The 72089-nt window shown below is 38.3% G+C and overlaps 2 protein-coding genes across 2 annotated transcripts; both read right to left on the bottom strand.

The window, feature by feature from the left end:
• Window positions 1–17882: 17882 nt before the first annotated feature.
• On the bottom strand, window positions 17883–30651 carry LOC108427433 (leucine rich adaptor protein 1-like). The gene is made up of 2 exons (XM_017697556.2): window positions 30173–30651; window positions 17883–19769 (listed from the first exon to the last, which is right to left on the bottom strand). Exons 1-2 carry the CDS (start codon window positions 30380–30382, stop codon window positions 19383–19385), a joined length of 597 nt encoding a protein of 198 aa, XP_017553045.2. The 5' UTR covers window positions 30383–30651; the 3' UTR covers window positions 17883–19382.
• Window positions 30652–33424: 2773 nt separating this feature from the next.
• On the bottom strand, window positions 33425–46860 carry LOC108427455 (5,6-dihydroxyindole-2-carboxylic acid oxidase). The gene is made up of 7 exons (XM_017697617.2): window positions 46328–46860; window positions 45654–45976; window positions 43319–43523; window positions 42322–42489; window positions 36889–37065; window positions 35472–35618; window positions 33425–34009 (listed from the first exon to the last, which is right to left on the bottom strand). Exons 1-7 carry the CDS (start codon window positions 46680–46682, stop codon window positions 33810–33812), a joined length of 1575 nt encoding a protein of 524 aa, XP_017553106.1. The 5' UTR covers window positions 46683–46860; the 3' UTR covers window positions 33425–33809.
• Window positions 46861–72089: the final 25229 nt, after the last annotated feature.

Below are 72089 nucleotides of genomic sequence, written 5' to 3'. Positions count from 1 at the left end.
CAAATATTATAAGTAGAGTTTGAAAAGAAACTTGAGCTAGATGTTCTTCTGTGCTGTCACTATGACAATATGAAGTATAGCAGTACTTTGTGCTGTATCTGCTATGTGATGCTATGCTTGGCATGTTCTGCAGCCTTTGGATGCTCATAAGTAAATTGCTTCATTTGAGGTCATTTTAAAGTGTAGTAGTATATCAGCCAATACCTTAACCACTTACTAAAAAATAAGGCAGATGGGCCTAAACTACAACTATTCTATTCTACACTGTGTGCACAATTATTAGGCAAATGAGTATTTTGACCATATTATCATTTTTAGGCATATTTTCTAACTCCAAGCTGGATAAACTTGAATGCTTAATGGGTTTAAGCATAGCAGGTGATGTGTATCTGTGTAATGAGGGAGGGTGTGGCCTAAGGAGGTCAACACCCTATATCAAGGTGTGCATCATTATTAGGCCGCTTTTTTCTTTAGGCAAAATGGACCAAAAAAGAGAGTGAACTGACTTTGAAAAGTTAAAAAGTACCAAAAGTCTCTCAGAGGGATGCAGAACTCTTGAAATTGCTAAGATATTGGGTCGTGATCACAAAACCATCAAATGTTTTGTTGCAAATAGTCAACAGGGTCGCAAGAAACATGCTGAGAAAAAAAGATGCAAAATAACTGCCAAGGATTTGAGAAGAATCAAGCGTGAAGCTACCAGGAACCCATTATCTTCCAGTTCTGTCATATTCCAGAACTGCAACCTAGCTGGAGTATCAAGAAGTACAAGATGTTCAGCACTCAGAGACGTGGCCAAGGTAAGGAAGGCTGAAACCCGACCACCACTGAACAAGACACATAAGCTGAAGTGTCTAGACTGGTCCAAGAAGAATCTGAAGACAGATTTTTCAAAGGTTTTATGGACTGATTAAATGAGAGTGACTCTTGACGGAGCAGATGGATGGGCCTGTGGCTGGATCAGTAATGGGACAGACCTCCACTTCAAGTCAGATGCCAGCAAGGTGGAGGTGGGGTACTGGTATGGGCTGGTATTATTAAAGATGAGCTGGTTGGACCTTTTCGGGTTGAAGATGGGCTCAAAATCAACTCCCAAGCCTACTGCCAGTTTTTAGAAGACACTTTCTTTAAGAAGGACAATGCAGGACAATGCTCCATCACATGCATCTAAGTACTCCTCTGCATGGCTCGCCAGTAAAGGCATTAAAGATGAAAAACTTATGACATGGCCCCCTTCCTCACCTGACCTGAACCCAACTGAGAACTTGTGGGCAATTCTTAAATGGGAGATTTACAGTGAAGGAAAACAGTACACCTCTCTGAACAGTGTCTGGGAGGCTGTGGTTGCTGCTGCACAAAAAGTTGATCGTCAACAGATCAAGAAACTGACAGACTCCATGAATGGAAGGCTTATCACTGTTATTGAAAAGAAGGGTGGCTGTATTGGTCACTAATTTTTTTGTTTTATTTCTCAGAAATGTTCATTGGAAAGCTTTGATTTGTTTGTTTATAATTCTCACTTAAACAGATGAAAATAAAAAAGTCAGATGGGAAAATGTTTTTCATTTAGCTGCGTAATAATTCTGCACCATTATAGTTGCCCAATAAATGTGCACATAAATGTGCTATGACATTGCTATGATGTTAAAGTTTATTTTAAGTCTCTCTCTCTCTCTCTCTCTCTCTCTGTCACTGAGTTCTGAGAATTTTGTTTTATGTTTAATCTTGCTTTATTTGTCTTGGCGGTAAGCACTCCAAGGTCCAGTACAGTACTTCAAATGTGTTCTGGTCAGTTTTTTAGTCTCTTTCTGACACTCCAATGCCTGACACCAACATCAGAGCATTTACTCTAAAACTCCAGCAGAGATAACAGTGCAGTTTGGTCACTAATTTTTTTGTTTTATTTCTCAGAAATGTTCATTGGAAAGCTTTGATTTGTTTGTTTATAATTCTCACTTAAACAGATGAAAATAAAAAAGTCAGATGGGAAAATGTTTTTCATTTAGCTGCGTAATAATTCTGCACCATTATAGTTGCCCAATAAATGTGCACATATAGATATTCTCCTAAGAAAACCAAAACCTCACTTTATTTTTCTTAAACATTCATGTTTGAGGTTTATTAACATTTTTGGTTAACCGAGAGCGCTGTAGTTGGTCATTAATAAAAATAATCCTCAAAAATAAGACTTGCCTAATAATTGTGCACACAGTGTAGTTATTTTACTCTATTAAGCTATTCTATAGCCTAAGATTGCGTTAAAGTTCCTGAAGTTACAGAGTATTTAGTCATAGTATCTAATAGGCCTGATAATAATAATACTTTTAATGGGTTAAAGAAAATAAATAAATCAGAATTGTGCCATATTTTTCTGGCTTCTGGAGCTGTTGCTATTTGTAGTCTACAGATATTGTTAAAAGAACAGAAACTAGCCAAGCAGTGCTGACCTTCAACCTCCTCAATATGATTACATCATAGCCTGGAGAGCTAAGCTCATTTTTTACTTGGCTTGTAATGCCTAACATCAAATACTGCATACCTGCATCTCTGTGTAACACTGCTTGAAGCATTCAGTGGATTAAGATAAAACAAACTCGTTCTAGCATTTATCAGTGATGTCAGAAGAAAACCTTATAACTGCATGTTTTTAATTTTTTTATTAATTCTCATTTTTCACCATTTGTGAAGACCAGCTGCCCTTCACACTGTGTGGAGTAGTTTGTCATGCCAAATTAACAGAATGTTTATCTCTTCTCTTATAAAGTTAACTGAAGATACATTTTGCTATGACATTGCTATGATGTTAAAGTTTATTTTAAGTCTCTCTCTCTCTCTCTCTCTCTCTCTCTCTCTCTCTCTGTCACTGAGTTCTGAGAATTTTGTTTTATGTTTAATCTTGCTTTATTTGTCTTGGCGGTAAGCACTCCAAGGTCCAGTACAGTACTTCAAATGTGTTCTGGTCAGTTTTTTAGTCTCTTTCTGACACTCCAATGCCTGACACCAACATCAGAGCATTTACTCTAAAACTCCAGCAGAGATAACAGTGCAGTTTGATCTAGTGAAGATCAATCAGGTTAGAGTACAGAAAAGTGGATCCCACATCACACCCAGGAGAGAGAGAGAGAGAGAGAGAGAGAGAGAGAGAGAGAGAGAGAGAGAAAATCAGATTCCTTATTCTCCAAGTGCAAGATGCACAGATGCCGGCATGTACAGTGTCAACATAAACTAAAATCTGATAAAATAAATGTGGAAAGTAGGTGCTAAACTACAGTACATATACATATAACAGACAATACACAAGCAGCCAATGAGCAATGGATGTAGAAAGTGAGTTAAATACCATTTCAATCAAGTACTGACTATCAAGTACTGAAATATCGCTGCTGTTGGAACAAAACCTTTCACTTTTAATTTACTTTTAAAGTCAATGGAACTTTTTTCCCCAATTAATTTTGGGTAATTTCTTTTGGTCCATTCATCATGAAATTTACACACAATGTAAAGAGCAACAGGCACGTTCATATACTGTCAAAAAATGAAAAGCACCAAAAATGGTGAGTCAGGAGGGAAAAACACAGGCTAACATAAGGTGTGTCTGTAGTGCCACAAGCTGCCCTGTAAAGCGTCAAATCATTTAAAAGACAGAATTCCTCTTTTATAGACATCATGTATAGATATTGCTGTTCTCTTAGATGCATGATGTAAGAAACACAATTCTTATTTTGTTAGTCACTGCCATGTGATAATAAGATTTTAAAAAGCACTACTGAAACATGTTACTTTGTACTGCATTATCCCAACACTGGCTTTAATATGTGTATGTGTGTGTGCGTGTGTACATAATAGTAAAAAGATAATATAATATCTGTCCAAGAAGAAATGTGTAAAACATCACTGTGTGTTGTAAATAACATATTTTATACATTTTCACTTTCATGCATTCACTGTGTGTTGTTTTAGGTGGGTGGGGCTGGGGGCAGTTTTAGGGGACCATCACAATAAAGTGTGACCAAATTAACATTTCAAAGTGTAACTGTAAGTGTTAAGACTTGCACTGGTTCAGCTCTGCACCTGTGTATAAATTATGCAAAACATCTACTAAATTATGCATAATGGGCCCCAGTCAGAACAAAAGAAACTTTATCCTTCAGCCAAAATCATATTACATAACCATTCATTATACATTAACAGGCCTTCTGTTCAGGAATTGTCATCTTGCATTTGCTATTGCATTTGCTTGCATTGCCCAGACCCTTATTCAGTCTCGATAGTGTCCATCAGTCCTGTCTGCTGGAAATGACACTAGCAGACGCAGCCAGAGGCTGAAAATCATTCTCTACTATAATGACAGTACTGTCATCCAAACCGAGCTATTTTCAACTAGAGCTGCACGCCAAGTGTGTCATTACAGGAGCCAGCAGAGTAGACCGATGATTTGGAGAGAGAGAGAGAGAGAGAGAGAAGGAACGAGAGATTGAAGTGAGAGAGTGAGTTACAGACAGAAAGAGAGAGAAGAGCGAAAGATTGAGAAGCAGAGTGAAGAAAGAGAGAAAAAGAGCAGAAAGGGCAATATAAAAGAAAATAGAAGGAAAGGAAAAGAAAAAGTGCAATAAATAGATTAAGAGAGAAAATTGAGAGAAAATGAGAAGGAAAAATAAGAAAGAAAGAAAGAAAGAAAAAGAAAGAAAGTCAGAGAGTCAAAGTCAAGAGTTCACATCGCCACTGAAGTGTGACTAATGTTAGCTGAGTTTTTTCCAGAATGATTTGTGGAAAAACCGTTTCAGGGAAAACTCTCAGAATAATTTATGTGAGTCTGTTTATATCCACATCAGAGTCAGTGCCACTATCAGGGGCGTGCTCAGCTGGGATTAACCTGCTCTGACAGACTGCTATTAGCCTGTATTGAATACGTAATTAAGATAGGCCTCATGAGAAGGTCTAGGCGATGGTTAGGAAAGATGATGTAAGACAGGCAAGAAGCTGGATTTAAGAATGATGCTTTTTGTCTACAGGCAAAGCAAACTGTTATTGGGGTTGGCCAGGTGGGACTTTAACCTTTTTTCACAGCAACCATAATATATTCTACATGTTTTAGAAGTCTCTCCATTGAACTAGGCATTTTTCTGGCTTGGTTTGAAATGCTCTCCATCACAAAGTGGGTTTTTTTCCTTATGCCTTTAACAACAAGGCAGCTAGCTTGTAACTGAGGGTTGGGGCTATGGAGCTGTTATGTTGAATGTCGTGAGCTATGCCATGACTATACAATATGTTGTATTTGTTCCAACAGCTGAATTTCCTCTAAAGTCACATCTCTGTGCTCTCAACAATTAACTTAACTTGAATTACTACTAGGCCACTACTGTGACAATATCGCCTTGTCTCTCTCATAACCACAGAAAACACAATCACATCCTGCTCTCTCCACATTCCACACAGAAAGCAATGCCTCATGGGAAATACACTCTAACTGCCTCGATAACAAGACCAAAACCAACAAACAAGTATTCCTAATGATGGATTAGTAAAAAATGCAAAGCATTCTGTCCTCACGTTGACCCTTTTAGAAAGTGTTGCGGATTGAGGGCTATTTTGAGTCTCCTTTTGAGTCTTGCTACTTGCTGGGGCCTGTTTATTTTTATGGGTAACCCAAACGACAAAGCATAAACAGCCTTTACATATAAGGCCCTTCGGTTCCCACAGTTGGCAGCTTCACTCCAGAATGTACCATTCACGTTCTTTCCAACCCAGTATAAATATTTACCACACATGACGCTGCTGTTGCTTCAATGCTGTTCCTATGTGAGCTACTTGGGAAAAGCAGAACAAATATCTCTTTTATTGCTGCTGTTGTAACAAAACCTCACATCTCTGAAATTTAAAGGAAAAAATGTCCTTAACCTCATTGTAGATACATGTGTTTTTCCAATATTTTATTCCAAGTAATTTTGAAACATTTCTATTGTATCATCGCGATTTGTAAGTGAACCAAAATGTAAAGGAGAGTAAATATTTACAAGTAAACCAACATGTCTCTGTTATTACAAGACTTTGCTTCTCCAAAAAGAATTTCTTACTATGCCAACTTTAGGGGGCTTTTTATGGGTAGTCAGCAGCTGAAATTGTGAGATGTTGTCTAAAAGCATACTGACTAACATTAAGAGTTATTCAAAGCACACAGCATGCATAGTGAAGTGTTTTCTACAGATTGAGTTTGTGACAAATGATGGTCAATATAGCTGCCTAGTTACCTGCTTGCCAACTATCTGTCAGTTTATGGTAATATAACTGACAATCTGCAAATCTTCTCTCTGCTCTCTCTTTCTGGACAAACTTTGTCCACATTAACTGACTGGAAACGAGTCAGATTGCGATATGTTTGATTTTTTTTATTTAAAAAACAGTACACTGCTGCTTTGAGCCTCAAAACTGGCCTATAACTTTGCATAGATTTTCTCTCTTTGCATCTCAAAGTGACACCAAAGTGGTCAGCAGTCGTCAGCTCACTGTAATAAAAATATGTGTTTACTTAACCCAAATTGTTATAAGTTTGTAATGTTTCATTGTTGTTATCCTCTGAATCGTTAAGGAGTCGAAATATCAACACTGCTACATTCATGCTCCAAGCACTCCTCCACACTGAAATGGCGTTACGTGGATGTAAGTTTACTATTAAACCTGTAAAATCCAGGCTTTTGACATAAGGCTTATTATTCAGTATTTCTACTAGAATACTAAGTAGAGCTATTCTTTGACTATTGCAGGGTGTAGTGAAACTTTTGGTCTGCTGGTGGGCCCTGGGCCCTTCAACATTGTCATATAATAACACCAGTGACTCTACTACTGCCAAAGAAACTGACTAGCACACTTGACAAAGTGTGCTGGCTTGTTTGGGTTAGTATTGTGAGGTTGCCAGTATGTCAGTGCAGCAGTGTTAGCTTGCAGATAGCAAAATTCCTTGATCGTATGTGGATGAATAACAAGTCATATTAGATATGTGTGTAATACACTATGAAGAGAAAGATTTATTGTGTGCTGACCAAACTTGACCAAACAGCCATCAGTTTTGACAGTTTTCTGCCTATTGCCAGTCCAAAAATTCATGACGAGCAGACATTTAGGAGCCATTTTTAAAGTTCCCTGGGTGAACATGTTCCTAGCCCTCCTTCGATAAATCTCTGTAGTGATGCTGTTTATATGAGAAAGAAAACATATTTTACATTGAATGAAAAATTATGGAAAAAAATTTTATTCCAAGAAACATTTGACACTTTTTATTGTTCCCTTCAGCATGAAATGTTCACCTAGTATAAACAGCAGTTGGTTCTTTTGAAAAACAGAAAGAGAAGAAAGAAATAAGATATTTTGACAGTGGCAGTTGATTTTCTAAGTGAAAATAAGTTAACACATCCTCTACAGAGAACACACTTCTGCACCCCATAAAATATAAAATGTGCCATAACGTTTGCGCTTCAATTTGTTTTTCCACATATGTAAAACACAGCAAATAAACAGTAACTGCATATTAAAATATGTTTTCTGTAGAGGATGTTAAACCCCTTAAAAGGCCAGAATGTCATACAGTGTCAGAAACCATATAAGCAAGTTAATTTGAGATTCAGAGGTGTCAGCTTTTAATATCCCCTTATATTTACAGCTTCCAAACTGTTTGTGAAAATGATTAGCAATAGCAGTTTAGATTTTCTTTATTGTGATATTCCTCTGCTAGTCAAGCTAATTAGAAATCATATTTTACTTGTTTAACAGTTAACCCCTTACATGCCTGCAGCCCACTGGCATCCCCAAACCTTTAAAACTTAAAGAATAGCTCAACCATTGTTTTCCATTGAAGTCCCTGTGGTTACTGAATAATAATGTAATAAGCCTGAGATTTTAAGGGGTTAAACTTATTTTCACTTGGAAAATCATTTGACCAGGGGTGCCCAAACATTTGCACACAACTATAAATGCTTTGTAAAATGTACATTTATAAACGACACCTCATGAAGACTGGATAAATTAAGTGATACTTCCCACAAATGGGGAAATTCTACCTCCACATTTAACCCATCCATGAAGTGAAACGCCACATACACACTAGTGAATACACACACACACTAGGGGTCAGTGAGCACACTTGCCCAGAGCGGTGGGCAGCCCTATCCACGGTGCCCGGGGACCAACTGGGGGTTAGATGTCTTGCTCAAGGAAACCTCAGTCATGGACTGTCAGTGCTAGGATCGAACTGGCAACCTTCCGGTCACAGGGCCAGTTCCCTAACCTCCAGCCCACAACTGCCCCCAAAAATAAGCGTGCAGTCTCACTTTTATCGCTGCTAGACTCTCTGTCTAAACATTATATGATAAGTAGGATTTCCATTCCATTTCCATTGGTCCATTCATTCACACAATATAAAAGAATACAAACTGAAAATTTGAGGTTATGCTTTAAGGGCTGGGCTATGGTATGACAATGTCACACATTTTCATTGATTACACTGACTACTCATTTCTATGTATTCACAAGTAAGATGTTTTGTTTAATTTCTCTTCATAAGCTACTCCCAGTGAGAACTGGACACAGTTGAGATTTTCTCCTGAAATAGCTGTCATATTTTAGCAGCACTCATAAGTACTGTGCCTTGGTTGTGAAATCTATTCAGAGTAATTTTCCACCAGAGAGACATAAAAGCAGAGGCAGTGGCGTATTTTCCTCCAAACTCAGTGCATTTTTCAGAGGCATGAGGTTAGCACTGTAATTAATGAGACGAATGAGCCATTTCTCAAAGCAGGCCAATGTGTCAGATAAACCATATTGGGATTTGCCTCTGAAGCAGCCCAGTCAAGACTCAAATTCTCTTCTAAATGGGTATTCTAACCCAATATTGCTGGCACGACAGCGCAATATTACATTTTCCAGACTTCCCTAGCACCACGCACATAGATTATTATGATATTCCCTTCAGTGGGGGGAATATGGCACTGAATGCTGATGAAGTAGTGGGTAAAATGTACATGTCAGTGCACATTTATGGTCAATAGAAACGACTCTTTTTCATGCTGGGCCACCAGTTCTTTTATAGAGCCCTGGCTGAATGCACTTTCCTTTCAGGCTGAGGGCAGAATACCCCTTTGGAACAAAAGCATCCACTGCAGGCTTCACTTTAAAGGAGAGTAATGCAAAGCTTTATGTAGTGGGAACGTCAAACATGTACACTGACACGTAAATGCATTGTTGGGTCTCAGCTTGGTTGAGTGATTCACTTCCACTGCTGTCTATTTTAATCCTAATTTTAATAATATTTTAACCATCTTCTTTCTTTCTTTCTTTCTTTCTTTCTTTCTTTCTTTCTCACTCTATATATCTTTCAGCTCTTCTTTCTCTCTGTCCATCTTTTTCCTTCTTTCTCTGTATATTTCTTTCTCTTATTCCTTGTCTCTTACTCTGTCTATTTCATTTTCTTTCCTTCTCTCTTTTCTCTCTTTCACTCCTTTCTTGCTTTCTCTGTCTCTCTGTATGTACATTTTCTCTCATATTTCTTTCTGTGACTCTTTCTCTTCCTGTATCTCTTTTTCTATGTGTCTTTTCTCTCTCTCTCTCTCTCTCTCTCTCTCTCTCTCTCTCTCTCTCTCTCTCTCTGTGTTATTCTTATTAAAAAGTTGTGTTATATCCACAAATGTACACAGTATTTTGGACTGAAACTTCCAATCTTTTTCTCTTTATATATATATATATATATATATATATATATATATATATATATATATGTGTGTGTGTGTGTGTGTGTGTATAACTCAAAACACAAATAGGACTCAAATTTGCTTTCTATCAAATTACAAAGTTTTTCAGAAGCAAATGACATGTTGACTGATGTTTTGTGTCCGTTAATGATGCTGTTGTATTTTATTAATTTATTCCTTTAATGTTTGTTTGTTTGTTTGAAAAATGCACCTTCCATTCCAGACTCTTTCTAATGATGCCTGAATAAAGGGAATAGAGTCAATGTCTCCCTTTTATCCTTTCTTCCTCTCTCTACTTCTCCCTTTCTCTCTCAGATCAGAGGTCTTTTGATGTGCTGTTCCAGTAGTCTGTATCTTCATGCTCCGTGTGTGCACTGACAGGTTCTCACAGTTGTAGATGGTGTAGGTTTCTCCTGAGCGCTGGAGCTGAGGCTAATTTGCTAATAGATCCCCTCGGAGCTTCTCTCTCTTTCTCTTTCTCTCTGTCTCTCTGGTTATCCGGCCCCTGAGAGGGTAATTAGGTTTAATCCTGATGAATAAATGATTGTTTCTCATGGCTCTCATATTGAGCGCTTTAACCTCTAGTCTTTCCTCATGCTGACTGAAGTAGGCTGAATACATACAGAGCAAAAGCAGGATCGCAGTCAGCCTTGTAGTTTTACATAATCAGACAGGTTTATGTGGATAACCCTCAAACCAATTCTGTAAAAAAATATAAAAACTTCAAAATTCAGTCTTCGAGCCAGTTGCTACTGCTGTATATTCGACTATAAATCATTTAGTAACTGCAATGAATTATTCTCTGTCTACTGTGGATTGTTCATCGCACTTTTAGCAAAATGGTTCCATATAGTACCAAAAAATGGTTCTTTGACTTTAAACAGTAGTGGAACCCTTTTGATGCTCCATAGAACCCTTTTCAAAATGTTTTTATAGTAACTTCTCCATTAATGTAAAGAATGCTTTCACAATGGGACCTTAAATCATGCAATGTGTTCTTTGAGTGTATGTGGTTCTATATAGAGCCATTTTCTTTACTAATGAACCCTCAAAGAACCATCTTTTTTAAGAGTGTACTTACTATGAATCATTCGGTAATGACTGTGAATTATTTAGTTGCTTATACACACCGATCAGGCATAACATTATGACCACCTCCTCGTCTCTATGCTTATTGTACATTTTAGCAGCTCCACTTACTCTATAGATGCACTTTGTAGTTCTACACTTACAGACTGTAGTCCATCTGTTTCTCTGATACTTTGTTAGCCCACTTTTACCCCGTTCTTCAGTGATCAGGACCCCCATGGACCCTCACAGAGCAGGTAGTATTTAGGTGGTGGATCATTCTCAGCACTGCAGTAACACTGATGTGGGGTGGCGGTGTGTTAGTGTGTGTTGTGCTGGTCTGAGTGGATCAGACACATCAGTGCTGCTGGAGTACAACGCCATTTCCAAAACAGTTGGGACGCTGAACAAAAACAGAATGTAATGATGTGCAAACCATTTAAACCCTATATTTAATTGGAAATGGTATGAAAATAACACATCAAATATTGAAACTGGAAAGTTAATTTTTTTGAAAAATATGGCCCGATTTGAATTTCATGCCAGTAACACATTTCAGGAAAGTTGGGATGGGCAACAAAATTGATAGTTAAGATAAAGTTGTGTAATGCTTAAAAACATCTGGTGGTACATCTCAGAACTAACTAGATTAATTGGCAACAGGTCCATAATTTGATGATGCTGAGTCTTTCAGGAATAAAGATGAGGAAGGGTTCACTGCTCTGTGAAAGACTGCATGGGTAAATTCCAGAATAATGTTTCTTGGTGTAAAATAGGAAAGGGGTTGGGGATTTCATTTATTTCATTCATTTACAGTACATACTATCCATCCATCCATCCATTGTCTAAGCCGCTTCTCCGTCAGGGTCGCGGGCAGTACATACTATCACTAGACGATTTCCATATAGAAATCTATGGAAGCAAGAGGCAAGGACAAAGACTAATATTGGCTGACCATGATCTTTGGGCCATCAGGTGTCTCTGGATTAAAAACAGATACAATTCTGTAGTGGAAATCATAGCATGGGCTCAGAAATACTTCCAAAAATCATTGTCTGTGAAAACAGTTCGCTGCTGCATCCACAAAAGCAAGTTAAAACTCTACCACGTAAAAAAGGAATACACACGGGATTCAGAAACGCCACTACCTTCTCTGGGCCCAAGCTCCTTTAAGATGGACTGAGGTGAAGTGCATGGTGTCCTGTGGTCTGATGAATCAAAAATTTAAATTCTTTTAAAGATAAGAAGATAGACAATCTGGGTTATTATCAGTGCACAGTTCAAAAGCCAGCATCCGTGATGGTATGGGGGTGCATTAGTGCGCATGGCATGGGTTACCATTTTACACAGCATTCCAATTTTTTTAGCAATGGGGTTGTACATGTTTCAATAAATACTTTACATTATTCAGTAAATACTGTGAATTGTTCAGTATTTTTTATGAATCATTCAGTAACAGCAATTATTCAGTATCATCTATGAATTATCCAATACTATGATTTTATTCAGTTTCTACTCTGAATTACTCTAAATTGATAAGTAACTACTACTACAAATTATAGACTTACTACTATGAATTGGTCAATAACTACTATATGTGTAAGAAAAATGTGTTAAGTTCACATATGGACCCTTAGTCTTGTGAGGCCAGACATGATCTCATAACAAGAATACACATCTGGGGGCAACTTGTTAAATCTGTGGTGCTGGTTTGTTAACAAGCATTGCTCCCTACTTTGAGCTCTGAGACGTTGGATTTGTTTGCGCATTACAGTTTGATCCCACTGTAATAAATCTATGTTTCCAGCCACATTTAGTACAGCATTTCTCATAATTTTTCCCAAATGCTCCCAATATGAGATCACATTTAAGGGGTTAATGCTCTCAATTCCTGCTCCAAACACAACCAAATGAAGACAAGAAAGAACTACAGTTGTGCTACATGAGTGTCTACAATTACAGATTCAGTATGACAGGAGTATTAAACAAAGGTGAAAATAAGTATTCTATGATACAGTATTAGACAGAGCAAATAGAAATGTATGACTTCCTCGTAGTACTCATAGTATATTATAGTGTTGTTGTAAAGGTTTACCAGATATAAAGAAAGGGGCAAGAAAAGTCTCCTAACCACAGGTTTCTAACAGCTCAGACTTCCCAACATGCTTTGTATACATAACAGATGGGTGGTTAAACAAAGACAAAGCTGCATACAATCAAAACTATGAGCATGCCCCTGAATTGACATGTACGTGTTTGGGCTAGCAACAAGTGTACAGCAAAGTCAGCAAACAAGAGTTCAGCTAGTGCACTTTTAATGATTCATTACACTCCTTAGGAAAAACTTAATGGCACTGCAGCTCAAAACCAGTCTGAAAGATCGGAAAACAAGCTAACAGTGACCACAGCATCTAAATGGGGGTAGGGGAAGTTTATGAGGTGTTAGCTGTTAAGACACACCAAAAAATCCACCAGAAATCCACAGTGGTGAGGGAACAAGCAGCTTTCAGTGGAATTAAAACCCAGACAGGTCTTTTATCCAACTCGACAAGCCTGTTCTTAATGCTAATGTCACAACATCCTAGTCGAAGAAGGTGAAATGTTTCTTTTTGTGGAGAGGTTAGCATCAAAAAGCAGCTGCAACACTGTGTCATTTCCTTGCATGTCTGATTTAGCATGCAGGCAAGGCTTATTATCAGGAAAGTTGTGACTTGAATGAAGGTCATGAGAACAAGGAAGCTACCAAATTATGAAAGGCTGTTGGCCAACAAGACTGTTAGACATCCTTGTGTGATGAAAGATAAGTTCACCTTTGAAACATATGCAAAAACATACAATGCTATAGAGGCAGAACAAAATCTTAACCTTATTTGCTTACTGATTCTCAACATTTGAAGTTTTTGGTCAATTAAAAAGTGTAAATAGATATGTAAAGCATTAACTATGATGTATTTGCTTTTTCTTGAGAGTTAACAAATATACAATCAATTTTCCTTTTTGAAATAACTAGGTGAGTGAAAAGCATTATGAAAAAACATGACTTTATTCTTATTTTATGCCTTTATCACATGCTAGGCAGGTACTGAGCCATTCCAATTTAAATGTGCACAAATATTGCCCTTAGTTATGTACTTAGGTGGTGTTTTAAACAAATAGCATTACCCTCATGTGATTTGAATGGTAATTAGATTAAGCTTGAGGGTTCGAGCTGATGATAATTGCTCTACTGTCAGTGAGTTTTCTCAGCTCTGTGTGGATAACTGTGTTAAATAACTATTAGTGGATTGGCCTGTGCTTAATTTGCAGGTAATAGCATTGGCTAGACATGCTCACCAACAGACAGAATCCCATCTGATGAAGATTAGTGTGCTTTAACTGCAAAGGAGTGATGAGGATGGGTTCACCCTTAACGATTTTTCAAACACTTTAGACCTTTTCAGCTTTAGTATGTCTTGTTAACTGTCCCTTATTTACATAAAGAGTCCATTTACTATAAAACCATCAGCATTAAAGTTTCCGTGTCCATTTACACTTTCTTCTTGGCCCAAATGCAGCTGATCTGCTTAGACATGCTTGGTATCTGATGTTTGTTTCTGTAGGAAAACAATTAGGCTTCAAGACCATTGCCACTACTGTTTTAAGCATACTTTTGTTCATTTTTATATTTAGTAGTATGTCATACAGTGTTAGAAACCATACATGCAGGTATATTTGATATTCATAATGCATAAAAACTTCTAAGAGACCCTTCTAAGATTCACAGCCTCCAAAGTGTATTCACTGACACCCCTATAAACATTTCTAATGTGAAACTCTTTAGCAACAGCAGTCTTGATTTTCTTTACTGTGACGTATTCCTCTGCTAGTCTGCTAGTCATAGACATTCTTACATACCGAATCAGAAATCATATTTTACTTTAACAGTTAAACAATCTCTCTCATACACAGTTTAGGCATCCTATTTGCGTCATGTCAATTGTCTTGTTAGTGTAAGAAAGAAACTCGTAGTCATTTGTTGTTTTATAACTCAAAACTTAATTCAGTGCAAAACCTCATATGTATATGTGTTAGAGAGGATGATGTTTGATTACTCTCCCCTGTTAGACAGTGACACTGTATTGATTAGCTGAGACTGGAGGAAGGAAAAAAGAAAGAAAAAGATGAGAGTAGTGATGGTGGTTGTTGTGACTGCATCCGGACAATATAAAACTATTAAGAAAGAACTCGTTTGTGTGCTTGAGTTTAATTAATTCATGCCAATGCTACAACCTACACTCCATGGCAAGCATCAAGTATTACATTACTTTACATTAGCTACACTAGCCTTGTAGCACCAGCGTAAACCATGTTTTAACTGTTCACTGGAGAGCAGTTTAGAGTGTAATGAGTGTCATTTAGATTTACACTTTAATTTAGATTTATAATGACCTGTTGTTGCTGTATAGCCATATGTATTCTGTATGTGTTAATCCATTTAGACTAGCAACTGTATTTGTATTTAGAACTTCACTGAAAGCCAACGTGACATACATCTGGCACAAATCTGACAAGAATAATATTTCTCACATCTCTCAAAAGATAACCTTAAAAAAAAGGAAAACATTTTCTTAACTTTTTATCCTTAAACTTATAGAACTTACAGATACGGTCACTAAAATAACCAGTTTTGCACTGTAGTTGCTGAATAACAAAGGGAAAACCTCAGGGCCTTCTAGGCCTTCAAATAAGGCTTAATGATTTCTGTGAACTTAAAAAATTTTCATTTTTTTTCAGTAAAATCATAAAATATAAACCTCTAGTATTACTGCAATACTGTTTTATTTAATTACTATGGTTTGGTTGGAAACAAAAGGGTTAAAATCTTAAAATGCCTGAAGGAAAATTATGCGATTCTGGGGCAACATAATTAGGAAGTGATGATGGGTTGAATCAATTTTGTGAAGGAAAACGTCACTAGAGGGGACCAACAACATTCTAGGTCTTCTGGTCCTGCATACATCACTGACCAGTTTTCACAAGAAACAGAGAAAGAAAGAAATAAAGACAGAAAAGCATGTCTCTCATGGTTGTCAAAGATATGGCCTAAATGGTTGGTCCAGGCTGAACAGAAGTCCAGGCTGAACAAAAAATATTGAAGAATTCCTTCACAGCTTTCAGAGTATGATAACATTAGCTAGAGGCTACAGAATGACAAAATGATGTATATGTGAAAATAACTATAATAAAAAAAATCTATTAGCCATGTTAGCTGGAGATGTTGAATCAGCTTGCTAACAGGAAATAACAAGAAACTAGTTGGCAAATAAACACACACACTGGTTGTGCCGTATAGTTATTGTTGGTAGTGCCACTGTAAACATTTCCCACAACCACCAGCTCCAGTGAACTAAAATCTACTCACTGCTAACAGCTTTTGAGGGTGAAAATAAAAACTGTTCCACAGAGAGCGGCTGAGAACAGCAGCAACTTCAAAGCGCGAGTGGCCTTCAGTGTAATGCTAGTCGGCCGTAATGAATTGGCAAAAAGGTACTTCCCTCCATACGACAAAGTTTATTCGTCCCTTCTAATTGTATAAACACATATAAACTGAGAAGGCATCAAAACTGAGGTAGATTGTTTTTGCTTTTAGTTCAAACACCTGCATAAATTAGTAGAAATCATGGAGGTGTTTTCTTGGTTTTGACATTTGCGGCCTAAACAAAAGGCCTAGCTCTATAGACATGGTTCATCACTGCTGAATTATAATCCTTAGGAGATTTTAAGGGGCTATGTTAATATAACAATATTTCATTCTGAAAGATTTTTACTTACCTTTCATCATAAATGTTTACACAATGTAACGGGCAGCTGGTGTTGGTAAAAAAATTCCCATAAAAAGAAGTTGAGGTTTTGATATGTTACAGCGCAACATAACCAAAGCATAAAGGCAAACAACAGTGATGCCTGTCAGGCGCCATCCCAAAGTACTCTTTATGACACAGAGAGAGAGAGATATATAGAGAGAGAGAGATAACAGTAGACTCAACTGTTTGCCTGCAGACTCAATTATATACTGAGTACACAAACAGGCCTGCCGTTGCAGGAGACCAGCAAGCTGAATTAATGTGGAAATTAAAATAGGGATAACAAACATTCCTGTCTTGTCTGACCATGTGCTGTGTTCATCACTGCTGCTTTGCACCATTACTAACGCTGACCTTCTAAATCACACCACTGCATTTACACTATTTCCAGCAAAAGCTTTTGAAGGAAGCTGTAAAATCAAACCATTGGAGACCCTTTAGTTTCTAAAAGCTGCCCTATCGCTCAAAATCATCCTACCACAGTTATTTGTTTGTGCAATAATGGGTAATTAATTTAATAGCAACCACAATGGCTCCAACTTCCACCAGAGCATGTTAATGGTTTGCAGCACTAACGCTGGTTTCAAGATGCATGAGGAGTAAAATATTTTCCAGTGCCTGTTTAAATGATCCTCAAAGCTGTAACTCTTTACTCTGAAGAGAGGAGGCATATGGTTCAGTGATTTGACCAGACTTACCAGGTCTGTACGATTTAGCCTTTTCCTTTCAAAATGGCTGGGTCAATTCAGCAGTTAAAGGAATAGTTATAGGCTAATATAGCTAACAATTAGAGTGGCTCCAAATAGTACATGGACATTTGTGCCACACTTAAAAATATTATTTGTGTTAGGAAACAAAATGTCAAACCACAAAAGTGGTCTCTCTACAAATACCATCTACTGTCCTCTTGCTGTTGTGCTAAAAATGTTTTTACTTTAAACAAATGTCAATTTCTTTAGTATTAAACCTAAAATGACAAAAAATGAAAATGTACCAATGGTCAAAGTGTCTGAATACTCTAGTAATGGAAGATTACCACATCAAGTTGTTAAGCATTGCAGTGCCGTTAGCGCTATGCTAATGGGAGAAGTATAAGCTTCAATTACTTGGTAGCTACATTAGCTTTGCAGCTCCAGTGCTAACACTAAATTAGCAAACCTCAGACCTCAAACACATCTTAACTGATCAACTACTTTTGGTGTGTGTGTCCTGTAAACATATGTTTACAAACCTGTAAACATAGAACAAAACAAAAGCTTTATTTGATAAAGAACTTGCACCATCCACTATTACACACTATTGTTTCAATGAAAGGACTTCAGAGTTGTGAAAACACAATATATTAAGACATTTCCACCAAAAAATACAGTTTATAGACAATACAGTAATAAATTAGGAACAACCCAGCTGGATAGTATGCAGTACAATAGGAACATTGAGTTGAATTATACACAACATGCTGACACAAATCCAGATTCACTGGAAAAACCTAACCATAAGACTGATGTAATGCCTTGTGTGTTTTAGATAAAATACACAGTAAAAACCAGAATGTCAAAAAGTAGACAAAAGTCTCACGTTTCTTTTTTATAAACAGTATTAACACCTCCATTAAGAAAACCACAGTGCATCATTCTCTTAAAAGTGGCAAAATAGAAATTCAGCCTTCTTTTAAGCAGAAAAACAAATTTGGCATAAGCACAAATTGCACTTTAAAGCTTCACTGACCATGAAGTGCAGTGGCATGAGTATATCCCTTTGTATTCCACACATAATACAGACATTATACACATGTTAAAAAGGCATTCTGGCCTAAAACTAGGACTTGTCACTTGTATTATTCAGTATTCTGTAGCACAGCATCCCTCAGCCACATCGGTTTGACAGAATTTATAATTTAACATTATTTTATACCAGGCTTCTTTCCCTACAAAATAACACTTATATTACGCTAGAAATATTATTTTATAATATTATAAATATTAGTGATGTTTGCAAAAGATACAAATGGTTAAGAAAATGGAAAATGGAAAAGAAATGGTTAAATGGATCATTTTGCCCAGAGTGTTGCTTTTAACACTACACAGCAATTTGTGAAGCATGTATGAAGATCTTTGTTCAGTTAACATTAACATAATCAGTATTGCAGTTCATGGCCAGTGAAATTCTAATCATCCATTTCGATGGCTTGGTCCACCGAGATGGATCTTTTGTAGTCTCTTAGATGCCATAGACAATGACCTAGTACATTTGCTTGTCATTAGCTGAAGTTGCAGGGCTTTCAATAAGACAAATCTATAGATTAATAAGGGAAAAAATGAGACAAATGATTTACAATGTTTTTGTAAAGATTTTTGTGCACAACACAAGATCTTCTTCCCTAGAAATGCGCATGTCCAAACGTTCTGTTTTAGCAGGAGCTGCAATGTAGCACCAACTGTTCTGGCAAGGCAAGAACATATTGAGGGTGTAACTGGAGCTTTGATTAACATGACCTTGGCTGACAGGTTTTATGTCAGCTAGTCTAAAGCTGGTGAGTGCTAACAGAATCACAGTGACATTACCACATCAGCAGCAGCAGATGCTAACGGCTAAAGGCTAGTGTTGACTACCTGATGTTCCCCTTAGGGAACCGTTATGTCTTCTTTTGTCCTGTGTTCTTTCATTATATTCATTATAGTGGCTAGGTTCAGACTGAAAATGCCCTATCACTCACTGCAGATGCTACGAAACGTTATCCGAAACAGTAGTATTCATCTGAGTCCACTCTGGGCCGAAGTGGGGATTTTGTAAATGCGTCATCCTCAATGATGGCTTTATCACTGAAGCTGCCTGATAGGTCAGTGGGTGATGGGTGATCAGCTAGGTCCTCCCCTAGAGTGTCCAGGTAACTTCCCACGGAAATCCCATCCAATTCATCAGTCCTGTCGTGGAGGCTATTGAGACTACCACACAGAGATGCGTCCTGACTGTCCGTTAGACTGTACAAGCTGCCGTTCAAGCTGCTTTCTCGGCTGGCCACGCCCCCTCGCTCCTCCATCACCCAGCGGATGGACTCGATGCCCTCGTTGATGGACAGTAGCTGCTGCATCAGCTTGACGTCAATGGCACGGAGATGGGCCTGATTGAAAAAGAAGTGAACTATTTTAGCTTATAAGCATGACACAGGTGTTCATAACAGGAGACATGTTCCTAAGATTGAGCCACAGTTGTGTTCTTTTGTAGCTACTGTTGTGATGATGGACAAACAATTAACTGAATCTAATGAGAAACTGTAGAGCACAAAGTAACATAGTTAGGTTAGACTGAGAAAAATAATGTGCAAATCCTGTAATTTTTTCCAACTTGCCTAGTTTTAATCACCTACAACGTAGTGCACATCATTAGTATTTTTAACTGGAAACTCAACAATAACAACTAAGACCACATATTGTTCAAAACTTGTCAATATCAATAACGATACTGATACCATGACTTCAATACAAAGTCCTGAACAATACTGTTTTCAATACGTCGTTTTCAAATACACACAGAAAGTGGGTGTGGCTTATAGCAGAAATGAGTGAGAGGTGCTGGAAGCGAACATCTTTACTGACCACAATGTAATAACTAATCAGGAAACCCTGATGTTAACAACAAGCATGCGGAATGTAATTAAGACAGCCAGTTTACAACCTTGGCTTTGGAACAAGCTTGTTGATTGGCTCACTGACGCTGATAAGACCAACTACTTAGATGTTGAATGATATTTTGTAGTACTGAAGTAATTTGTTCTGCACTATAAAAATATTGAATGAGCTCTAAACAAGCATTGCAAGTGTCTCAAATCAAATAACTGATGTATTTTAAAGTGTAAAACTCCTCATTAAAATTAAAGGAATTCTCATTTAGAATGGACATGTAGAGGTAGGCATTATGGTAAAAGTATAATATCACAATATTTTGAGAAATTCTCACGATACACAATATGTCACAATATTTATTTTTTCTATCAACTGATGAGTACCAGTAACAAATGAACCAGTAAAGTCAAATTCAACAAGTACTACAAACATATAAATATAGTGATTTTTATTCAACATTTCATGTGCTACACTGTTCTAAATCCAATTTAACTTGGCTACCTATGCTCTCTGCAAAGAAATATACAATATCCATGTATGTAATGTAAGGATTTTGACCATTAAGTCCTACATAACTATAACAACAGTCAGGACTATATCTGCCTGAGAATTCCCAAACCTGAAAAGATTAAAACCTAGAATACACTGGACATTCTAGAACTACTAGAACTCTAACAGAACTAAGGCAATTTGTTTTTGTCAGACTGGGAACCAGGCCCAGCTAAAGCGCCTGTCCTCTAGCTACACTTTGCCTTTAAAAGGAGAAATGCACGGTTTGTCACTGCTGTCTTGACAAGCCAGGTCAAGATACACAAAGCAAAGGCATAACGCTTCAGGTCTCAAGCTGCTGGGAGAGCTCAGCCATGACATAAGGACCCAAATGGGATGCAAAATACAGCACAGATGAAGCCAAGCAAAACAGCCAGGAGCACAAAAGCCTCACACAGACTTTTCTACAAACTAAAACATTTGCACATGCAAAATACATGAAAGAAAAATACATGCAGAATCCATAGATAAAGCCTTTTAGGACCCCCATGGTGTGTATACTTTCAACCCCTTAAATCGCCAGTTCCCACCAGAGGGCCCAAAGTTTTATTATGGCCAAGAATAGGTCAGACAGTTTGCAGTGAAGTCCCTGTAGTTACTAAATAATAAGCCTTAGTATGTGATAAGCCTGGGAGTTAACTCTTTCTGGCACCTAGCTCATTTGAACAAACAATGAAACTGCAGGTCTGAAGTTTCAGTCCATGCCACACTTGCACTTGATAGTTTATTATGATTTGAAGTTATTGTTGTATGTACAGACTTGTTATGCAGAAAGAAAAACATACATTTTTGCCATTGCTTGACATCAAAACACAAACGATGTAATTCTAATACAAAAACAAATTAATTATGTAAACAATTATGCAATCATGCACTGCTAATTACTGAGGTCAGATGTTTCAGTCAAATCCACTGCTAACAGGTATATAAAATCAAGCATATAGCCGTGCAATCTCTATTAACTAATATTGGCAGTAGAAGAGCTCATATTGAGAGCATGAGACTGTAAATATAATACCACCTTTGACACGAGCCGGTTCCAACAGCAGAGTTTGGTGGAGGAGAGATAATGATCTGGGGCTGCCCCTTAATGCTACAGCATGCAAACACATTTTAGGCAATTATATTCTTCCAACCTTATGGCATCGGTTTGGGCACTGCCCTTTCCTGTTCCTTGTGCATAAAGTGAGCACCATAAAGGCATGGTTTGACAGGTTGGGTATTGAAGAACTCCAGTGGGCTGCACAGAGCCCTGACCTCAACCCCACTCAGCACCTTTGGGATAAACTGGAACATGATTATGAGCCAGACCTTCTCAACCAACATCAGTGCCTGATCTCACAAATGCTCTTTTGACTGATTGGGCATAAATTCCCACAGACACACCCCAAAATCTTATGGAAACCCTTTACAGAACAGTGAATAGTGAAAGCTGTTATAGACATAAAGGGGATGGGAAACTCCATATTAATGAGCACGGTTTTTAATGAATTATCTAACTCATACTGGTGTGATGGTCAGGTGTCCGCATTTTTTTGGCCATATCTTCATATAAATACTTATGCACATTAAAAGGAAAAAAGTGTTATTTGATTGATGCCATAGAAGAACCACTGTTGGCTCCCTGGTTGAAAAAGACACCTTAACATGAGGCAAAGCTTCTACACCAAATTAAATGTTTTATAACAGTCTTTACAATGTGTGGAGGTTCTTTAAACTTTGAGAAAAAAATATATTCATCTCATTTACAAAGGATTCTCTTAAGAACCGTTCTAACAAATCTAAAGAGGTCCATCTATGTCACTGCACATTTGTAGCACCTTTATACTAAAGCTTCTAATGAACATAAATTCAATGGGAAGCAAAATGAGGGTGATAACTCTTAACTAAGGGTTAATGGACCTATGTGAACTAGCAGTGAACAAATACAAGTACTACCAGTAGCCTGGTGCTATCTGTGGTATATAGTACCCTCCCCCACCCACACAGCTGGGCTTTAACAGAGAGGCTCATAGAGAGAGCAGCCAATAATACTGCTACTGTTTGCATTGTGACTACATCCTGTCTTTACCATCTCACTGACTTCACCCCACAGCCACTGTGGAATTTTACTGTGCGGACAGAGATCAGTCAGAGAGATAGTTTAGAGGCAATGGCAACAGATTTTGATAGCCACAACTTCTAGGACTGTTTTTTTTAGTCTAGTAGGTGGTAACACTTTTTATTAGTACTATTTTCCTATTACTATCAAAACAGTTACATAGTTACATAACACATTAAAATCTGATTTGGATTCCTTACCAACAGGCTTGAATCTGCATGTCCTGCTTTTCCATTAAAAAAATTACAAAACAAAAATAAAACCTGGCAAAAATATAACAGATTTTTTTTTTTTTGGCAAAACAAGACTGGACACAACAATATTTTTTTTTCAACAAATTCAAATCATAATAAATTATCTGCTCTCCTACATATTAACACAAATAGGCATCTGAAGTCATGTTGTCATTTTGTATTCAGCATAATGCCCATATAAGGAGGTCTGGATCTAAGCTGTTTTTCTCTATAGGAAAACTTAATAGTGCTTTTGAAGATAACTGAATGGTGCTGGATCCTCTGAATTACAATGTCATTAAGGAGCCAAATTATGAATTTTCCTACATGCAAGCTAACACTGCAGTGCACTGAACCAACATCATAAGCCTTGGAACTTCACCAAACTCCCCCACACAAACCAGCCAGCTTTGTGAAATGTGTTAGTTTAGTTGCTTTGGCAGTAGTTAGTTAAGACATTTTAGGCTATAATTTGAGGGGCTGATGTTCGCATGTAACAGTGTTGATGTTTAAAGGTAGACCTACATTACTTCAGTGTGCAAGTGTTAGCTTGCTTGTAGCATTATTCATATACAGACTCTTTGACAAAATCAGTGGATCCAGTGACACAAAAAAGTACACAGGTAATGCATCTTGTTTAGAACATGTTCGATTACCACAAGATTTTCGAGAAAAAAAAAACTCAGAGGTGATGTTTCTAATACAACAACTTTTGTTTCTGCCAGTAATAATTCTAGGCAAGTTGTGAACAAGAAAAGCAGTCAGCACTTGAAAATAGTTGTTATCTTGTTAAAGTTGTTATCTTGTTAAAGTCTCAGACTTTATGGGTCGTCACTGTATGTGTGTCTGTGAGTTTGGGGTGCCCAGAGATGTTTTATGCGCTGACCTGAGATTGCCCCTTCAGTCTTTTCACAAAGGACAAAGAAACTTCAGGATATGCTCCCTAAGAAGAGCATTGAGGCCTAAACAGGTCAAGCACTAGCAGAGCAGTTCCTGAGCATCTGTTACACATGCTAAAATTACTAGCACATGTGAAAGCAACATGGTGACCTGCTATTGGTCTACAACACATACCATGACCAATCACTTCTGCACATGCTCAGAGGTCGTATAATAAATCAAGGCTATGGGTGTCCTCAGATGATACGTGTGTCAGGCCAAAGAGACCTGGTGGGAAATATATATCATGATAATCTGACAGAATATAATACAACATGACACTTTCTCATTAATAAACATACTGGAGGCCCAACATCAGCAGTACTTTTGGGCTGGTATGACTAATCAGTTAAACGTGTTTACTATTTTTTTTTATTTAACATTTACTAGCAGTAATCTCTTGACAATTTGAATTATTACAATGCACATGTTAATTTTATACTTTTGAGTTTTTTTATCTTAGGAAATAATATATAGTGCTAACTATAAGTGCTTCATAGTTACTTTATAATCTTCCAGTTGAAACATTGAAAGGTTCATGGTTTCTACGTTGGCCTTTATATTAGCACAAATGCTTTAATTTATCGTCAAAATTATCAATAGATTTCTATTATTAAATGTAGTGACTGCCAAAATAGCATAATAAGCATAAAAATGTTTAAAAGAGGCTTGGCGCTTTTAATGACACATGAAATGCACATAGTATCACAATGTTATGTGTCCATTCAGCTAATAATGGATCTCTAACATAAAATCACTATACTTTTCACTATATTTACCATATAACTTTATATACTTTGTACAATCAAATGATAACAGTATATTATGCAAGGCTGAGAGTGATGAGAGTATATACTGTTGTAAGCCAAAGTTGGAAAAAACTCAAATATGACATTTTTCTGCGCATTTTAGTGCAAAGTTTATTTAAGTTGAACATATTGGAAAAGGTTCAATAAAAACATAATATGTGCCAGAACTTTTACACATGCCACATTTTATGGTTTTTATGGTTTTTCCCAATACATTAAATTTATCAACATTAACTGTGCATTAAAACATGCAGATGCTTGTTCTCTGTAGATGATGTGTTAACTTATGTTCACTTAGAAAATCAACAAAACATGTGATTGCGATGACTGTATGACGTGTAACTCTGCTCTAATATGTGCAAATACTATTACAGTCTCTATTCCATAAAACCACAGAAGAACAATAGAGGTGGCTTAACTTCAAAGCCATACTCTGCTATGGGGTCAGAGGACAGAACACTGATTGGATTAAAGATTAAGCTGTGGAGTGTGGAAACCAACTGCAGCTTGAGCAACATCGCTGCCGGCCACAAGACATCTACTAGAAAAGAGGTGAAACAATAAATAACAAAAAATATTGCCAGGGATGGAACATGAGAGTTGTTTTGAACAGGTTTAGCATTGATATTATGAGCCACTAATAAAGTTTATATGGTTTATTTTGGATTCACACTAAAAAAGGCGCTTTGAATGTGTTTGAGACCAATGTTTACACTGCTTCCATGTGAATGAACTTCATCAACACATCTGCTGTCTTTCAGTTTACTTACGTTTAGCAATAATTTTCAATGTGATATGTTTTATCCACATGGACAAAACTGTAGCTGTCCAAAAAAAAAAGTTTCCATTTTTATTTTTGGACATCATTTGAACAAAGCAGCTGTCTTTTGCATTGTGTGAAAAATGTATTGATGAATGGAGCAACAGAAATGCTTGGAATGGCTTGGAACAAACACTCTTAATAAAATTACATCAAAAATTATGAACATTTGTCCCTTCTCTATTAAAGTTACCATTTTAGAGATACATGTACTTTTTTGGACAGCAACAAAATATACACCTTCAAGTCAAGCAAATTCAGTGCAGAAGTACCAACTAAAGAACTCTTCAGTTGATGTTTCTCTGCAGAAGTATTTTGTAAATGAGGTGTACAAGTGTGCATCTGTTTTTCCATTAAAAGGCACATATCATGGAAAAACATCTTACTATTTTTAATCTGACTGTTTTTTCATACTGTGGGCCCTTTCTAAAGGCAATACATTTTCATTAATGTGCTCATGTCAAGGAAAACCACTTATGTTTTAAATAAAAGAGTTTGATATAAAAAAAGCTAAAATTTCAAATGCACCACTAACTCACCAGTCTATATAGTCTACACAGGGAAACTAAGATGCAAAAATAGATTCACTGTTTTTGTGATGTCACAAAAATCAACATTTGTACATATATCTGCCAATTTAGACTAACCTTGACCATTCACACTGATGTTACAAGGACTTTTTCAGCCTAGCTTTCAGACTTGGCTTTTTGAATAAGGCAAAATACAGGGCAGGCAATCAGAGGAGAGCTCATTTACATATATCAGTTTTAAAGGCGCAGTAACAAAAATAGCATATTCAATAAAGTTCTTTTCTCTTAGAACCATATGTCAAAACCATGAGCCTTGCAAACCTATAGTTTCAAGAGTGTATATACTTGCTTTCAAAGCAAAGTGTCTATGCATGTGTTAGCATTACTGCTGTCCTTTAACAACCGATCTGAGACCTGACCTCTTGACCTTTACTGCTATCATTCACAGTTAATGGACAGGATGACTAGACAGGCTCTGGGCCTGGTGCTGAGATCACAAGGACATACAGACACTGAACAAATGGTGCGTCTATGGTTTTGTACAGCCTTTCCTTGAGCCTTGACCAGAAAACAGCCTCCCTCATTCCTATCATATACTCTGACAGAACAGTCTGATCTGAACGTTTAAGGTCAAAGACACTGAATGAAAATAAACAAAGATAAACCGGGACAAGGTTTTCTGTATTAGTAACATGTGATGACATGAAATGCTCCAAATACATCATGATATTTGCATATTAGATCATATTTACATTTGCATTACATTTGCATTAAACAGCCTATATCTTTGATATCAACATTTTCCACTCTGTAATACAGCATGTGAACATTGTTGACATTTCAAAATGTACCTTTCTCTCCCTACTTCATGCAGTATATGGAAACTAAGCTGCAAAAACATTTCTATTATTGCTCTTGTGACATCACAAAAACCTATATATTTAAGTATATCTCCCTCTTCAGCCTATAGTAGTTTAGCCCTGCCCACTCACACGAAAGTCACACGACATGTTTCAGCGTAAATTGCTTTTTGAATGAATCACAACACAAGGCAGCCAATCAGAACAGAGTTCATGTCCATATATCAGTCTAAAGGGCACAGTTACAAAAGCAAAATGTTTAATCAAAAGGACAATGAGAGGATAAAGGGTCATGTTTAACTGATTTTAGTGTAGCGCCATAATTCATTATGCTTTAACATTATACTAGGTTTTGATAGTATCTGCTTCTTCTTTTTTGTCTGTTTTAACTTAGCAAACCTCAGTAAAATTAAATACTGTGAAGCATTGTGATATTTTGCCAAATCACTCAGCATTTCTGCTACTCTGTGCCAAAAAATGACAGCTTCTTTTGAGCTCCTTTCATTTGGTTTTGTCTCAAAATGTTACCAGTGAACCCTACATAATGTATTTCTGCTGCCATGGCAGGAACAGAGCTGTTTTATGGAATATAAAGTTATCATAGATACAATGCTAGCTTTCTATCAGTATTGTTACAAATCAACATTGTTGTTTGACACCAATATAGATGATATATTGTCCAACTCTGCAACAAGGGGTAATAAAAACTGGTCCTAACTGCACTTGTGAAGGAGATATAATGGGGGCAGAAAAGCCAGCTTTGGTCCTTCCCCCTGCCTTCACACCCTGGAAAGCCTGACCATCTGCTGCAGCACTAATGACACTCCTTCGAACAGTAAGCCTCAAACAGGGGGCTTACCACCAATGTGTGTCAGACAAGCTGTACCATCAGTTAATGCAGGCTCCGATTTCCAATCAGCAACATTTGTCATGCTGATCTGCTATCACTATCGTGATTAATTTGAACCTTTATGAGTGCACTGTGGATATCATCAGTATTTCTAGAATATTGAACAACCGTATGCAACATAAAACACTTCAGATTTAGCACAAAAATATAGAGATCCTGTAAACAACAAGAGTTAGTGCATAAATGCACAGTAACAAATTGGTTATTTCTGCAAAAAACACTGTAGATCATAGTTTTATAGCCTTTTTAAAATATGGCACTACTGATTTACTGGGTGTGTCTTGACCATCCCAACACAGAAAACTAACTATTATGAAATATATAGTAGATTGTGGAAATGTTAAGTATCATGATGTTATATTTCTACCGTATCGTCCACCCCTACTATAAATATCTACACTGCAAACCAGTGGCAGGGTATGGTTTCTATAGACCGCATGCATGCATAAAATTTCTTCCTTCAGCTCAATGAAACAATTACCTGAGAGAGCACACTAACCCCACAGTTGGACATGGTGTGAACGGTCGGTCATGCTGACAATAACATGTGAAAGCCTTCTGGATCAAGTGCAAATGGGTTCTCTGATTCAAGGGCTTTTCTGTTGATGAAAACAAGTTTCTGATGGACCAAAACCCTCAACAGCAGTCTGAAACCTCTAGTCTATACATTTGTAAAGTACTTTTTTTAGCATGCAAACCTCCTGCTTTAAACCCATACACAGGGCTATGTGGTTAGACAAGGGAGTGTTTAGCCATGACGTTTGTTTCCACTGTACATTCCCAGGATTATTAGAAAAACAGACGCTAAACATAAAGGAACTAGTTGGTTCACAGTCTCCCCAGGCATAATTGTTGGGTTCCGGGCTGTTGCAAGCATAGCCTGATGTTATCAGGGGTCAATGTTCTACAGCCATTGAAACCAAGCTGGACAATCTCTGCAAAATCTCAGGTCACATAGCTTGAAGCTCAGAGCATGTAATGAACAGCGGAAAGTATTCACAGCACAGCTAAACGAAGAACTGAAGCAAGCCTGAATCTGTAAGGGGAAAATAAACTGATTTTACAGTGGGAGGTGATCTTACATAGAGTTTGTAAGCATAAACTTTAATAGTGCCTCATGCCAAATAGAGGTACTCAAGCAGGCTAGAGATCACAGCACAGTTGGGACACATAAACTTTGCTGGACTGGAATCCACCAGGACCACATTTAGACGACCCTGATCTTTTTGAGTAATACATTGTCTGTAAAAGGTTAATATTATCTCAAGTAGTTAATACCCATGCAGGCAAGATGTTATACAACTTCAGTCCAGCATATTTTGGTGATTTTACTGCTCAAACATTCGTGGTATAAGTATTTCACAGATTTATTAAAATGTTAGATCAGATGAATCACCAAACTGCAGAAGCCCTCCTGGACCTCAGTGAGATTAACCTGACCTAAGCAATAAAATAGCTTCAATTTTCAAGTTAGGTAGCTGTAAGGTCTGCATGCTTTCAAGAAGCGACTATTTGTGCAGGCATAAGGTGCGACAACTATGAGTGTACTAAACCTGAGAAAGAAGTGTTGACTTGGACCAGATGTGCTTGAGCAAGTAAATGACCAAACCTGTGCTGGACTGGAGTTCTCCAAGACCAAAGCTGCATTAATCACTACTGCATGTGATTAAAATGGCTTCAATTGTCTGATGAAGAATCTTTGTAAAGTAACCTATTCTTCATATAGAGAAGAAGTTGTACGACTTGGGTCATGCACAGTTTGGTCATTCACCTGCTTAAACATTCCCTGTCCAAGGGAATGGACCATAATGAGATGATCCTGATCTAAGCGAGCAATAAAATGGCTTCACTTGTCTAATGAAGGATCTTTGTAAAGCTAATATGCTTTCCAGAAGCTTTTCTTTATGTAGGAAAAAGTGTCATAACTTGGTCCTGGATCCAGGACACGTACCTGCTCAAGCACACCTGGTGCCAGGTTATTAGCTCATTCCTAAGTTCTGAAAGTGGAAGAGAAGAGACTAAACGATGCTGGACTGGAGTCCTCCAGGATCACACCTGGACTACAGAAGCCCCTCAAACGTCTAATGAAAGACCTTCTGCAAAGTTAAGGTCTTCTGAAAAGAACACAGAGAATTTTTTAGTTCCCTCACCATTTCCTGTCTGAGAAACACCATCTTGCTCTCCAGCCGTTTCAGGTCCTGGTTGGTGGAGTGTCTTTTGGCTGGAGCCGTGAGTCTGGACTCGATCTTGCCTCTGTGCTCCAAATCCGCGATGGAGCGAATCAAACTCTGCGGGACTTTGCGACCGAGTTTCATCTCTATCTCCTTGAAGTCCGGCACGGTGCTCTCCTCCTCCTCCATGGCTTCGGCAGCGAGCTACAGGTCGGACGGACAGGACTGAATAATTAACAGCGCGATGAATTAGTGACCGCGCACGGATCCTGCAGGGCTCTCTCTGTGGCTCCCGGTGTGAAAAGAGTCTACGCTGTCTTTTCTACACCAGCCCAGTCGGTTTTCTGAAGATGTGCGAGTTCAGTGCGGACACGTGAAGTGACAGAACCGGTCAGACTGATGGCCCGTTTTAAGTCTGAGAGACGTACTCAGCCAGCGCGCCTGCGCACAACCCGCTTAACACGACGCGAGTGCAGTTATTTATTTTCTTTTCTACCTGTATGCCGCCGAGCTCCGCCTCCTGCGGCGGGATTGGCTGGCGTTCGGCATTCTGCTCTGAGATTGGCTAGAGGGACGGGCTATTCCTCGATTGCTGGTGTAGCCAATCCAAGCGCAGGAGGCGGAACCCTCATAGCCAATCCTGGTAAAGGAGGCGGGCCTTGTCGAATGAAGAGCGGGACGCCTTTTCACAATGTTACAGATAGTTAACTTATGGAGGATTAACCCCGCAGTTCTGCGTCATTTTAACACCATGAAGTTTGTTTAGAGAGTTTATTTGACTATCAGAGAGACAAATATGAATCTGAACTTCGAACCGACTGCTATGGCTGCATCATTATCGCCTTTCACTGAAAACCACCGTCCTCTGGTGGGAGAGATCTGGAAGTGCTGCTTGCTAGCTAACACCACCGTGAGCGCCGGGTTTATAGTGCGGGGCTGGCAACCCGAATGTTAAGAGGTGCAATTTTATCCCGTTTCAATAGAAATCAAACCACTTTGGGAGCCACAGCGTTCATTTACCGTTTTACGCGAGTGGTTATGAATGTGAAACCATGTGAAATATGAATCCAGAAACCAGCTGCAGCGCTTATAAATGCAAATGAGTATGTACATTTGTTTCTAAATTCTCTGTGTTGGTCTTAAATGTCTCTGCTGTTTCATTAATTACTAGCTAGGAGACTGTTGCGTTGCTATGGTGACAGTCTGGTTTTGATGGTTGGTGAATTAGCAGTTATACATTAAACACTTCAGAATATTTATTGTTCAAACTTTATAAGAACAATGTGTCAGGAGGCTCAGCAAAGCTTCGTTTTACTTCAAAGGATTATTATTTTATTTTTTTTACCTAAAAATCGAATTCTGTGGAGCCACAAGGGGGCAGTAAAAGAGTGCATGGGCTCCAAAGCCACATGTTGTAATGCGCTTTGGTGCAGAAAGGAGCATGTTTAACCTCATTTATCATTCAGTTCATTTATTAATGATCTCTTCTCATGAATTCTGCCCTCTTAACGTCTCTGGGAGGCGATTATGTGTGTTAGCCAGCTAATTGCAGTGACCTTGGAAAGTTAGGAGGGGAATTCCACCAATTTTTCTGAATTTCTGTGTTGTACCGCTGCCCAAATGTAAACAGTTATTCAGAGTGGTTTGGCGTAAAATGGTGCACTGTACACTGTAAAAAATAATCTGGAATTGACTGCTTTTGAATTAACTTGAAATATTAAGACAGTAAATTTTCAAATTTTTTTTGATAACTGAAAAGACACAGAAGACATACCATGTGCCTACATAGGTCTTCAGAAAATAGGTAAAAGGAAGTTGTGATGTCATTATTGTGATTTTTATTTCAAAATAAAAAATGTTCTTATGCTGTAACACCAGTGACGTGACTCCTGAAGACCAGAAATTTCATTATATATTTTTAAATATAAAATTGAAATTAAATTAAAAATTAAAATAGTTTTCTTTATGTCATTTAATTTATATATTCTATAGTCATGTATAGATTATTGTAGTTAAAATAACAAAAATGTGTTCTTCAAAATATGGCATCACCATTTACAAATGACTCTGAGGACGAGCACTTCTGTGGTGCTTGAAATGTATGTGTATATGTATATGCAGTATATATATGTGTGTGTATATATATATATATACACACACACACACACACACACTATATATATATGCTAATTTTTGTGTTTTTATTTGTGGTGTTGATCATTACCTTAAGACCATTTTGCTGAAGAAGACCCTGCATAGAGCTTTCCGCCATGAATGAAGGCCAAAACTGTCTCAAAGCTATCATTATGTGTCAGGCATCAGGCAGAATATTTGTAACCATTTGAGACGTACAAACCCTCAGTCGTCTTTTTCCTATCAGCCTCACTGTGAACAATTCTGAGTAAGTTTCTCTGAATGGCTATTCATGCAGCAATGTTAAGACATCAGTGAAGTCTATGCAGCTCACACTGTGTTGGCTAATGGACAGTGTTGATAAGTTGTTGTTATTGACAAAGAACATGTTCTAACTTGTAGGTTATTTGCTTTCCTTAAAACATGGTGTTCACTGAAACCCAAGTTACTAGCAACAAAAACAATGTGTGTGGTGGGCTAATTGTGGGCCTACAAATCAAAACAACACCTAAATAAAGAAGGTTGGAAGCCTTCAACATTACACTATAATTTGTTAATAAACACTTAAAAATACAAGTTTACAAAAAATAAGATGTTTACAATGAATGTGTAGCATGTAAAAATGTTTTTCTCTGGGTGAGGAGTGCGGGTAACTCTGTGATACTCCAAACTGAACGTCTTCTTGAGCTACCTTTGGCAGCCCTGGTGTGTTGTGAGGAAACATCCACATTGCGTGTGTGCTCTGATATAACTGCATAACTCTGTATAACTGCGTATTTAGCCATTTTTGGGGCATTAGCTGCTCCCTGCCAGGATTAAGTCATTTAAGAAAAAAATGTTATTAAATGAGGTTGTATATAAGTTTTTGGTTCCTGAGGTGAAGATTAAAGTTGGGTTAAGTGCAGCACAAACAGGAAATAGAAACACCCCACAAGCACAGTGATTTAAACTGTCCCTTTCACACCAATAAGGGGTGATAATGCTTTACTATCAGCACAGTCTGCCATCTAGTGGTCATTGGTCTATCACACAGAACCAATGGCCTATATAATACTGCAGGGACTGCAAGTGAGGGGGTGGAAAGAGCTATGGAAAGAGTGAAGTTGTTAAAGGTTTTTTTTATTGTATTCAACTGCAGAATTAGTCTACAGAGTTTTTATTCCGTTGAAAACAGTTAAATAAACACCAATTACAAATTTATGTTCACAAATTTACATCAAACAATTTCTGAAGCAATGTTAGCACCTAATATCGTGTCATTTGAAATGTAAATATAGGACTATGTGCAATTAGGCATTTTTCTTCTATGTAAGGAGTTATGCCCAGACTTTGGCTACGTATGGCTTGAGGCACTTCTCCTTTTACTGAAAACACTTACACACTTAATGCTTTAGAGCTTAGTTCACTATCTACCACATAGAAATGATACAAAATGTCTTAGAGGCAGAGGGCAGTAGTAGTAGTAGAGCGAGCACCAGTAGTTTTAGACTACAGACTGGGTCTTGTCATGTCTGTCATGATCGTCGTAGCGCTGGTACTGTTCTCCGAGCAGCGGCTGTCTTCCGTCCATCTTATACGATCTGGAGCGAACGGCGCATGTGGTGATGGCGAAGATGATCGCCACCACGATGAGGGCTGCGACCACAGCGATGGTGACGATCTCAGTTAGAGTGATGGGACGTGCTGGAGACAGAATCAGTCATTATAAGCATGTCGTTACACACTGAAACTTGTTTTAATGCATGTATTAAAGAGTTTCAAAGGTCATTTATAGATGAAAATCATCAGGTGCTGTCAATCAGTAGCACTTCAAACCAGAAGATTCATCTTCCTGCTCTAAAATACCTGATTCAGATTATAATATTAAGCCCTTGAACCAATCTAAAGGGCCCATATACCCAAATATTTATTCTATGGGGTCCACTTATAACATTGTATGGCTTTATGTACCAAAATGGTCATAATTCATTATTTCAATCTCTCTTTATGCTATGTAATTGAATAGGCTGTTTTTCTTACAGTGCCTTTAAAACTGATGTATGTAATTGACTTCTTCTGTCCTGCATGCACCTTATTCAAAAAGTGGTTCAGGCTGAAATACTATTCATGACTTCAAGGTCAATGGGCAGAGCTAAACCGCTGTAGGCACATATATGTAAGTGGTTAGATTTTGTGGCACTGGTGAACTCAAAATAGGCTGTTGGTTTTAATATATAAGTTATGGACAGGGAAGCAAATTGTATGTTTGAAACTTTAACAATATTCATATACAACACCGTTCCATTCAGGAACAGCTTAATCAAACTGGGTAAAAAAGTAAGGGAATGTAGTTTTCCCATTATCTAAACACTTTAAGGAAAAATACAAAACTGTCCTATTGGGAGCACCAACATGCTAACTCTGGGCTGATACCTGCTTGTTTTATTAAACATATCTGCTGATATTGATATGTTTACATTTATAAAATGTAAAAGTATGTAAAAATGTCACATTTACAATTGAATGCAAAAGTGTGGGCACCTGGATAAATGACATTGACTTTTTCAGTAAAAATGAGTTAGCACATCCTCTACAGCGACCCACTGTTTACATGTGGAGTTCAACATAGTAGAAAAAACCATGTACAATAAAATAATAAAACATCAAATGTGGCCAATGTGAAAGTTATGAAAGATTTAATGGTAATGTTTTATTTTTTTCCAATATATTAAACTCAGCAAAATCAATACTGTGCACTAAAATTTGCAGATGTCACATCTACGTTTGTTGTCTGTAGAGGATGTGTTAGCCAGCTTCAACTTAGAAAATCAACAAAACATGTAACATGACTAGGAACGTTTAAGCTTCTGCTTACGACTGTATTTGTAGAGGGTTACAAATGCAGTGAAATGAATGAAATGCAGATATTTTAGCGCACTGACAAACACTCTACGCCATCAAATATGGGTTTGAAATATCAAATCTACATTTCTTTTTTACACAATTATCATTGGGCATCCCTACTTTCCACTGTTTGAGTATAAAAATAGCCCTTAATAAAACAGACTAATCTAAAATGAAGGTTTAAGCTTTCCAGCCCTTAATCTAAGTATGTTGAGCAAGCAAGCAGCAAAACCCTCACATTAAAGACTCATATGATACATACACGGCCACTGAACCTCGTAGGAATAACCCAGGTTTTCTGGTGCTGTGAGAAACATCTCTGCATTGGTGATGGGAGGCCAGAAAGGCACCATGTTGTAATCTCTGTTGTGGCCAATGGGAGTGTTCTCCAGAGGATATATAGCAGATTCTAAAATAAATACAAACAGCGTAATGTAAATGTTACAAACAAACAAGCAAACAACAACAACAACAACAACAACAACAACAACATACACTAGAATTACACAATTCTCCAGGTAACACATAGCTCTTAAACCACAGATTTGTTATGTCTTGCAACGCATTCAATATAAAAAAAAAAATGCAGCAGCACAATGTGCAGTTAAACAGGACTGTAAATTATAATACGGAGTATGTACTGTGTGCTGTAATGTAGAGGTCTTAGAAAAGAACACATCACTTATGTGTGACTGAGACTTGTATATATGCTTGGTTTCTCAGAGAACTTATATTTCTCTAAATTAATTGTGGCCCCAAAAAAGACCCGCCAAGTTAACTGATAAGTTACTGGTCAATCCTTAAAGGGCCCATCTCCTACAATTCCCTTAGGTTTTTTTCCACTACACACTTTAAAAAGATCTTTAAAAAGTTCTCTTAGGGCTCTTTAGCAAAGAAAATGGTTCTATACACAACCATGAACACTCAAAGAGATAAACATTTCTTTAATGGTTCTACGTGGCACCAAAAAAGTTACTTCTATTGTTACAGTTTGACATTGTAATAATTGAAGGATATTTTTTGGTGCTATATGGAACCTTTTCTACAGCACATTCTTCATCAATCCAAACAACCATTTAATGATGTAACACACTTTAATCAAGCAAAGGGTTATTTGAGTGTTCGTGGTTCTGTACAGAACTATTTTCTTTAATAAAGAAGTACTGACATTTTTAAGTGTGCAGTGGTATTTTTGTGATTTTATGTCAGTCACATACATTTTTATATGACCATTGCCCACCCTTTTATCCCCTTTAAACATTAAGAGTAATAATTAAATAGGCTTTCATGTTACTGTGCCTTTAAAACTATATGGAAATGACCTTTCTTCTGATTGGCTGTTCTGTATTGTGTCTTGTACAAAAGAACCTGAAACTCGTCCAATACCCCAAGCATGAATGGACTGCACTAAACTGCTATAGGCTGAATAGGCTAATATATGTAAATAAGTTGGATTTTATGACATCACAAAAACAGTGAATAGTTTTTTGCAGTTTAGTTTACATATGTGAACAGCTCATTTTGAAACTCTAACCGTGTTTACATCTAAATAAAAGTGAGGCAAATTCTGTGTTTCATGATGTAGGTCCTGTAATGAAAAACTGTATATGTAATCTTATTTATTCACTGATCACTTTTTTCACTGATGATATGCAGTAAAGACATTCAGCAGGTGCTACCTGGGTGTCTCCGGAGCCACTCATCGAAGATAGCGTCGGTGAAGGTGTGAAGCAGGACGAAGATGGGGTCATTGGGGGACAGGTGCGTCGTTCCACCTGTCCCGTTCAGGAACAGGTGAGCCAGGTTGTGCAGACTTCGCACCACAGGGTCATAAGCCCCTGCAGGGTGGCTGTAACCTAGTAACACAGTACAGCTGAACATTAATGCCTACATGACAGAACTTAGTGTATAATCTTCATGGCTGCTTTTTGTGTTATATGTAATCATGACATGTTGTACAGACTTATTACAAACGTTTAATACGCTATTTAAATTCAATTATTTACTTATTCATTTATTTTGTCTTTATTTGATGAGGGCTAATATGTGAGTGTAGAAAGAAGGAATTACAAAGAATTGTATGAAATGAATAAGCCTGGTATCATAACATTTACAGTTGTGTGCAAACGTTTGAACACCCCTGGTCATATGACATGTTATTATCAATATATCAATGACATGATATTTTCAATTTGTTAAACAAGTAACATTAATCCCTTTTTTGTGCCATTCATCATGAAATGTTCATCCAGTATAAAGAGTAATTGGTCAGAAAAACAAATAGAGAGAGAGAAAAAAAGAAATTTTTGGTTTACTTTCTAAATGAAATCATCCCTATAGAGAACACCCAATTTATTTAATGCACAAATACTGTTTAGTTACTTAGTTTAGTATATTGGATAAAAAAAAAAAACATGAAAAATAAAATGTGCCATAACTTTTGCAAAAGCCACATTTTATAGTTTTATTTTTTCCAATATGTTAAATTCAGCAAATACACAGTAGTTGTGGATTAAATTGTGTAGAAGTGTGTTCTCTGTAGAGGATTGTTGTGGGACAGCAGGAAGGCGGGCCCAAGTGCAAAGATGAAAACCCGTGAGAAAGGGTGTTTAATAAATTTATTGAGATAATGGGATGTAAACCAGCCATTACGAGTGTACTTTGTGTACTTCTGGTGCCGCTCCCAAGCCTGGATAAATGGTGAGGGTTGCGTCAGGAAGGGCATCCGGCGTAAAACTTGTGCCAAAACTATCATGCGGATCACAAATATGATTGCCATACCGGATCGGTCGAGGCCCGGGTTAACAACGACCGCCTCCGGTGTTGTTGACCAGCAGGGTGCCGGTGGAAATTGGATTACTGTAGGTCGAAGACCATCAAAGAGGAGAGGAGGAAGGCAGGTTAGAAGGCAGCGAGAGAGAAGGAAAGGCAGGAGTGTGGAGGACACTGAACATAGGGACAATGACTGGTAAAGGCAGAGAGCTTGCAGAAATGATGGAGAGAAGGAAGGTAGATTTTCTGTGTCCAGGAGAACAGATGGAAAGGAAGCAAGGCCAGGAACATTGGAGGTGGATTCAAACTATTCTATCATGGTGTAGAGAGGAAGAGAAATGGAGTAGGGATAATCCTAAAGGAACAGCTTGTGAAAAGTGTTCTGGGTGTAAAGAGAGTGTCAGACAGGATCATGAGCCTGAAGTTGGAGGTTGATGGTGTAATTTTGAATGTGGTCAGTTCATATGCAACACAGGTTGGTTGTCAGTTAGAGGAGAAAGAGGAATTTTGGAGTAAGTTGGATGAAGTCGTAGATGGTGTCCCTAGAGAGGAGAGATTAGTGATTGGTGCAGACTTCAATGGACATGTTGATGAAGGGAACAGAGGGGATGAAGAGGTGCTGGGTATGTATGGCGTGAAAGACACAAATGCGGAAGGTCAGATGGTTGTAGATTTTGCAAAGAGAATGGAAATGGCTGTGGTGAACACGTATTTTCAGAAGAGGGAAGAACACAGGGTGACATACAAGAGTGGAGGAAGGTGCACACAGGTGGATTATATCCTTAGCAGGAGATGCCACCTCAAGGACCTTGGAGATTGTAAAGTGGTACCAGGAGAAAGTGTAGCAAGGCAGTATAGGGTGGTTGTCTGTAGAATGAGATTAGAAACAAAGAAGAGGAAGAGAGTGAAGACAGAGCCAAAGATTACATGGTGGAAGCTAAGGAGGAGGATGGTTGCAGGCAGTTCAGGGAAAAATTGCAACAGGCCCTTGGGGGCAGTGAGGAGCTACCTGAGGACTGGGAAACTACAGCTAAGGTGGTGAGAGAAACTGGCAAAAATGTCTTGGGTGTTTCGTCTGGTCAGAGGAAAGAAGACAAGGAAAGTTGGCGGTGGAATGAGGAAGTCCAGGAGAGTATTGAGAAGAAGAAGGCAGCTAAGAAAAAGTGGGATAACCAGAGAGATGAAGGTAGTACGCAAGAAATGTACTAGTGAGTGAACAGAGAGTACTTTGAAGAACTAATGAATGAGGAAAATGAGAGAGAGAGGAGGACAACGGAGGTATTGAGATGTTTAGGAGAGAAGGCAGTGGACTTTTTAACCAGGTTGTTTAACAAAATCCTGGAGAGTGAGAGGATGCCTAATGAGTGGAGAAGCAGTGTACTGGTCCCCATTTTTAAGAACAAGGGTGATGTGCAGAGCTGCAGCAACTACAGAGGTATAAAGTTGATGAGCCACACCATGAAGGTATGGGAAAGAGTTGTTGAAGCAAGGCTAAGGCGAGAGGTTCAGAACAGTGAGCTGCAGTTTGGTTTCATGCCCAGAAAGAGTACCACAGATGCAATTTTTGCATGGAGAGTGTTGGTAGAGAAGTACAGAGAAGGTCAGAAGGAGCTACATTGTGTCTTTGTGGATCTAGAGAAGGCATATGATAGGGTGCCCAGAGAGGAACTGTGGTACTGTATGAGGAAGTCAGGTGTAGCTGAAAAGTATGTTAGGGTGGTGCAGGACATGTATGAGGATAGTGAGACAGTGGTGAGGTCTGCAGTTGGAGTGACAAATGGTTTCAAGGTGAAGGTAAGGTTACATCAGGGATCAGCTTTGAGCCCCTTCTTGTTTGCAATGGTGATGGAAAGGTTGACAGATGATTTCAGGCAGGAGGCTCCATGGACCATGATGTTTGCAGATGACATTGTAATCTGTGGTGAGAGTAGAGAGCAGGTGGAAAAGAATCTGGAGAGGTGGAGGTTTGCACTGGAGAGGAGAGGAATGAAGGTCAGTAGAGACAAGACGGAATACAAGTGTGGGAATGAGAGGGAGGCAGGTGGAAAGGTGAAGATGCAAGGAGTAGAGGTCGTAAAGGTGGATGACTTCAAATATCTTGGGTCAACCATCCAGAGCAATGGACAGTGTAGAAAAGAGGTGAAGAAGAGGGTGCAGGCAGGATGGAGTGGGTGGAGATGGATGTCAGGGCTGATGTGTGACAGAAGGATAGCAGCAAGAGTGAAAGGGAAGGTTTACAAGACAGTAGTGCGTCCTGCTATGATGTATGGTTTGGAGACTGTGGCTCTGTCTAAAAGACAGGAGGCTGAGCTGGAGGTGGCGGAGATGAAGATGCTGAGATTTTCGTTGGGAGTGACAAGGATGGACAAGACATGAGCAGATCAGAGGGACAGTGAAGGTGGAGCAGTTTGGAGATAAAGCCAGAGAGGCCAGGTTGAGATGGTTTGGACCCCTCAAAAAATAAAACTAAACAAAAAAAGTGTGACAATTGCTGCTGTTTGCCACAGCCTTAAGTAGAAGAGTCCACAGGTGTGTCAGGTTAGGCCTAATCAGCCCGAGGGCTTCTGGGAATTGGAGTTCCTGTAAGATATGACACTTTGCCACTGTCGCCCTCTGCTGGAGGCCAGCGGCACAGGCTGGATCCTTACTACGATGTGCCCACACATATTCACCTAGAAGTCAACTGCATGGGTGCCACAACTTTTACATACAACTGTATGTTTATGTTTTCAACATGTGTGCAAGTCGATGTAAAATGTCTCTCCGTTTGAGAGTTCATCATGGATAAGTGGCAACAAACAGTGTTTATTATGGTGTGTTATTTTACAATCAGGTAAAATATGATATAAATTGATTCTCATGTTTTATTTGCTTGCATTTGAAACAGATTAAATCTTCTTTGTGGTCAAAGTTACAAAGGATTAGGAACCCCTTCTGTAAACCAAGACTCAATTGCTTTCTAAGGTATTTCCTAAATGAAAGAAATAATAAAATGTAATTACATGATTAATTACCTTTAAATGAATTATATTCACATTCATTTTACATTCTGAATCGACAGGCTTGAGTCTCCATTTCCAAAGGTTTACTGCTTGTTTCAACTGAAATTACAAGACAAAACCTGCCAGAAATGTAAAGGATTGGTTTTGGTTTGTTTTTGAATAATAAATCTTCTCCTCTAATAAATATTATAAATCTCCTGTTTATAAATTTCTTCTCTGCTCCTTAAAAAACTGTGGCATGGATTGACAGTTTAGAATCTGCCCTTTCCACAGTTTTTCTGCTTGCTTTAATGAGCTGGGAGTCAGAAATAATTTATGCTTTTTTTCAGTGGTGAAAACCTCTCAGGGTTAATTAATGCAGACAGTAACCAAAAGAAGGCCCGGAGCTTGTGTTTCACTTGCTGCTCCATCATTGAAGGATTTGGACTGAGTGGAGTTCCAGACTGTCAGCAGCAGAGGGCGCTAATTCTACAGGGTGGTTTGTCGTGCAAGATCACTGCTGAAACAGCGTGTGCGGATCATTATATTTACGTGTCCTGAAGAAATGGTCTTTTCCAGTTACTTTGACAGAATATGCTACTTTCCTGGTGATGTCAACATATTGCTTCAACCAGGCCTAAAGGGCACATCTCGTTCTTCATCTCCTTCAGAGTCTTTTTTTATAAACACCCATACTTCACAGAACTCAAGTACCTGTTCCTACTTGAATTAGCTTTTAGCATAGCTACATTGGAAGTATGTTTGGGTGCTCAGAAAGGAATAAAGTTGTGAACATCTCCCTTAAAAGTATTTACAACTGTTAGTAGATTACCGACTACCTAAGCAGAACTCTGCTGTTATGTCAGACTGCTCTTCCTGTCACAAATGTGATGAAACTACTGATCATCTAATTTGGTACTGAATCTATTGTAAAATGTTCTTGAATTATTTTAAAAATTTTCTTAGAAGAAAAGTAAAAGTAATTAGAAAATGTTTTTTTTTAGTGCATAAACTAGAGGAGATCCTCTATCCAATTCTTGTTTTCAAAAAAGACTTTGAGATAAATTTATATACATTAAATCATTCAAAGAACCCATTATCAATGAATACTAATAAACTGATAAAATATTCATTTTTGTTTGTGTTGGAGAACAAAACTTTGGTAACTTTGCAGGAGATGCAAAGGCTAGGTGGTATGGCAAAAATCTAAAGCAACAAAATTGTATATATGTGCAACATTGTGCAACATTTTTGTATCTCTTTTGTTGTCAGTTAAAGGGTGAAATTGCCAATCCTTTTGTATGTGCATTATACACTGTTCAGTAAAGCATGTATATGTGTACATGTGCCTCTCCTCACCCTCGATGGTATTTCTGAAGCTCTCAGATGAGGTGGAGTAGAACGGTGGGGTGTCGAATGTGTTCACATCCAGGCAGGCAGCAACGTCCTGGGGCTCAGGAAGCTTCTGCACCATGGGCCGAGCCACGTTTCCCGCTGGGTTCCTCCTGATGGGGTTACTCTCCGTGCCTGACACAGAGAGAGAGATGGGCTTTAGGACATGCCAAGTTATTCTATTTATCACAGGTAGAAGCTTATCTAAACAGCATACAGCCCATACAGAGAGCCTAAACCAAAGGCTGAACCATTTACTGCTACACGTTTTCCCATTTGCAATTGGATAAGCAGCACAGGGCAGGATTTTTTCCTGAAGCATGTGAGCACACCAGACAACACGCTGAGCGACTTTGTGGAATGCAGAATGTAGACAGGGTCACTTGCCCTTGGGCCTTTTATTGGATGTGAAGGAAACAGTATTTATTCTAATAATGCCATTGAGAATGCCTTTGATGTTCTATCAGAAAACTGGATTTCTTTGGTGTCTCACAGGATCTCTACAGTCATGCTAGACAATATAATCCCTGCAAATTTCTAAAGGATCTTCCTTTGTTTTGGTTTCAGTGAGTCAAGTGTACTGAAAGTGTAAATCTGTAATTGCATGAGATGTACAGAAGAATATGTTGGAATATGGTCTGTGCTTTGGACCCCTTCCCGGGTGAATCTGATGATTGTGAGAGTATTGAAAGAGTATTCAAAGAGAACTTAGTCAAAACTATTTACTATTGTCATCATATCATCAGTAAAATGACAATTCTGCATTTCATACCTAAATTTCGAGCCTGAGCTTGTTTTTGAACCTGTGCATGTGATGTAAAAAGGTAAATATGTAGCATATTACACAAAAGCATTTTATACATATATATGCAACCATTTTTTCTATTAAAGAAACTTTAAAATAGTAGAAAATCATGGAGCAGACGCTCTGGAGATGTTGTGAACGGGAGGGAAATGAACTGACTGTTGCAGATGGTGCCCAGACTGTCGTAGTCCTCCACACTCTCACAGATCACCCGCCACTGTGCGAAGATGGAGTTGGAGCTGATGCTGTTCATGTCAAAGTTGCTGCGTGCGCCCATCAGGTCATCGGTGCAGATGTCGCACTGGTTGCCTCCTATAGCAAAGTTCCAGTATGGCAATGCGAAAGTCGGGTCCCGCAGCATGTCCTGAACAGAGGGAGAAAAATACACTGATTTATGACACTTCGACTTAAAGACTAATACTGCAAAATCAACTGCTTTGATTTTAGAATGTCAGGATCAATAGTAATAGCATTCAGTATAATATGGGCTCACTATTTGGCTGCTTTCAAACATAAAAATCCATAAAAGGCTTGGATGTTGATTTTATTGTCTATGCTCCAATAATGTGGTAACAGTTCCTCCAGTTACAGTTAAAGATTAATACATTTTTATTATTAAATTATTAGATTATTAAAGATGATTAATAGGTAAGTTATCATTTCATGGTGCAGTGAATCATTTATACTTCGGATCCACTTGCTGCTCATCATCTTTCTGATTAGGTCAGCTGGTAACTTTAATATGGCAATTGCTTCATGTTGTCATTTACATTGACGCCTGCAGAAAAAATTTGGTTTTCCATTTTAAAACGTTAGTTACAGAGCATAAGACATATTCTCATTCTCTTACTGTTAGTAGTTCAAATAAATAAAAACTGTAAAAGTGAATTCCACTGATTTTGTAAAATTCATTGCATCATTGAGATGTAAACAAAATCATTCAGAGTGGTTTGGTGTGAAATGTTCCATTGTAGAGAAACTCAGAGTCAGAATCATTCACAGTGGTGCTGAAAGGAACCAGATGTCTAAAGAGTTTAATGCCTCTAAATGCTTTATCACAGAAAGTTGTTTTACAATAGTTTTGAAAAAATGTTTTTGTCTAGAAAGTATTTTTAAATCCATTCATGGTGGAGAGATATATACAGGGCAAATGTCCCCAAAGAAAACGTATTTTGGACATGTACATTTGGCTTCCTATCACCATCACTGTAAAGAAATTGAAGTCAGTACATTTCTATAGAACAAAGCATTTCACATCAAACTACTGTGAGTGACTTTGCTCACATTTTGACCACTTAATCCTGAAGAATTGTTGAAAAATCTGTTGAATTTCCCTTTTTTTTTTTACAGTGTGTATACAAAGAAATAGACTAATGAAGAATGGAATTAGGAGGACAATGGAATAAATCTGCTGGAGTGTGCAGAAGGCAGGGGATGATTGTCTGTGTAAGGAGCCTCTCATGTTTACTGGTGTAGACTAATCCTGTTTGTAATGCTCTGCAAAGAGCAAATCACACCAGAATGAGTATCAACTCTGACAACAATGGCTTCTTTATCTCAGAGTTAGTTCACATCATTACAAGTGTAACAAGATTTTCTGCAATTTGACATATAATTAAATATGATCTTTCCCCCCACATGTCTGGTTTGAGACCGTTTTCACCTGCTTAATATCGATTATGCACCTGCTGCCTATGGCACAGGCTCTGGGTAGAAGATTTAATCACTAAATACAAGAAGCTACACTACCACTCAAAGATTCTTCACTATGTTAGCTGTCATTATACTGAATAACAACTTAGTGTAAAAAAACAGAGGGACTGATATGTCACAGTAGGGAACCCCTACCAGCACTTGTTCTTTTTTTTCAGATGATAAGTTCAGTTTTATTGAGAACACAGACTATATTCAGAGACCGCTTTAATTAGGAGACTTTAAGGTTTTGGACTGAGTAAAACATACGAGGCCTACATTGGTTTGGAGGCTATATTGTAACAATAAAGGCAAGCTTGCCAATATCATTAGAATGACTGGCAAGCTTAGACGTGGCAACTGTAAATGCCTCAAATCATCATCTTCACAATGAGTTTGAGCTGTTACCTTGATGCTTTAGTATATTCTACTCCTGTTTTCTGTTTGAGAATGCACCTGTTGTGCTATGATAGAGGAAGAAGAAATTGCCAGTGTTGTTGGACAATAAAGTTGTATGCTCTTGTATTCAGTGACAAACTAGACACCAAAATAAAAACAAAAAATAAAATTAATTTACATTAATACCGGCAAATAATAATAAGATCAAGACATACTTTGCAACTACGACACATTCTGCATTTTAATTTTAGCAGAACTTCATTAGATAGTTTTTTCAGAGGTTTTGGAATCATTTACAGCTCATTTTATACCTGAATCTGCAACAAACTAGGATCACAAATGAAAACACTGGTTCTTTTGAGCTGTATTTCAATAAACATGCATCTGTCTCCTTGGCTCTTACCTGCATGTCCCGCTCCAGCTGTAGGAGGTGGAAGCGATGCCAGGTGACGAAACCGGGACCCTCATGAGAGAAATCCACACCTCCAAAGCTTGGCTCTCCACCACCCAGGAAGGTTTTACTGACCGAGTAATAGTGAGACCAGACAAAGTAGTTGTAGATGGTGATGTTTTCGAACTGCGGCGTGTTCCCGTCGGTTCCGAACACCTCCGAATAGCGGCGGGTGGTGATTACGATCTCTGGGTGGACAGTACGCTTGGCCTGGTCCAGGGCGTCCACAAAGGCACGCTTCTCATTTGCGCTCATTGTCATTACATTTCTCCTGACTGAGAGAAAGAAGGTCACAGTTTGATAAAGCTGGATTATGAGGAATAATGAGGAGCTCTTCATGAACACAGAAAAATGTTGTTTCAGGGGACTAAGGCTTTTCTCCTTATTTATTGGCACTGTCATAAGAGTAGTGTGTTTAATTGATATTTTAACCCCTTAAATTCCCAGGCTTAATATACATACTTAGACTTATTATTCAATAACAACAGTCATGCACAACCTTTAACACCCTCAGTCCAATTGCATGTGTTGCTAAGTGAAAATACCTATAATAAGTATAGAAGACCTACCACCACACATGGTTTAGGAATTAATAAGCATATTGATTATTGATTCATTTTCCTCACCTACAGGCACCGGCTGGTCACAGTTGGGTCCGCTAAACCCGTGTCTGCATCTCCCGCAGTCGTGACCCGAAAAGTTGCCGCTGCACTGACAGGTGCGGTTGAAGAACCTGATAGGCCAGCGCTCGCGATCGTCCCGCCCGTCGTGAGGGTACTGAGGCCCGTGAGGCCGCGAGTCCACTCGCACCTGCATGCACTGCCCTCTTCTCAAGCTCACTCCGCACGGGTCAGCGGCTCGGCCGAACGGAGACGGACAGCACTGACCGCTCCGGAGCCCCTCTGGTGTCACACAAACCCGTGGAAACTGGGCACGCACTATATCAGCCCACAAGAGCACCAAAACCCCATACATCCACATTGTAACACAGAAAATAGCACTTACTGATTAATGTCTAGTGTTCGTAATATCTGTCCTGTGAATGAACACAAGCTGTTGTTTCCCCTCAATTTGTGAAACTACAGACAACTACAAGCTTTCACTGCTGCCATCCCAAGCATTCCATCACCCTGATTGGCCGCGCAGGAGGCAAATGAGCACAGAAGCTTAAATAGCGGATTAGCGCGTGACTCTCTGGAACTCTGATCTCCTCGTGATCACGTCACATTTCCTGCTAAACGAGTGGAGGGGGTTTGCTGGGGTTAGGTAGCACGAGCTCAGACCCAGGCCGCTGCACACTACTGTAGGAAGCCTGCTGAGAAGCTTCCTCTGCACAGGGCTAAATTCAGCCACCTAAAGACCTCTAACGGCCTGTAGGTGGGTCCACACTTCAGTTCTTTAGTCGCATGAATACAGAATGTACACAATGGTCTCATAGTAGATTCTGTATTATTTATAGCAGTTTTAGAACTTTTAAGACTGATTACAGAATTATAGCCCTGGTTAAAAGGTATCTAAATATTTAGACCAGGCTCCTGCAATAAAAGGGCAGTGTGAAAAAAAAGTGAAGCTGATTTTGGAGTAAATAGCTGTTTCCTCTGTGCTGTGTGTCCACACTCCCCACAGCACAGTCATGTGCCTGCACATCCATGGTCACAGGGCCTTCTTTCTTTTTTTCATTTCTTTCTTTCTTTCTTTCTTGATGCAATCATATCAACACATATTTAATCCATCTATGAACCAAAGAACACTACAAGTTCCTTCAAGATGACTCTTATCCAGTAATATAATAACAATAATAATAAATTAAAAATGACATTGAATGGTTCACCTCTACTTTTTTCCCTAAACCCCAAGAATACCGTCATCCAGATAATTTTACAAATTAGCCATTTATTTAGCTGAAGTGTTGAGATTACTTTTGAGATTATGTTTGAGTCAGAATGGTAATTGCTGCATTATGTCCTGTTGGGCATACCTTTTGTTTTTCCCTCTACATCTATGTGAGAATCAAATAGGCCTAGTTTTCCCCTCGCTGGTCTTTCTTATTTGGGATTTGAATTGTTCCTTTTGGAACCAGGGTACACTTTTGCACAGCCACCTAAATATCTGGATTTTGTTTGAGATCAGGTTAAATTGGCTGTTTTGGTTTACACAAACAAAGAGGACAAAGTAGGAAGGGCCTTACTATCCTAGATAAAATGCTCACATTTGGTCTCTGCATGCTTTAGAGGGGAACTCTCAACTCAGCCATTGCTTGGGAGAGTTTACAGAATGGGATTTATGTTGAAGATACATTACATTCTGTTGTTGTTGAAGAACATATAATTCTGCCCATAGCGGTTTTCTGGAAGTACAGGATGCAGGAGTTGACAGAAGTTGATTTACTGAAGCGTTCCTAAAGGTCACTTAGTTTCCTTCATTCTTTCATTTATTCATTCTCATGTCTAGAAACACACCAATACATCAACACTGGGGTGATACTGATATACATATATGTCTAAAGGTTGGTAGATGCCCTCTCTTCCAGTGTTTCTTCTGAAATAAATTGACTTAATAGGGAGTTTGCCCCCCTCCCCATTGCTACAGTAACAGCCTCTACTGTTCTGAGAAGGCTTTACACTAGATGTTGGAACATTGCTGTGAGGATTTGATTGCATTCAACATTCACAAGAGCTTTAGTGGGTAAAGAATTGATGTCGAATGATTATTTCTGGATCAGAAACAACTCATCCCAAAGGTGTTGGATGGAGCTCCATTACTCCAGAGAACGTACAGTTTCACTGCTCTGCAGCCAAAAGCTAGAGGGCTTCATATTGCTCTAGCTAACACTTGACATTGGGAATGGTGACCTTAGGCTCATGTGTGGGTTAATGCTTTTCTATGGATATTATGCAAGCTGTATATGAGCATCTAAACATCAGTGTCAGCAATAGGCACACCTTAAAGTAGCTGAATTCACTAATTAGAATATCTGGATACTTTTAGATGTATGTGTGTGAGTGTGGATACTGATATATATATATATATTCACACATATCTACACACCTTGTTTAAGACAGGATTTGGAAGTAGATCCACCTGGTTCAAGTCAAGTCAAGTCAGCTTTACTATAATACTACAATACTACAATATTTATTGACATATTCAATACAATATGTATTGAAATTGTGTTACTCTCAGACCCCATGTTGTAGCGATAACATTACATAGACTAATTGTACAAAAATAGAACTATAAAAAATGAACTGTCAACTCAACCAATGGTTTAGCAATATGAAGAAATGTAACATTTACTTATAGAGTGTAAGCAATGTAGTAAAATGAATAAAATAGCTTAGTATCCCAGCAGATATAAGCATCTGTGCAATGCTTCTAAACTTTGCTTGAAACAATTCCCTCCTGATACTAATATTATTGTGCATCCCTCTTAATTCTTTCCCTCTTCAGATCAATTTATTTTGCATCTATCTGTCATGAACAGCAAATAAAACTGTTTGATTGTCAGTATATGGTGTTGGGTGAATGCAGCATGTTGTCTGTCCTCACCCAGCCATGTCCTTTAAACACTGATTGCAGTAATGCTGTTAATTTGACACTCCTCACTGCTCTGAGGGTCAATTGCTTCACTCGTGGCATGTTAAAGTGTCAGGTATATGCTAATGGATAAAGCTCTGAAAGAGCAATTTATTACCACACTAACTACACTGCATTTATTCTGACAATTTCAAACCAGTCATTTGCTCAGCTGTCGTAACTGCATTCGGGTATGCAAGTCTTAATAACCAAACCTCAGGTGTTTTGGAGTCATTAGCACAAAACTCTAAACAGTTTGCTCTAATGAGGTTCTTACTGTCACATTGAACAGAAAATGGCTTGTGTGTTTTTATGTAAATTGCTGTATCTATGATGTATTTCTCTCACATACTCATAATGAACTCCTGTGAGAATTTAATTCAAGTGTGATTCTGTCTATTTCATTAGTGAAGTTGTAAGATTTCCAGGTTCACATTCAGAGAATGACTTCTGTAAAACACATCAGTACATGTCTTTAATTTTTAGTTCATTTTTATTTAATAGAAGCATGGTGCTTGTTGTGTTTAAACCCTACAAGTAGTAATATGCTTTTTGTTGTTAAGTTTAAAAATTAAGCAATCCGATTTTTTTCTATGTGACACCTACTTTAATTCAGCCAAACAAGCTCTCCCATTGATTAAGATTTCAGGAGTTGAATTGAAGGCCTAAATGGAATTAATCAGTCATGTTTACTCTGAGTGGGACAGATTTTAGTGAGAAAAATGTCAGTCTAGACCTTCTGGAAGCCATAGATATGTGACAGTGGAAGATCTGTGCCAGGATTCTTTACTGAAATGTTAATGATAAAAAGATGCAGTGTTAATAAATAATGTTTTTCCCATCAAAACATTTGACAGTGGTGTAATTCTACTCTAGCTAGACAAAACAACAATTAAGGAAAAATAACACAAACTGTAAATTGCAAGCATGTAGATGGAATTTTTGCTCCAAATCTGCTCTTACTTACATGTGATCCTGAGAGGTTAAACAGTGTTTATCTGTTGTAAATATTTTTTCTGCTTCTGTTGTTTTGCTGTTGTGTTTCCAAGTGGTACAAAACCTGTAGTGGCATAAACAGAGATATAGAAACTGTGAATACCTCCACACGGCCAACATTTTTGCTGTTGATCTGCTGCTGCTCAAACTGTTTGAACATATCTGTGCTGACGGATGCAAGAGAGTGAAGGGAACAAACCACATTTTAAATCACCATTTCTCATTTTCATTACCATTAAAACTAAGTGCTTACATTGTTGTAGGCCGACTTAATCTTATTTGTTTTTCAGTATTTGGTTAAATAGGCCAAAATGTTGGTACTAAGTTTGATGCTTCCCTAGAAAATATTATATAAATTAATATTGCCCAGCCTTAAAGGCCTAGCCACACTTGTGATGAGCGATTTCACATTGCAGTCTTGAATTAATGAATTTTGTGTGTGTGAACTTTGCCATGCAAATTTGCATCCTCTGCTTTTGTGTAGTATTATTGTGATGACCTTTGAATGGACAGCCCATAGCATCGAATCTCCAAAATGGAGTAAACACAAACTAAACCAGTATCACAGCACAAACCACAGGTCAACCCACTGCCACCAACCACATCAACAGTCTGTAGTCTGTATTTCTGTGCACCACTGTGCTGTGGCAAGAAAATACTTATATAATTATGTTTTGTACATTTTCGTCTTTCTACAGTTTATGGCAGGCGAGTTAGCCTGCTTGCTTGGCTATGTTAGCTCCTTGGATAAGTGTAGTTGTACACAACTCACCCTGATGCCGAGAACCATGCCAGTTATCCACACTTTTTTGATATAACTCAGACCACTATACTTCCATGAGTATATAATTATAATAAAAGTAATATAGTAATAACAGTAATATAATTATATTACATTTATATTTATATTTAGCATGTTAGCTTGCTTACTAACTGCAATGCAGCACAAACTGCAGAAGGCTAGTGTGACACACATTTACTCATGTGAGATCCTGGTCTTAAGACCTTTAAATCCTGTGGTGGCACGAGAGATTTGTAAAAGAAAAAGCCCCCTCAAACCTTTTAATATCCCACAAATAAGGCAAATCTCCCATCCAATTGTTCTCCTATACTCCCCAATCCCCTCAGCTCCATCTGATTATAGGTAATCAAATACCATTTTCTGGATCTGAACTGACACAGGAGATCCAGGCATTCATACACACAGGGTAAAAACAATGTCAAAAATGTCTGAGCAGATAAATTGACCAAATCCTGCTGTGACTGATACGTTTCAGAGCACAAAGAGGCATGCAGTATTTCAGTTATCATATTTATTCTTCCCTGTTGGATTTAGAATGTGTACAAGCTTTAGGCAGTCTAGTGGAATTGTCTCTTTAGCTTTCTTTTATTACTATTAATTAGCTGATGTCGTTGGGACATTGGAAAGTGTACCCAAGGGAGGTTTGAGGATTTAATTAAGAGCCTATCTGGAGTTTTTTTCTGTTTAGTTTTGTTTTTTTTATGGTTGAGAGAAAAGGGAGATGCATTTGGGGATGCTGACGGCATGCTGCTTTTTTCTTGTTGGATTTGGAACACATTTCTGGACTTGAAGCTATTAAATATGCTAAAAGGCATAGCCAACTGCACTGGAAAGAGACAGAGAAACACAAAGGAAAGATAAACATAATGAAAATGAAAGAAAAGAGAATATGATCTGTAAAATGAGTGAACGTGTTATGGGACTAGTTTTGCTGTTCCTTCCAAAAAGGGCTGAGATTAGGATTTGGTTGGAGGGAGCTGATTGTTAAAGACTTTAACAGAGCTGTAATTCCTGGCCGTTTTCAGAGGTACAATTAGGTCACCGCTAAACACAGTTACATTCTTACGGAACACTGAGCTACAAACCATTCAGTTAGTTTGATTTGGCCATAGACACAGAGCCAATTTTAGAGCTAAAACATTGAAATCAAAACCTATTTCTGCCATGTGCACAAGCTCTTTGGATTAGAGACAAAGCAGTAAATGTGGAAAAAAGTGGGGAATGCAACCAAATTACTTTCTGTTCTGTTAGAAGCAGATTTCAAAGGTCAAAGCAAAGATGAAACCAAAGAACACATGGAGTTAGAGTCTGAATTCTGAGTCTCTGGGGTGTGAATGTGAGTCATGAGTCGTTGGAATTTGAGTCTGAGCTGAGTCTTGGGTTACTGGGGTTTTAAGGGAATGTGATCTATAATGTACCTCAGCTAAATTTGTGAACAGCTTTTATTTAAATTAGCTAATGCTTTAGCTCAAATACTTACTATTCAAACTATGTGCTAGCCAACCATTCCCTGTTGTTTTTCCCTCTTTTCTTTAAACTCCAGACCAGACTTAAGAATTTACTGTATCTGTTACATGAATGTTTTTGTTTGCTAGATTATGTACAGTCTTGAATTCTTTATAGAGTAACAATGCACCATTATGTTTGAGTTTTTGAAAAAAAAAAAAAACTTACTGTAAAATTTGTTAAGATTTCTTTATTACTTCAAAGATTTATATAAATTAGTGGATGTACCTGCATGCTAACACCTACTGTTTCTGCTGTGATTGACAACACATTGTTGTTGTAAGGACACTAGTGTTGATGTATTTTGCAGTGTTTTAGTATTCGCAGAGCATTCGGGACATTTGCTGTGTTTCAACAGAAAGGTCTGGTTTTAAAAAGTGAACTAGGAACTGGCAAATGTGTATTAGCCATTTTCAAAAGCTGTAAATAAAGTGAAATGAAATAATGTGGAATTTATAAAAACTTATTCTGAAACACATATTCTCTTTTTATGGGATGACTTCACGTGTCTCTTCCTTAAGAATGTCTGCCAGAGTAGAGTTAGAAGCGAGTTATGAAACTGCTCATAATGTCTGAAGTATTTGACCTGACAGGGGCCTTTTTGTGGATTGTAAAGTCATGTGAACTGGCTGAGCTTTTCTAGCTACTCCATCATTCCCTTGCACAAGGCTTCATGCACTTACTCCCACATACATCTGTCTAAAGAGAAGCTACGCAGCACCATAAGGTCAAAGATCATTAAGTTATATGGCTTACTTTAAACACACTCACGTGATGGGAAACACCCCAAACATTTTCCTACTGATCAGACATGAACAGCTTTACCTTCTGAACCCAATACAGCACCTTCTGACTTCTAAAACATCACTTTTTCCTCAAAATCCATCCAGACTGTGAGTTGTGTTGTATAGAGTGCTGCTTATAAAACATTTTATAATAGCTTGCTTTTCAGCTCACACTCGTGACAACCAGCCTTTTCTGCTTTTCAGACTCTCGCCCATGCCCCTTTCCTCCCCCCCCTTCCTCTCCTCCACTCCCCATCCTCCTTTCTTCACTCTAAGCACAAGCTTTGCAGGAGGGGGTCATGTGAGTGGATGTGACTGTGAGTGTGCTCTTAATCCTGCTTCTGGGCAAGTAGGAGCTCATTGAGGCCTGTGAGCACTAAGGTATAGGCCAAAGCACACTGACTTAATGTTCCTCAAACATCACCTACAAATCTAAACGGAGGATGGATTGGTGTGTAATACGCCACATAATGTTTGATGAAGACTTACAGTATTTGTTGAAGAATGAGTGCAATTGATTTGATGATGAAATATTTGATATGGAGAATGATGGTTTTTGATGAAGAATGGTGCGTCATGGAGAATGATAGTGTTTTATTCCAAATGATGGTGTTTGATGAAGAATAATGGTATTGGCTGAATATTGTTGGTGGGTGTCTTTCTGGTGGAGGATGATTGTGGAGAAGGATGGTGTTGGCTGAAGAACTTCGGTGAGTGTTTGGTTTTTTTGGTAGACAGTGTTGATGTTGGCTGAAAAATGGTATTTGGTGGTGGATCTTAGCATCTGCTGAAAAATGATGTTTGATGTAGGATTGTTTTTATGGAGAATAATGGTGTTGGGTGGAGAATCTTGGTGGCTGAATAACCTGTTTGTTATTAATGTTTGTTTCTGATGGAAAACATTGGTGTTTGATGGAGAGTAATGGTGTTTGATGTTTGGTGATGATGTTAAGTGGAGAATGCTGGTGTTTGTGAAAGAATGATGGTTTGGTGTAGAACAATGATGGTTGCATATAAGAATACAATAAGGAACAAATATAGCTTTTAATACCATGTGCTTGCATGAAAGAGCATGAAAGCCAATGCTAAGAAATACTTGGTGGAAATGATATTTACAAGACCCTTTGCTTTTGAATATCTACAGAAAACAAGGTGCTATGGGTAGCTAGAAAGGCAGGGGTTTAGGTTTGCTGAATTTCTTAGCTCATGTGTGCATAATGTATATGTGTGTTTAAAAAAATGGATGTAGGAGTGTGTAGGTTTGGTGTCTTGGCAGGAATGTGTTCAAGGCTTTAGGCTCTCCTGTTTCCTGGCCTCATATGACCAGCATCCTGCTAGAAAGCACCCACAGATAAAGTATACCCCACTAACATGTGCATGAACTGATTTGAACTTTGTTTAGGTCTTTGAATCTGTTTAGCAGCTGTGTTCTTTCATTTACAGAGTGCTTGTAGTCCCACTGCAGCTACATGTAGCTGTATATGCAGTAATTCCCTGTTTAACAGGCAGAGCACATTCCTTTGCAATGTGAAAAAAAGGTATTTCAACTGAAAAATGATTTGTTTGGCTGACTAAAGAGATTGAGTTTATTGAAGTAAGTCAACAAAACCTAAGACATAGATTCTTGTTTTATTAATTTAATTATTTCAAATTGTTAAGGCAGTCATGTAATGTAAATATTTTTTTTGAGTAGAACAGAAAAATAGCGAAAAGCAATGCAAAAGACCATTCCTCTTTAGTTTTTTCCTCACTCACTTTCATCATTGGAGTTATTCATTCTTAGTGTCAGAAAAAAGAAGCAGAAAACATATAGTTAAGAGAAAATGCACAAACCTCAATAACATATATAATATAATAGCAAATTTCTTCAGTATTTAGTGTGCACTCTATTACAGCTTCCATTCTTTTTAGGAGGCTCACTTTTAGTTTTTCAAAGAAATCTGCAGGGATATTTTTCCACACCTCTGCTTCTTCTTAGAAGTCTTAGAACTTGGTTGCACTTTCTGCTACTCATGATCCACATAATCCCAAACACATTCAATGGTGTTGAGGTCTGGACTCTGGGGTGGTCAGCCCATTGTTCTGAGGACAGCAGCAGCTTCTTTGTTTGATTTGTCTGTTTCCTTTTCTCAGTAAGAGCTTATTGTCAGCTACACATCCTTTCAGACTCATAGTGTCGAGTGTCTTCTCACAGTGGAAGGATGGATAATCAAGAGTAGAGTCTGATTTTCTCCACTCTCTCAGAGATGAAAGATGTCAGTACTCCTTATCTGATGGGGATGGTTTTGGTGGTCTACCAGGTCTTCATTTTTGAACTAGTTTTGGAAACTAATGTTTTTTTTTCTTTTTTACCTATTTGCCTTCTCCTTCTGGAGCCTATCCTAGTGGTCACTGGGGGGAAGGCAGTATACCTGCCTTCCAAAACTAGTAGTCATATTTTCTTAAATCTAATCTCCTCAAAAATATTTACAATCAATAAATTAGTTTTACTTAAAAAGCCTTTTAACTACAAATGAAAGAAATCAAGTGTGTTCTCTGACTTTTGCTATATTTGTTTTCATTAGAATTCAGAAGGCAAACTGATCTTAAATCAACAGTCTGTGAACTGTGATTAATCTGAGCCCAGTTTTTGTACATAGTGCACCAGGTTCTCCAGTCCTGTCATATATATTTGCTTTGTCATGAATATAATGTTCAGTTTTGCTGAGAGAACAAGGTTTCACTCTAATTGCACTTTTCTCAAACATAAGGGTGATTAATGTACACTTGAGAAAATTAGTCCTGAGACAATGATGTTCTGCCATAATTACTGAGGTTGTTATTTGTTAGTTTAGCAGCTGTCTTCTTGGAGTTTCCCTCTGTCCTTGTCAGAGAGCTACATGCACCCACTGTTCCTCTCTCTTGAGGCATTTTCACCTGTTTGGCATTTGCTGTCATACGGCTTGACACAGCTCCCCCAGACACCTACCTGCCTGTTCCTTTGACTGACATGCCAGCAAGTGAGTGCCAACTAGCTGACCATTTTCTGTCTCATATTTCATGTTTACTAGACAAAGGCTCCAATTAAAAATCTGGAATTTTATTATGTCCGTAGAAGCATGTAATTAATGGTAATTTGTCTTGATGATAAGCAAAAAACATGCAGATTGCATTTTTTTTACAATTTAACGGCTCCCAAATGTGTACAGCCTTTTCATTTTGCATTTCCAATATTTTTGTCCAGTACATGAGTGGTACAATTTGTACCACTCATGTCCAGTGATTATTCATTTTGAATACCTTCAACCTGGAACTGACACTGAGACATGGAACCCATGCTGTATATTGAGCTTAAAGTCACTTAAGCTGAACCACTGATCAATAATTGCCTGAAAAGGTTTCGATCCATCAGTCAAATACAAGCTAATTCTCTAAGTTTTCTTGACTATAGGAGGATAATGTGATTCTTCAACAAACAAGTAATGATGCCTTGCAAATTGTGGCTATTTTTGGAAAATCTATGGTGGAATATAGTATTTTTATTGAGCCAGAGAAGGAAGACGCTTTCAAATATTATTTTTGCACAATAGTGCCTTCAGAGTGAGTCTATAGTGGAATCTAAATCGTTATGCAGAGCCAGATGCTTCCTCCTTTTTTTCTAAGCAGAGCCTCACTTTCAGATTTTTTTTCTGTGAGCTATGGATTTACACCCTGTTTAAGATTAGGCAGGCAGAACTGATCCTAGCCCAGCTCGCCTGCTAATTTGCAAGGAAATCTAAGAGTAGTCCATTCTCCTCTGACAAAGGCAGAGGCTCTCAAAGCACCACATACTCTGACCATTTTAATTCCTTTACAATATTTAAAATTAAATATGCCAATTTTTTCTTAAGAGCGATGACATCGAAGAATTGTTCCTTAAGTTTATTTACATCTGTACAATGTAAATACAATGTAAATCGGTATATATTCTGTATTACTGGTGCCTTTACAGATGTGCACTAATGCTCAACCATACCATCATGGATGCTTGCTTTTGAAGTGTGCGCTGACAACAACCTTGATGGTCCCTTTTCTTATTTAGACTAGAGGAGACAGATTTCCAAAAAAGAATCTCAAATTTGATTTCATCAAACCACAGGATACTTTTCCACTTCATCTCAATTCATCTTAAATGAGCCCCAGGCCAAGCTCCCGAGTGGTGCAACTGTCTAAGCGCTGGCCCTATCATCAGGAGATCGAGAGTTTGTTCCCTGGTGATGCTACAGCCATCTGTAGCCGGGAGTCCAAGAGAGCACAACTAGCCTCACTCTCTCTGGGTGGGTAGGATGGCCCCTCTTTTCCCCCATCTCTGAACGTGATGCTAGTCAGTGCAGGCATCTGTTGCGTGACGTAACAGATCTGGCGGTTGGCGCTTTCCTCCGAGTGCGTTCGGCTGTCCCGTGATGTTGCGTGAGCGGCAGTTTGAAAAGAAGCAGTGGCTGGTTTCACAGGTCTCGGAGGAAGCCTGTGCTAGCCTTCACTCTCCTAGTATTGGTAGTATCGTGTGATTGGGGGAATCCTAAGTAGCGGGTGGAATTGGAGACAACTAAATTGGGGAGGAAATCGGGTAAAAAAAAAAATGCAAAAATGAGCCCTGGGTCCAGAGAAAGTGACAACGTTTCTGGATCCTGTTCATATTTGGTTTCTTTTTTGCATGGTAGACTTTTAACTTGCATTCATGGTTGCAGCGACAAACTGTGTCCACAAATTGTGGTTTTCAGAAGTGTTTCTGAGCCCATGCTGTGATTTCCACTACAGAATCATGTCTGTTTTTACTGTAATGCAATGTGAAGATCACAGCCAGCCAATATTGGTGTTTGACCTTGTCCCTTGCATACAGAGACTGAGACATACAGACACTGAATTCTTTTGATTATTTTGATATTACACATCGCAGATGATAAAATCCTCAAGTTCTTTGCTATTTTAAGTTTTTAAACATTAAAAATATTATTCTGGTATTGTTGCACTATTTTTCTGTGCAGTCTTTCACAGAGTTGTGAACTCTCCACATCTTTATTTCTGAGAGACTCAGCCTCTCTGAGATGCTCTTTTTAATACTTTTTAATCATGTTACTGACCTGTTGTCAATTAACTTAATTAGTAGTGATGTCCCTCCAGCATTATATATATATATATATTGTTTTAGCATTATACATCATTTGTTGCCCTGTGTTAACTCCTTTTTAAATGTATATATATATATATATATATATATATATATATATATATATATATATATATATATATATACCTCTGTATTGTTAAATAATTAAATCATTTGCACATCACTAACTTCCCTGGAAATTGGGCTGTAAAGAGTGGTTTGATGTGGAATGCTACATTTTAGAGAAGTCAGAAGAGTCAGAAGTGTGGGGGTGGTGATAAGAACAGAGTGTCTGAAGTTTTTAATGCCCTAAAAGCTCCTTCAAAGAGCTTTTTTACATGAAGTGGTTATGAATACATTGCTTCAAACCTGAGACATTGTTTTATGATTTGAGACATGCTTTTGGTTTAAAAACACATTTTTTTATACATTCATGGCACAGGTACATGCAAGGTGTTGTGAGGCAAAATAATTCCCAAAGAAAAAATATTTTTTGAGATTTATCACTATTTTACCATAAACAACATTCCATATAAAAACTCAGAAGACACATGTAGGTTTACTGGTGCTTTTAGATGGTAAATAAAATGGCTATATTTGTGCTATAGACATTACGACCCCTGGCACTAATCATCACCACAGTTTCACCATTTTACATCAAACCACTGGGAATGACTTTACATCTCAACATATATAATGCATTTTGTGTAATTAAACTGAATTTGATTGTGTTTGATTACTGATTGGTGCTGCTCATAGGAGACAGAGAAGCTATGGAAATCTACACACAAAATTCCCTAAATTACTTGGATGACAGGTTCTAGGAGGAAAACACTTTAATTAGCATATAACCTTTGCATTATGTGGAGATGTGCTGCTTTTAACATATCTGTTTTAACGGTGAAAAGTCATCCACTGGAAGGTTGTTCAGGGTCTCCAGAGTAGTTCTTCTGTTATACTGCTCCAAAAAATCCAATCTAGAACCTTTATTTTGAAGGGTTTTGGGCATCTTTGGCCATGGACAGTGCACAAGCAATGACGATTCAACCCTACAGCTCCACTAATAGAGCATCTTTTTCATTTTACGTAGATGTAGAACCACACAGCTAACCCGTTCTCGTGGGAGTCTGACCATGCCAGTTATAATGCCCATATTGTTCACCGCAGAGCTCTTGGCAGAAGGCACAGTCAAACAGAGAAGGTATGCAAGCCTGTAAAGGCGTGACTGCACCCACGCTCAGCTGCACAACAACAGCCTTTTTGTTAGCATGTGTACTGTAAGACTCCTAAAGCCAGATGACATTAATCATATTTAGTAGTCACAAGTTAGACCAACAAACATTTGCTGGATAATAACTGTATAGGCTTGCTAAAATCTTGTTAGAAGCTCAAACCTTGACGCCTCATGTTAAATCCTGAGTCAGCTCATTTCAGCAAGCAGTGGTTTATATATTATTGTACACTGATTAATTGGTACATATTAGAGAAGGATTTGTGTATAAAGTATTTGTTCAAGCTTGTTGGTGTTACCTTAAGAAATCTTCTAAGAGTTGTAGGCAGGGATTGCACTGGGTACAGTTGAGTAGTGGTTGGTATGGTGTAGTGGGTTACACATCTGCCTTCTACGCTGTACACTGGGATTCAATCCCCCGCCTGGACAAGCATCCTACACTATACCAATAATAGTCCTTGGCAAGACTCCTAACACTGCCTTCACCTACCTGTGTAAATTGATCAAAATGTAAGTTGCTCTGGATAAGAGTGTCAGACAAATGCCGCAAATGTAAATCAGAATCTCTGTCTTAAATTTGTCACAACTGAAAAGAGAGGAAAAAGTAAAACTGTAGATCTGGATGAATTCACAGGTTCAACCGAAGCGTGGGAGAACGTCTGCTGTTAAACTCCTCAGCTAATTATAAAGCTCTCAGTGAGCTTAATCAGTATCTGTCTGTATCCACCTTATATACACTATGTGGCCAAAAGTACTCGCTCACCCAACCAAATCACTGAATTCAGGGGATTCAAATCACTTCCTTGGCCACAGTTGTATAAAACCAAGCACCTAGGCCTGCAGACTCCTTCAAACATTTGTGAAAGAATGGGTCGCTCTCAGGAGCTTAGTGAATTCCAGCGTGGTACTGTGATAGGATGCAGTCAAGTCATGAAATTTCCTCACTACTAAATATTTCACAGTCAACTGTCAGTGGTATTATAACAAAGTGGAAGCGACAAAGTGGTAGCCTACGTAAAATGACGGAGCGTGCTCTGGCCCGGGGGGGGTTGGGGGGTGCTGAGGCACAGTGAAAGGAACTCTTAATGCTTCAGCAGACCAAGAGATTTTTCATGCTTCCAACTTTGTGGGAACAGTTTGGGGACGGCCCCTTCCTGTTCCAACATGACTGTGCACCAGTGCACAAAGCAGGTCCATAAAGACTAAATAAAGAGTGAGTGAGTTTGGTGTCTAAGAACTTGACTGGCCTGCACAGAGTCCTGACCACAACCCGATAGAACACCTTTGGGATGAATTAGAGCGGAGACTACGAGCCAGACCTTCTCATCCAACATCAATGTCTGACCTCACAAATGCACTTCTGGAAGAATGGTCAAAAATTCCCATAAATACACTCCTAAACCTTATGGAAAGCCTTCCCAGATGAGTTGAAGCTGTTATAGCTGCAGAGAGTGGGCCGACATCATATTAAACCCTGTGGATTAAGAATGGGATATCACTCAATTTATATGTGTGTGAAGGCAGATGAGTGAATATTTTTGGCAATTTATTGTATCTTAGTAAAGAAATATTTCACATGCAGTTTAACTCTTCACCAGCAGATGCCACTCTTTGTACAGTCAAAACCTGTGATCACTCATGCATGCAGCATGCTAATGGGTTATTAATGCAAACAAGCCTGAAAAGCTGATCCAGTTCTGTCTGTTCAACAGCAGAAGTGAGCATTCATTAAAACAGTCACTACTGAATAGATGATATTAATAAAAATATATTTTTTTCTGTCTATAACTGAATATTTCTACTATTCCACAGCATCTTCCTCACCATGTTATGAATTCTACATGCATATGTTTGTATTTCTATTTATTGCATCAGATTTGAGATTTACTACTGTTTAACTATTAACATATAAAAAAGAAGACAAGTGTAGGTTCACAGGTTTTGGATAGGAAATAAAATGTCTATGTTTGTGTTGTAAACAGTGTGAGCTCTGGTTCCTATCAGCACCACTGTCAAGAAGTCTCTACAATGAACCATTGCACATCAAACCGCTCTTGAATGGCTTGAATAGGCCCACTTAGTGAAAAAAAACTGATCCAGCTAAAGAGACTATTGGTGTTTATTTTTATAAGGTGTATACACAATACGTAACTCTCTCAACCCATTCAACATATCCATATGAGATAAAGTGGGCTTATGACAGACTAGATGATTGGCCCAAACAAGGTGACGAATTTTGAACCCAATTAATTTTGCTCTCAGTCTCCAAGCAACCCCCTGAGCAGCAGCCTATCCAGTAAATTCTATATTCAATTGAAAATAGCATGCATATCCAACTGAGAACTTTTATTGTTTTTTGAAAAATATCTGTCCATTTTGAATTTGATGCCAGGAACATGTTTCAAAAACGCTGGGACAGGGGGTTGTTTACCACTGACTGTGTTCATCATCTCTTCTTTTAACAGCACTATGTAAGCATTTGTGAGTCAAACTGCTGTAGTTTTAAAAATGAAGGACCAGGATTTCGAAAAGAATATCCAAATTTGACTCATCCAACCTTTTTCACTTCACCTCAATCCATCTTAAATTATGCATTTATGGATTTGTGGAGCGATTCTGGGCCATGGTTTTCAGAAGTGTTCCCATGAAGTGATTTCCACTACACAATCGCGTCAGTTTTTAATGCAGTGCCATCTGAAGGCTCAAAGATAGCCAGCCTATTTTGGTTTTTGGCCTTGTGCCTTGCATACAGAGATTACTCCAGATTCTGAGCCTTTTAATGATATTATGTACAGTAGATGATGAAATCCTCAAGTTCTTTGCTATTATATGCTGAGAAACGTTACTGTTGAACTTTTGCACTGAATTGATTGTGCAGTCTTTCACAGAGTGGTAAACCTCTCCCCATCTTTACTTCTGAATGAGTTCTTATACCCAATGTTACTGCCTGTTGGTGGTAGTTAGATGTTCCACCAGGTGTTTTTTTTAGCATTACACAGGTTTTGTTGCCCCTGTCCAATAGTAGTATGTAACATCAAATTTAAAATGGACAAATATTTTTCAAAAAGCAATGAATTTCTCAGTTTAAACACCTGATATGTTGTCTTTGTACTATTTAAAATAAAATGATATGCATATCATTGCATTCTGTCTTTTTTTGACATTTTGCACAGCGTCCCAACGTGTTTAAAATGGGGTTGTATATTGGCCCTTAGTTTGGAGCCTAATTGAGTTTTATAGTGGTGCAACATTAGCACAGATGGGGATCTTCATCTGCAATCTGGGCTTTGCCCCTTATATGCACTATATAATGAGCAAAATCATGGTAGGCCATTTTGGACCCATCTCTTTAGTTTCCATGAGGGCTTTTTGAGCAGCAGCCCACACAGATTAATGATGGGTATAAAAAGGGTACAGTACAATAATGGATAGCGTATGCTGGGTTTATATGGGCCCTTCATTTGGAGCCCAGGTGGGTCTTATATGAGTCCAGTATGGGCACAGACCGGGAAATTTGTTGGCAAACTGGGCTGAGGATACCTTTCTTCTTGGTGTTAAACTAGGCACTTGCAGTAAACACAGATAAGTGAATGTAGCTGTAAGCAAAAATCTACCAAACAGGCAAGTAACAGCTTAATTTAACATGGCAGAGTCGACTCAGGGCAAAGAAGTTTCCAGTCAGTCTTGGATGAATTGGCTGCTGCTTGCTAAGCAGGCTCTTTGATAAACAGCCTATCTCTCTCTCTCTCTCTCTCTCTCTCTCTCTCTCTCTCTCTCTCTCCCAATCCCTTCACTCAGTGCCTTGACTATCGGTTTCCTGTCCGTTTAGCAATTCCACCAGAACCTTAAATCTGTGCTTCTCCAATAGTGCGGCGCTGCAGGTGATTTACATAGCCATCATTTATGTAGAGACATCTCTGTGACCTGGAGTGAGCAATAAAGTGCTCAGATGTAGTGCTGCCACCGTGACAGGGCGTGGAGTGCCTCCGAACGGCCATTATTTAAGAGACAGGCCAAGCGACAGGGACGAGTGAGCTCACCATAATACAGGTGGCAGGAAGGAAGAGAGAAAAACAGTCTGACTTGTAACACCAGGCATGAGACTGCATAAAACCTGTGAAACCGAATGCATAATATGTGATCTATTCTGAACTTTTGTCCCCTTTAACTGATTAAAACCATTCAAACTTATTTTTAAAGATTTTTAAAAGTAAAATTGTTTCTCTATATTGGCAGATAACGCTGCTTGTTTTAAGAAAAAAATTTGGTTACTTTTTCCAGGTAGTAATAAGAAACATAATATAATTAACATTAATGCTGGCATTATGTACTGCTCGGCACAGCGCTCTGTTCTGACTGAAAAAGCTAGCTTTGGGAGTGTAGCATCAAACGTTTTGTTTTCCTTCCTGTTTTTACATTTCTCTGCTGTGCCTGCATTATTTTATTAGACCCAAGAAATCACACAGAAGAACCTTCTCTCCATAATGTGGTTTACTGCTTAATTGCCCTGTTCATAGTATATATCTTTACGCAGTGTCATCGCGTAACAGCATGGAATAGTTCACAGGAGCCTTGACTCATGGGAGCCCTAGGCAGCTGCCTACCTTTGCCTAATGCAAAGACTTGAGTGTCTTCTACCTAGCCTATGTGAATACAATGCTTCAGCAGCACTGTCATTAGCACAGGAGTTTTCAGCCAACAGTTTTCTGTCATTTTACATTTTAATGTTCAGAGTCATACAGTTGAACGAGGACAACACAATCTTGAAAGACACAAAACTCCTTTCCCCCATGATATGATGAAACATTAACAAACAGGGCAATTTACATTAGATGACTATGACCTGGGGTTATTTCTGTGGTCTGTATGATAGTACAGGATTAATATGACCAGAAGATTATTTTTGTGGTGCATTTTTTTTATCAGAATCTTAAGTGACGCAAGAACATACAGTCTGTAAATATGGTGTGTAAAACTAATCCTGTCCAAATAGTATATATAGCAAGTTTTTTTTTTTAATCAACCTCTAGCACAGCCACATCTTTTACATCTGCAGTAAGCCAGGGGACCTACTAGCCTTAGAATGCATCCAGAACACCTCTGTTCATCTGTTCAAAGCCAATGAATAGAGAGAGAGAGAAGAACAGAAGGCAGTACTGAAACAAGAGAGAGAGAGATACAGAGGTGTGTGTGTGTGTGTGTGGGGGGGGGGTATGAAACGTGCTAGGGCATACAAGGTACTGCTGTAGTGTGGTTATGAGGTTGATTAGTGCAGTCAGCATTGTTAATTAGTGGGTAATATCAGCTCAGCTCCACTGGCAGTGGGAGGCTTATACAGAGTCTGGCCCCATCAGAGCAAGGAGGAGCACACACACAACATAATCCGACTCACTCACCACAAGGGGGAGAGAGAGAGAGAGAGAGAGAGAGAGAGAGAGAGAGAGAGAGAGAGAGAGAAAATGATGGGGTTGATTTCTAGCCTGCTTGAATTGTGCAAAGATCACAGACTTTTGGAAAAGCTTAAAGAACACTTTTGGCTGTGATTGGACACGTCACTGGCACAAATGTTAGTGGCTAAGCCTGAGGAGGTAAAAATGCCATTGTAGTGCATGTTTCCCCTTGAAGAAGTGAGTAGTAGGAATACATAGTTGTAGAATTCTGCTTATAGTTCTATGATTTTCCCTGTAGTTCTAAAATAACCACCCCCCATGTTTTTACTTTTTTTTCTTTTTGTTCTCGAATTTCTTGTGATGTTCCAAAATTATCTCTGTGGTTCTTCTTGTGGTTCTAGAATGTGTTGTGTACAACCCCAATTCCAATGAATTTGGGACGTTGTGTAAAACATAAATAAAAACAGAATATGATGATTTGCAAATCCTTTTCAACATATATTCAATTGAATACACTACAAAGACAAGATATTTAATGTTCAAACAGATAAACTTTGTTTGCAAATATTCACTCATTTTGAATTTGATGCCTGCAACACGTTCCAAAGAAGTTGGGACAGGGGCGTGTTTACCACTGTGTTACATCACCTTTCCTTTTAACAACACTCAATAAGAGTTTGGGACCTGAGGACACTAATTGTTGAAGCTTTGTAGGTGGAATTCTTTCCCATTCCTGCTTGATGTACAACTTCAGTTACTCAACAGTCCGGGGTCTCCGTTGTCGTATTTTGTGATTTATAATGTGCCACACATTTTCAATGGGAGACAGATCTGGACTGCAGGCAGGCAGGCAGACGTTGAGAAACATTGCTCTTAAACTGTTGGACTATTTGCTCACATAGTTGTTCACAAAGTGGTGAACCTCTCCCCATCCTTGCTTGTGAACGACTGAGCCTTTCAGGGATGCTCCCTTCATACCCAATCACGACACTCACCTGTTTCCAATTAACCTGTTCACCTGTGGAATGTTCCAAACAGGTGTTTTTTGAGCATTCCTCAACTTTCCCAGTCTTTTGTTGCCCCTGTCCCAACGTCTTTGAACGTTTTGCAGGCATCAAATTCTAAATGCATGAATATTTGCAAAAAACAATAAAGTTTATCCGTTTGAACATTAAATATCTTGTCTTTGTAGTGTATTCAATTGAATATAGGTTGAAAAGCATTTGCAAAGTATTGTATTCTGTTTTTATTTATATTTTTATATTATTTATTTTATTTTCATTTTTATTTATTTACACAATGTCCCAATTTCACTGGAATTGGGGTTGTAGTTCTAGAATTCTCTCTATGATTTTAGGATTCTCTCCATGGTTCTGGAATTCTCTCTATATTTCCAGAATTCGCAATGTGATTCTAGAATTCTTTAAAAGATTCTAGAATCCCTGGTTCTAAATTCTGCAGCTCTAGAATTCGTTGATTGATTCCAGAGTTCTCGCTGTGGTTTTAAGATTTGTTTGTAGTGCTAGGATTCTTTTGATGGTTCAAGAGTTTTTACTGCATGTCTACAATTCACCCTGTAGTTATAGAATTGTATGATTCTAGAATTCTCCTTGTGGTTCAAGAATTTTCTCCGTGGTCCTAGAATTCATTGTGGGGTTTCAGATAAACACTGCACTTCAGCGTCTGCTGTATACTAGTAGTTCTTTCTCTGAAAATGCCATGTTTTCACATTGTACAGACAATATTAATACACAGTCAATATTATGTTACACCTCTATGTCTTATATACAATTTTTTTGTCATTTTTGTGATGTTTAGTCTATTGCACTAAATAACATCAATATTGTGTGGCAAAAATCATCTTAAACGTTTTCACAGTAATTGTATTTAGAAATGATTCATATTAATAAGCTATAATTGCTGTTGTTCAACCAGCTAAGATATGATTCCTTCTTTACAGTCATGCAATGTTCCAACCGCACTGTACCAGCATTCATCAAAGCATTAGTGCTGGAGCACTTTCTTTCTATTGGCAGTTGCCCGGAGGCCACGGTGCTCCCTCATTACTGATCCCCTCACACATCCCAGTCCAAAGAGAAGTCCAGGAACCTTTGAACGAAGGAACTTTCACACAGAGAGCAGATCAAAGGGACGGACCAGAAGCTCCAGGCCACACCTGACCTGGATTCTGCCTCCGAGGAAGACTTGCATCAGAGCAGAACATGGGGAGAAACAGAGAAGAGTGTAAAGAGGTGAAAGGCTGCGGCGATCCCCGGGCCACTCCTTTTCGCAGCTGATGTCTTATAAGCAAAACTGACAGTTGAGTTACCACACGAGAGCTGCTTAGCTGAGGAGTCACATCATTCAGTGGCGTTTATGGGATGTCATGTAATTTAAATGGCTCCATATGGGCATGAGAATGGCAGCTGCTCGCTTTGAGTGAAGAGATCTGCACACATGAAATGCATTTCAAATGAGACACTATCTCTGCTGTGGAGCAGAACGTGCTCTGCCAATGTCATATTCTCTTTTCCCTGCGACGCAAAGCTACGGGAAAGAACAAAGAACTGTGGAGCTCATATCTCTCTCTCTCTTTCTGTCTCTCACCTACACACATACTCTTAATATTCTCAGGATCATGGGATCACTGGAATGTCTGAGTTTCTTCCAGATGGTTTGAATAATCTCGTGATGTGCGAAAGGCGTTTGCCAAATGTTAAAAGCTGAGGCAATTCCACATGCATTCAGTAAATGTAGTGAGAATGCATTTTATTTTCATGTATGGTGCCATTAATTCTGGAGTTTACTGTATTTAAGACTTATCTTGGGCTTTGGGGTAAGCTGCATATTTTAGATTTAAACTGTTTTGGAATCAAAAAAAAGTTCTCTAATAATTTAAATAAATAAAAACTGGTTTTAAGAATATTGACACCCCATGTTCCCAGGACCATATCTGCGTGGATGTCTGTTTGGGATCATTATCGCTGAAGGGTCCACCCACAGGTCCTGTTTTGAGCCTTCTGGCAGAGGCAGACAGAATTTGGGCTAAAATCTCCTCATATTTAGTGGAATTGATCGTGCCACAAATTTTCGCATGAGCCCCTGGACCAGTAACTATTTTCATGGTGTGATTGCAGGATTACATATATTTATATAAACAATGGTTACTAGTCCTATATGATCAGAGCCTCTTGCTCTCGCAGTGGTTCATATAGCATTTTGGAGATACAAGGCTTGAAAACCCTTGTCAAATTACACTTCTAGTTGATTTTCTAAGTGTAAATATAACCCCATCCCAAAAAAGTTGGGATGCTGTACAGAATGTAAATAAAAAGATTACAATGCTATGCAAATCATGTAAACCATATTTTAAAGGAAAATCATATAAAGGCAACATATCAAATGAAACTGAGAAATTGCTCAGTTTTGAATTTGATGCCAAAAACACGTTCCAAAAAAGTTGGGACGGGGGCATGTTTACCACTGTGTTTCATCACTTCTTTTAACAACACTCTGTAAGCATAGGAACTGAGGAGACTGCTGTAGTTTTAAAAGTAAATGCTTTCCCATTCTTGTTTGATATAGGTTATCAGTTCGGGGGCTCACTTGTCATATTTTTCATTTCATAATGTGCCAAATGTTTTCAGTGGGTGACAGATCGGGACTGCAAGCAGGTCAGTTTAGCACCTGGACTCTTTAAATACTGAGCTATGCTGTTGTAATACATGCAGAATGTGTTTGGCACTGTCTTGCTGAAATAATTAAAGCCTTCCCTGATGAAGACGTCTGTATTGGAACATATGTTGCCAAAACATGTATATATTGTTCAGCATTAATGGTGCCTTCACAAATGTGCATGTCACTCATGCCATGTGCCCTAATGCACCCCTATACCATCATGAATACTGGCTTTTGAACTGTATGCTGATAACAAGCTAAGTGTTCTTTGTGTGGAGGACACAGTGTCCATGATTTCCAAAAAGACCTTCAAATTTTGATTTGTTGGACCTCAGAACACTTTTCCACTTCCTCTCAGTCCATGTTAAATGAGCTTGGGCCCAAAGAAGGTGGCAGCATTTCTGGATCTTGTTTATATTTGGTTTCTTCTTTGTGTTTTAGAGGTTTAACTTGCATTTGTGGATGCAGCAATGAACTGTTTTCACAGACAGTGATTTTCAGAAGTGTTTCTGAGCCCATGCAGTGTCATGTCTGACTGCATGACAGTTTCATACTGTCACCTGAAGGCCCAAAGATTACTGCCAGGAAATACTGGTTTTTGGCCTTGTGCCTTACATTCAGAGATTTCTCCAGATTATCTGAATCTTTTAATGTTATTATGTACTGTAGATGATGAAAAGCAAAAGGTCTTTGCTATTTTATGTTGAGAAACGTTATTCTTGTAATATTTGTAATATAGTTGTAATATTTGATCATGCAGTCTTTCACAGAGTGGTGAACCTCTCCTCATCTTTACTCATCTTCCCTAATCTCAGCCTCTCTGGGATGCTTTTTCATACCCAATCACATTACTGACCTCTTGCCAGTTAACCACCAGGTGTTTTTTTAAGCATTACACAACTTTACTGGTCTTTTGTTGCCCCCATCTCCACTTTTTTGGAACATGTTGTTGGCATCAAATTCAAAATGGGCAAATATTTTTCAAAAAACAAAAACATTCTCAGTTTCAACATTGATATGTTGTCTTTCTACTATTTTCAAATAAATATAGGGTTTAAATGATTTGCACATCATTGTATTTTGTTTTATTTACATTTTGCACAGTGTCCCAACTTTTTTGGAAATGATGTTATAATTTAACACATTCTCTACAGGTAACACACATAAATATGACATTTCTCTGCAAATTCTAGTGCACAGCTTGTTTATTTGCTGAGTTTAACCTAATGGAAAAAACTAACCATGCCATTACTTTTGCACAGGCCATATTTTATGTTTTTGTCCTCCAATACATTAAATTAATTTAAAAATACATTTTGTATGACAAACATGTTAACTTTTTCACTTAGAAAATCATCAACACATGTAACTTAACCAGATGTGTTAAAATCTTTTTTATGCTTTTCATAGACTTTTATAGCATTTTCTTACATCATACATTATAACACACTTGTATACATTACACAGGAAGTTATTGTTCAAAATGTATGTATAAGGTATATACAGTAAAAGTATTCTCTTAAGTTTATTAATCCATCGCACTTACCAACAATTACTGAGACAAGAACATCTGTATGATGCATGCACAGATCCACATCTGGCTCCTTTACAGCAGTGTGAGCATATGCCCTGATTTAGCTTCCACACATAGAGGCCAGTCAACAGTGAGTATGGTTGTGGCGTTATGTCATGTACCCACATCTGCTCCTATTATTGTGAGCATGGAGGTGATGCGCTCAAGAATGTTCCTGTTAATTTAATGCCTGTTGAGACTGAAAAGTGGGATCTAATGTGAGCACCAGGAGCTGGGATGCTGCTCCAGTCCCTGAATTCTGCCAAAGATTAATTAAAAAGAAATTTCCTGGGACCCAGACACTTCTTTCTTCTCTCTCTCTCTCTCTCTCTCTCTCTCTCTCTCTCTCTCTCTCTCTCTCTCTGTAATTGGAACGGGGGGTGATTCTCAACAGAGCCTGTCTGCCACTCTCATTATCTGGGGGATTTTTACAGGACGAGTGCAGAGAGACAGTAGATCAGCAGAGAATCATCCTCCAGCTACTGAACACTAAAAAGGAGCGTGTACAAGGAGACATTAAATTTTTGAATAATTTAGAATAATTCGTTAACAACCTTTCTTTTTTTTCCAACTTCTAGGAAGCGCACTGATGAATTTATTCTAGCAGGTTATGTTCACTCAGAATGAAGTACTGAGATTGCACCGTGGCTTTGGACTTTTACGTGCCCTAAGCAGGGTTTTTTGTTTGATTTATGTATTGTTGATGATGGCACGCTTGTTTAGGGCTCTATCAAATAATGTTTTAAATAACACAGTCTTCTCAGCATTCTCAATCTAGTGGTCTGTCTCACTATGCAGTATTTCTTGCTTACCCAGCTAACATTAAGTTTAGCTCGATCTAAACCTTGTAACAGCGTTGCTTTTTATTATTAAGAATGCTTCACTTTCTATATATTTAGGTAGTAGGATTTCTTCTTTCCTTCATGTGCACATGCATTAAAATGAATCCCAGCCTGAGTATCTAAACCTGAATGAATCACAGTCTGAGTATTCACTCCTAGACTAATCACAGTCTGAATATTTAAACCTGGATTAATCACAGCCTGAGTATCTAAACTCAGATAAACAGAGACAGTTATTATATTATAATAAATTATAATTATCCAGGTAATTATTATTATCTGTAGTTTGTATAGTAGTCAGGTAACCCACACTTTTCTCTTTTTTTGGCTCCAATTGTGTACTTTGTTGAGACATAATTAACTAGTCACTTTTTTCCCCTTACTCCAGCATCTCAGATAATAAATTGATACAGTGACATGTGTGTGTGTGTTATAAACATACTTTTGTTTCTAATATTTTTAGCAAAATGACAGCAACTGACAGCACTCTACTGCAGACATATACAAAGTTACAGCAGTACTAGTATTGCTGAGTTAACTTGATAGAGGTATTTCAGAGAAAGCACATGCTAGCCAAGCTAGGGGGGTAAAGAGCGGGACAGAGCAGAATGAAACACTGCTGAATGTGAGGGAAAGCTAAGTAGAAATCCTCCTCCAAAAAGTGTTTGAGCAAAGCTAAATATTTCTAAATATTTATGATACAAACTACCATTTTGACTATTAAAACTCACGAAAAGTAATATACTGTACTTTACACTTTATTGGCCTTTTATTGTTCTCTGATTAATGAAAACAACAGCATTTACAGGAATAAGGTCACATACATAAAGCTCCAATTCCATATAGTGATCCATTTTACCATGAACTACATGGACATGCTCTCA

This window comes from Pygocentrus nattereri, chromosome 22 (genome assembly GCF_015220715.1).
Source record: "Pygocentrus nattereri isolate fPygNat1 chromosome 22, fPygNat1.pri, whole genome shotgun sequence".
NCBI lineage: Eukaryota > Metazoa > Chordata > Actinopteri > Characiformes > Serrasalmidae > Pygocentrus > Pygocentrus nattereri.
This window is presented reverse-complemented; position numbering and strand designations above follow the sequence as displayed.

What these genes read in the sequence shown, in the direction of transcription:
- LOC108427433 (XM_017697556.2), bottom strand. Translation starts at nt 30,382, where the DNA reads ATGGAGGAGGAGGAGAGCACCGTGCCGGACTTCAAGGAGATAGAGATG. An exon ending in TGTTTCTCAGACAGGAAATG is followed by an intron (nt 19,770 to 30,172) that starts GTGAGGGAACTA and finishes TTTTTCAATCAG; the next exon opens with GCCCATCTCCGTGCCATTGA.
- LOC108427455 (XM_017697617.2), bottom strand. Translation starts at nt 46,682, where the DNA reads ATGTGGATGTATGGGGTTTTGGTGCTCTTGTGGGCTGATATAGTGCGT. An exon ending in TGACCAGCCGGTGCCTGTAG is followed by an intron (nt 45,977 to 46,327) that starts GTGAGGAAAATG and finishes TCTTTCTCTCAG; the next exon opens with TCAGGAGAAATGTAATGACA. An exon ending in GTGGCTCCGGAGACACCCAG is followed by an intron (nt 35,619 to 36,888) that starts GTAGCACCTGCT and finishes TATTTATTTTAG; the next exon opens with AATCTGCTATATATCCTCTG.